At 36.0% G+C, this 72,089-nt stretch overlaps 1 long non-coding RNA gene across 1 annotated transcript; it reads left to right on the top strand.

The window, feature by feature from the left end:
• Window positions 1-19,463: 19,463 nt before the first annotated feature.
• LOC131814052 (uncharacterized) lies at window positions 19,464-40,188 on the top strand. The gene is made up of 5 exons (XR_009347106.1): window positions 19,464-19,597; window positions 23,285-23,374; window positions 38,210-38,280; window positions 39,431-39,551; window positions 39,697-40,188. It is a non-coding gene; the product is annotated as an uncharacterized LOC131814052 (long non-coding RNA).
• Window positions 40,189-72,089: the final 31,901 nt, after the last annotated feature.

Below are 72,089 nucleotides of genomic sequence, written 5' to 3'. Positions count from 1 at the left end.
GGGGGGATGCATACTGTCTCCCTGGTTACCAAGGAGTATGAGCCCCGCCCTTTGGGAGCCTTTTGGGCACCAATCCCAATCAAGGTGTGATAGGCTGGTTCAAATGTCTACTAGGGTAAATTGTAACTCAATTGGTCACCTAGCATCACTGTGGAGTTTCCTGTGTGTGTTACAATCTCATTGGCCACCTGTGCATGGCCAGGCCCGACCGCATGGTCTTTGCCCTTAAAAGGTAGACTGTGAAACAGAGAAGGGTCGCCCTCACTTGTAAGAGATGTGGCCCCAAACGTTTGGTTAGATTCTTGATGCTTGGTGCCACGTAAAGCTTTGCTTGACCTTCAAAAAAAAAAAAAAAAGTCTACTGAAATATTCAGAATAGATAACAAAATTAACATAAGTAAATTGATCAGTTTTGCTGGATATATGATGTATATAAAATATTAACTTTTTAGAATTGAGAAAATGCAAATTTACATAAAGATGCTATTTTAAAAAATCAACAAAGTATGGCCACTGGGACCCACTTGATTTAATGAGGTTGTGCAAAGTCAGTGTAAAGAAAATTATAGCATTTTATTGCAATATATTGAGAGAGACCTCATCTTACTATTGTAAAGATGTCAATTATCTCGAATTTAGTATGTCCACCAATACAATTCCAATAAAAACTTGCTATTTTTTTTGCAATGCAGAGAAGAATTGTAAGAGCTTCTCTCTCTCAAGTACTCATTCTATGTCCATATTGTAGCCTAGAGAAACCTTTACAATGTTCCCAAAGAGATGCATACAGGAGTATTCTTAGAAGCTATTTGTAAAAAATAGACAAACAGTGAACAGGTTCATAAAAATGAGAATAAAATATGATACATTAGCACAATAAACTTGTTTATAGCAATGACAGCAAACTGACTCAAGCTACACACATAAATATGAATGAACCTTAGTAATAATATTTAGCAAGAGGGAGTTTGCTGAAGACCTGCTATGTGATACCATTTATATATAATTTAAAAACATAACATAATACTTCTGGAATTGCATATACAAACATAAGTTGTAAAATTTGAAGACATGCTTGGGAGTTATAATCACCAAAGTTAAGAGAGGGGAGGGGCAATGGGATCCAACTAGGGGAGAGATTTCCTTTCAACAGCTGGAAATGCTGTCTTGTAAGTGAGTGAGTACAAGGTTGAGAACCTGTGTATTTCCTGGGTCACTATTGCTATGCTTAGTGTGGCTTCCCTTTATTGTAATGAAGTAAAAGTGAGCAAATGACATAAAGAAAATTACCCTAACAAACAGAAGGGCAGATGACATCAAGGGATAAAACCAGGAGGAGGACAGAGTGGATTAGCTTTCCGAGCCTACTTCTGTCAGTAAGACATTTAGACTCCTGGCTCCTGGCGACTGGGAAGGGCCCTGGGAGTGAGGTGGGATGGGGAACCCCAGAAGATGCCAATACAGAAAGAAAAACGAGGAGATAATGCATCCTCTCTCTGGGAGAGACAGAAAGACAGACGTGGAAAATCTTGCTTTAAAACAGATGGGCATCTCTTTCTTGGGGCAGCAGGGGTAGATATTTCAAATGACACTCAAATCATGAACTAGATATTAAGAGCTTAGCTCTCAAGGAGCTTGGAGATCCTTGGGAAGTAGGTGTGAAAAACTGACAAGAAAGTCAATTTCAGATATCAGAAAACTGGAGCTCATGAAGAGAAGGTCAGTTTCCCAAGGTCAGAATCAGGCAGGAGGGGAAATAGTGGAGGCCAGACTACCTAGAACACAGAACACAATCTGTATCAGTGCATGACACCAACCTCCCTCTGAGGAATATTCCCCCATGTAAGGCGTTTCTTCACCTTCTGCTTTAGATGTTAGATTGTGGTTTGATAGTTGCAAGCTTGCCGTATCAACTTAAAAAATTCAGTTTCTTAATAACTGATATCCTTAAGTAACAAAAGCAGCACTGATCTATTTACTATATTTTCAACATATACCTACTTGGTTGGATGGATATTCCCTAATATTGGTTATTTGTAATTTCCTTTATTACTTAAAGATGCTAAAACATAATCTATCCTGTACGTTTTAAGATAATTTGTCATTGGGAGAAAGTATCTAAGTTTTAGAAAGTTTTTTTTTTTTTTCAACTTTGAGAGATTAAAACCTCAGACCTTTAATCTTTTATTTGGAAGCCCGTCATTTTTGACAAGATGAAGAGCCTTACACCTCGATGAAGAGATACTTTTTCTTTTGTGACAGGACCATGAAGGATACATGACATTTATTATCAGCTGGTGAAAGAAAAGGTCTGAGAAACAGCAGACAAAGTTCAGTGATAAATCTAAATATCTTTTCACCACATTTTGGGACTGTTTTTCTTTAGTCATTTTTGTTAGCCCTGCAGCTAGCAAAGCAAAATTATTTCTAACGCCATTAAAATGTTCTTCACACTTCAAGTGCAAATGCTTATTTGTTCTTAGTGTTTCTCTGAACAGAACAATTGTCTGAAAATAATGTCTGGCATGTCTTTTCAGAGAAAGGTTAACAGAGAATAGACTCAAAGCACAGACACATGAAATTCTACTCACTGCATTCTTCACTTTGGAAAACAGTTTTAAGTAGTTGAATTACTTATGAAGAGTGCATAGCAACGACAGCCGCCCCTTAAAACATCTTGCTTCTTGAAGTTTGTTTAATCAGTTGTGGCACTACTGAACTACGGGCTTCTTTCCCTTAAAGCCCTAAAAGAGAAGTGTAATCTTCCAGAACAAACTACTGAACTTCTATTCTTCAGTAACTGTCATACTCTTTGGTGAAGGCCACAGATGTTTTGTTTTGTTTTTTTCCTTTTTTAACACCTAAAAATTGGATGCATATTGAGCTACACTTCTTGAAAATTTTAGGAAGTCTAGGTTAATTATATTGAAGAATTATTGCAGAATAAAGATACTTTTTCATTCTATTTAATGCCTAAAGATATATTTAGGGACATTCAATATTTGTCATTTTGTTATCAATAGTCAGGATCTGGGTGGACAAGATTCCAAAGATGGAGAATCTATAGCTTATAAATATTATTTTAAGTTAGTTTAAAAGGATACAATGTGGTATATACTTCCCAATTAGCAACAAATTGCTAAAAGTTTACATGACATAAGCAAACATGAGTATGCTAAAAAGGTCTTAGTTTTTAACGCTTTTTGAATCCTCTCTTAAATTTTAAATGGTAATTAACAAAGGCACTTTTAAAAAGACCTATGTTTCCCACCTTCTTCTTCTGATTTAAAAGTATCCCCATAGTGAAATAAAGATTATGTCTTTGGATATTCTGATGACATCAAAGCAAAATCCTTTAGATATCTGGAAGGTGCCATCAGTACTAGTCATTTTAACTTTTAAAATATAAGAGTATTATATATAAACATATGATATACAATATTTAATAATATTAAAGTATAAGAAATGCATTAAAATACATACCACATGTAGTATAGACTATAGAAACATATTTCTATAATTTCTATATTCATTCTAAATTTACATATTTTAAAAATTTACATATTTATTAAATAAATATTTTAAAATATATAAATATAAAATATATTAATATATAACATAAAATACATAATACAAGAAATAATATATAATACATACTATATAACATATAAATATGTAAATAATAATATATGCTATTAAATGTTTTTATCTGACAATTTTCATTTTTTAAAACATCTGTCTTTATTTTTTTTTCACAACTAAAACATCCTGGAGACTTGGTCTTGTCTCAAATGTATGACCATTAAGACTCATCTCAACAAATTAAGCCATAAGTCTTCAGAATCAGTGGCTTTTCATGTCATGAGTAAACGGAATCTTGCAATATTATAATAGACTAAAAACTTCACTGGAAAACTATATATTTTATTTATTTGATTCTAAGAATTTTTAATAAATACATTAAAAACATGAACATAAGTAGCATAAAGCATGCATACATGTGAAAATGTTACTTTTTAGGGTCATCCCTCATGCTAGACTCTGCTTTTATTTAATAAAATCACCTTCGCATAAAAAATAAAAACTTTATGCTGATCAGGAATGAGTTCAAGGCCAAGTAACAGTAACAGCCATGGCAGCAACAATAACAAAACAAAACAAAACAAAACAAAACGCCTAACTTACCATGGTTTAAATAATTGAGATTTATTTTTCCAACATAAACAGATTTCAGGCTTTTACTTGCACTGAGACAGTGGGTTGACACTCGTAGGGCCAATGATTCTGCCTTGTTGGCAATTATCTCCTGGGCACAATGTGGCTGCTAAAGCTCCAGGAATCACATCCTGAGGAAAGTGTGTATGTTTCCTGTACTAACATTTATCTATGTCTATTCCCCTTTTGGTTGCTTTCCCAGAAGCACCTCTAGAGACTTCCTTTTCATCTTATGGTTTGGAATCAGTCACATCCTAAGCAGAATATAAGCCCAAGAATATAAATATCTTTAAAACCTTAATTTGGTGAGAGGGTGCACCATAAGAAGAGTTTGTAAATGGTGCTTGGGTTGCCAGTTCTGTGTTAACCACTATTGGTTTTCTTTTTTGAAATTGTCTTCAGGGATAATTTATCGACCTTATGAAGAATTCAATCTCACTTCCTTATACTTTGTACAGAAAATTGTTTGCAGACCCAAATATTTTCATTTTCTCTCTTCTAGTCTTCATTCTTTTACTTCTTGTCAAAGGGAGCTAACTGGGAGTAGAGGACACATGAAAAATTAAATCATCTAATATAGTACAGACAGAAAATCTGGTTTAAGACTCCCAGTTAAAATACCCTTAGAAAAGAGTAAAATGACGAATATATATGAATTTCTGTGTCCTTTGCTATAATTGATTATATATATTTCTCTAATTTGTAAAAACCCCAGGACAGTGGTCTCTTCTTATCCTTGGGGATATGCTCCAAAACCCCCAGTGGATGCCTAAAACCTAGTTCTGAACCCTCTATATACTATGTTTTTTCCCAAACACACATACCTATGATAAAATTTAATTTATAATTGAAGTACAATAAGAGCTTAACAACAGTAACTAATAATACAATAGTCATTCTAACAATATATTGTATTAAAAGTGATGTAAATGAGGTCTCTCTGCCTATCTCTCGAAATACCTTATTGTATTGCACTTACCCTTCTTCCTCTGATGATGTGAGATGATACAATGTCTATGTGGTGCGACGAAGGGAGGAGAATGATGTAGGTTTTGTGACATAGCAACTACCGTCCTTCTCAGCATACATGAGCAGGAGGATCACCTGCTTTCAGACCACTGAAGCTGGGGAAAGCAAAACTGTGGGAAAGGGGAGATTACTATAAACAGAACTGAATCTTGTAAGGATTGACTATTTTCAATAGTGTACAAAATAACTACCCACATAATACCTAAGAAAATCAAAAGTTTTCAGCCTGGCTTTCAAAATTACTCATTTTTACCTACCTAGATTTATGGCTTTATCAATGATTATCTTCCCACTCAGCAAACCATGCCAGACTGAATTAATATGTTCATACTGAGATCTGGCCCTTGCACTATCTGTGATCACTCTGTTCCCTTCTTTCTTAATACCCAAACATTCAATTCAACCTAGGTATAATTTTATTATGTATTATATATAATGTTATATGTAGTATATATAATTATATATAGAAATTACAACAGGGGCATCTAGATGGCTCAGTGGGGTAAGGCTCTGCCGTGAGCTCGGGTCATGATCCTAGTGTCCTGGGATTGAGCCCCACATCCGCAGGGAGCCTGCTTCCTCCTCTCTCTCTGCCTGCCTCTCTGCCTACTTGTGATCTCTGTCTGTCAAATAAATAAATAAAATCTTTAAAAAAAGAAAAGAAATTACAACAAATATCCTACTGTTGTATTAATCACTTGGACAGTATTCTGTTACTCTATCTTGAAATGTTTTGGTAACAAGTTTGTTAACAGAATGGAAATGGAAGTTGGAAACATGGGTGCTCCATGGCCCGCTGGGTTGTTTGTTTTGTTGATATACTCAAATTGTGTGACCAAGTACATTGCAGCTTTTGACTGTCTCCTGAGAGCAGAGCATAGATTCAGGGTACCTGGTGATATCCCTGTCCCTTGATTTGAATGTGGTGATTTTTTTTTTCCAGAATATATACTGAGATTGTTTATCAGAGAGGTTTTTTTTTTCTTTTTTTGCTTGAAATCTGGGGCATTCATATGTTATGCTATTAATATGTTATGCTACTAGGCAATGAACCAAGACCTTCCATTCACTTCCTCCTTCTTACAGTCCATCTTCCTCAAAAAATCAAGAATGCTTTGATCCTAAAAACTATCATACTTTTCTTGTTACCAGAAGCAGATCTAGAGCTAGTTAGAGCCTAACAAGTAGTCACAAATGAGGTAAATTGCATATATCCAAGGTCAACTGTATATATACATGAGCAAGTGTTTCTTTGTGAGTTTTGGATAACTTGATTCATATTTTTCATCTTTTGTGTTTTCCCATTTATGAACATTTTATTAGGGACATTACCTGGTTATTTTATTTTTGTGCATTCACTAAGAATAATTCAGCCTTTATTTTATCTTGAATTGCGTAATATGACAGATAACATCTGATACAAACAAATGATTCCATATGCAACCAGAGAGACATGAGGACTGTGTAAGGTTCTGTTTGGTTGGAATGTTTCATGGTCAGTCAGTTGGGTCAACAGACAATGAAGTACTTTCAACTATGGGTTCTGATGACCATCGCCGAAGGGAAATAACATTGTACACATTTTTTTTTTAAGATTTTTATTTATTTATTTGACAGAGAGAGATCACAAGTAGGCAGAGAGGCAGGCAGAGAGAGGAAGGGAAGTAGGCTCCCTGCTGAGCAGAGAGCCCGATGCGGGGCTTGATCCCAAGACCCCGGGACCATGACCTGGGCTGAAGGCAGAGGCTTAACCCACTGAGCCACCCAGGCGCCCCACATTGCACACATTCTATATGTTATGTGGAAATGCCATTTGTTTCAATCATGCATTTGACAAAGTCCAATGCAACAGATTCTTTCAAAGAATGCCTAGAAGATGTTTTCTGATAATTTTTTTTTTAAAAAGCCTGAACCTAAGTGCATCAGTAAATGAATTACACTTGTATGAGTCATAGCAATGGACCACTCTAGACATTGAAACAATCTAGACACAATCCATTGATTGTGAGGGTGATCACTGAGATTTACTAAAGCACAAATTCAAACTCATTAAGAGAAAATAAAGTGAAATACACATTACCCAATTTTGTTTTGCCTCCAAACAAATGATCTTTCAAAGCCCCAAATAAGGAGCGTTTTCTGCTGGTAACTAACTCACTAAGAACCAACATACAATTAAGGTATGATTGTCACATACATAATTTTGTTAAAATTATTTATTATTCAGACCAGCCTTTCTTCCTCTCCTTTAAAAAAAAAAAAACCCTGTTATTCACAGGGTGTAGCATTCAATACCTAAACAAAATAACAAACCCCAAAATAACCCTTTCCATGTTTCTGTAGTATTTTTTTCATGTGTGTGAAGGTGTGTGTGTCAATGTGTGTGTATAGGTAAGGGGATGGGGTGAACTGATGAAGGGTAGTGTTTAGGAATAACGTTATTCATATTGTGATAGCTAAAAAAAAAAAAAAGGGTGATGTATAGATGGAAGAAAAGTGTCAAGCAGCTGACTTTGAAAAGCAATGTGGTTCCCGAGGAATGTCATTTGAGCACACCTACCTCCATCAGAGCAGGCACAGGTACAACTGAACAATTGCTTTGTGACTTCTCATCTTTTAGACACCATGAACAGTATAAAATAAAGTGGGAGACTGAGTTCTCTTCTGCAAGAAGCTTTCAATGGGATAATTTGTTTTCATTAAAACACACAAGAAGTGGGGCGCCTGGTGGCTCAGCCAGTTAAGCGTCTGCTTTCGGCTCAGGTCATGATCCCAGGGTCCTGGGATCAAGCCCTGCATCAGGGTTCCTGCTCACTGGGGAGCCTGTTTCTCCCTCTCCTCCTAGCTTCTCCCTCTCCTCCTGGCTTCTCCTTAACCTCATGGCTCGGCTCACTATCTCTGTCTCTCTCACAAATAAATAAATTTAAAAAATCTTTAAAATCATAAATAAAACACACAAAAAACAAGAGAGGGAGTGTGTATACAATAAGGTGCTAAAACACATGAGATAAATGATTACTGTGCCAAGAGTTGAGGAATGGGGGGGGTGGTCTGTAGGCTAAATCTTCTCAAATTTCAGGAAACTGGCATCCTATTGCCACAATCTCTACCAATTTTATGAAGTTATGAGTATATCAACGTATAATCTCTTCATTTACTTTTCAATAATCCATGTCATTTAAAATACAGTCTATTTTATAGGAATAAACATGACACACTAAGGTAGAAGATAAATAATACATTTGTGGAAATCAAGTTAAAGTGTATGGCATAAAATAGCTTGATTTGGCCCCAGAAATGAACCTGCAAGGAAATGCATACTGTGTGGTTCAACAGAGTTATTACACTTGGGTGGGGCCCTGGATAGACAGGGCTCTGTGACGACTTTTTTTTGTTACCAGAATCCACTGGGCTTTCATCTTTCCGTTATATTTTCAAAGGAACTCTACTTTTAACAAATACAAAATAAGTAAAACTATACCAAGAAAACTCTCCAAACCGTTCCACCATATACACTGGTTATATAAAATGTGGCACAGATCCTCCTGCAAATTAGTCTGTGATTATGAGGTGAAGTGTACACACTGTGTAGTGTGAAGGGAATTTCTGCACTTCACAGTTAAAAACAAATTTCACAAAAAATGAAATGGAATCTTTCCAAGGTGACAAATTGTGAGATCCTTTTTTTAGCAAGTAGGAGCCATTTTCTTTTCCTTCTGAGATTTTTTCCAAAGTGCTTACACATCATTTTGTGGTTTGGGACAAATTCTGTGCCAAATGTTTGAGAAATTCTGCTGTCACACATCCTTTATAGCTATTAATTCCTCTTTTCAAAGTTGGAGGTCTTGGGAACAGTCATATCTTTACAAATTCCTATCCCTGCTCCTCTGGGTCCGTTTGAGTTCTGACCACCACTATTTCCTTCCCTATTTCTGCTGGGATTTAAGACATCATTAAAATAAATGTTTGTGTATGTGGATATGTACATATGCCACAAACCTTCACAGAATGTATAATCCTATAAAGTCTACGAATTCAAATACTGTATTAAATGCAAGCTAGTTTAGTTTCCTAGTAATATAGTTAGGGTTTCTGCTGCTGGTGCTTTATCATTTGGAGCCTTACAGTTCATGTGCAAAATACAAACATGTGGGGCTGTTTTAATCCTCTAAAAAACCATCTTACTATTTCATTATACCAGATACCTAAAATCTTTCTTCCAATGGGAATGTTTTCATATTTACAGATATTTTAGGATTGTTGTTTTAACACGGCTCTGGTTTATCGTAGCAAGCTTGTAGGATAGTCATATATGTCCATGTATGTATTTAGACTCCCATGACAGAGTTCTAGAAAAGCATTTGCCTTTGAAACTTCTTTAAGCACATACATTACCATACTTCTTTTTTTTTTCTTTTAAAGATTTATGGATTTACTCATTTGACAGAGAGAGAGAACGAGCAGGTAGGAGAGAGAGAAGCAGGCTCCTACTGAGTAGGGAACCCGATGTGGGGCTCGATCCCAGGAACCTGAGATCATGACCTGAGCCAAAGGCAGATGCATAACCCACTAAGCCACCCAGGCGCTCCCACCGTACTTTATTTTCTTAAGAAAAAAACCCCAGCTACCAATAGGGCTTACATTTGTCATTGATATTAAATAAAAGTAAAACTTTTTGAAAACTAAGATTTCTTAAATCAGTATCTATTTCCTAAATGTAAACATTTTAAAACCCCTATTTAAAACATGTCTAATTTTGTTCAGAATCTATTGTTTCTCAAGGTAATACATTTGCCATTTTCTGCTTATAATTCTACTCTCCAAAGTACTGATATTTAGGATGTTAAACATCTCACTAGATCCTAAATTTCTTATAGATCTGATCATAGGCAGTAGAGGTAAAGTCAGTGATTCACGTCTGTAACCAGGGGGCTCTGATCCTCGATCCCTGAAGAAATCTATGCCATGCTATTCCATGTGTTTCTGCCTATTCTATATAAATCCAATCTCCAGGTGCTCTTTTGAGGTAAAAATTGAATTAATTTATTTTAATGTAACATTTCTATCATGTTTTGTGTCAGCAATTCAAGATAATTTTAGTGTCTTGTTTTTTAATTGTCAAGAAAAAATTAATCACGGAACTAGCATGGCTACTTAAAATAAATTTTCACAAATCAAAGTAGTAAAACATTGTGTTAATATTGAAATCAAATGCCACAGTTCTATGGAGATACAAAGTTAAGGGACAAATGTGATGTAAATTTGCAAAATAAGAATCAGAATTTTGAGCTGTTCTTTGAACAAATAAGGGTCATCAGCAGGTTGATCAGGGAAATGGTGAAATCAGTATTAGGTACCAAGTTGAAAATATACTAGCTGCATGGAGAGCACATCACAGCCAGTGTCTCCGACCCCGCGTCGACAGTGGGCAGCTGACACTCCTTCTCATGTCCAACCTGACCCACTGAGACAGATGAGGTAGCAAAAGGCAAGCCATCTCAATAGTGGGAGTTCTAAGAACTTACGGATGGAAAGTATGATCATAAACCTGTCAGATTAAAGGCACCTGGGTGGCTCAGGCGGTTGAGCATCAGACTCTTAATTTCAGCTCAGGTCCTGACTTCAGGGTCATGAGATCGAGCCCCATGTTGGGCTCTGTGCTGGGTATAGAGTTTGCTTAAGATTCTCTCGTTCCCTTTGCCTCTCCCACCTCTCTGAACCTCCTGCTCACATGCTCCCTCTCTCTTTCAAAGAAATTAATTAATTAAACTTGTCAGATTAATTACATGTGTATCTGATAATATGAAGGCTCCTGCTAATTAGCCCTGGAACTACATTTAGATAATACCTGTTTGTGTTCAAGTACAGGTTCCTTCTTAGAGCTAGGCATGACCCATCACTACGGTACTCCTGGGGCCATTAGTAACAATAACCCTATTAAAGGAGCTCACAAAGCATTGGTGATGGTCTCATTATTTGGAGTTCTTGAGAAAATCTTGCTGGAGAAGCTTTTGAAGGACACAGTTGCTATAAGCAACCTTATTCATGAGGTCACCCTAATTAGGCAACTCTGAGGGAAAATGATGTTTGAATGTTTACAAGTGTCCACAAAACACTAAAAAAAACCAAAAAACAAAAAACAAAAAAACCACGAAAACAAAAACAAAACAAAACAAAAAATACAGCTCAGGGGAAACATTAAAGTGTCTCTTCAGCTTATGTTTCAAAAAAGCAGATGTGAGACCAGAATACATAACACAAACAAGTGTTTGTGAGCATGATGCCATAAATAAATATGATTGTTAAAGACAGAAAAAAAGAAAGCACAGCATGTCTTGCTATTGAAGATGAAGGACTATAGTTGTCACCATGATATTGTCTACTTCGAGTTATTCTTATAATCCTATAGTACTCAATTGTTTGAAAAGACCTGAGTTTAAACATAAATGTTGACCTTAAAATTCATTACCAGAATGATCTAATTTTACATGTGAAAATTCTCAGAAGAGCTCTGAGGTGCCTGGGCTGAACTCACTTGAGATAAATCACAAATATTGGAAGCATTCAGAGAGAACAATGAAGGATACTGTGGTTTTCTAGGCAAAACTATGAAAAAGAGATTAACAATCCCCTGTAGTGAGCCTAGGTGATTTGCCGTATCCTCTCAACAATGTCTGAAATTAGAAAGGGATAGCATTTTATTGGAGGGTGTGGTTGGTAAAGCCTGAATAAAGTTCAAAACCTTTGGAAGAAATCAACGTCCATTGTCATTTAGTTAATAAGTATTCATTGTCCTCTTCTTACATGAAATATTTTGCAAGATACAAAAGATACAAAAATAAGTGAGATATAGCCCCTAAAGGAATGCACAATTTAGTAGGAAAACACCTGAAAACAGAAATTATATTCAATAGTGGTTTGGAGGCTATGTCATTGATACTTACTATGCTAGCTGGTGACTCTAGGTCACACCATTTTCTAGATGTCCTCTAAGTACTCCATTTCAACGCTCCTAACTGCCTCATAGCATAAACAGAGAACTTTAGGTTCAGGGGCAAGAAATACCTCTGTCCCTTGACTTAAATACCACCAGGGAGGTGCACCTGGATGGCTCCTTTGGCTCAGGTCATGATCCCAGGGTCCTGGGATAGAGTCCTACATCAGAGTCCTTGCTCAGCCTGGACATGGCTTCTTCCTCCACCTGCTGCTCCCCCTGCTTGTGCTCATTCTTTCTCTCTCTTTCTGACAAATAAATGGAATTTTATAAATACATACATACATACATCCATACAGCCAAGGAGCCTTACATTAGAAAATTAAAACTCAGGCCAGAACTGAAATGAGGGGATAGACTTATTGAATATATTTTTTCACCTGGGATCCAAAAGATAACCAGCTGGAGAAAAAAATCCATAGGATTTATGAGGCTTCATCAAAAGAAGCACAGACTGGATTTCAGGTGGAAGTGGAGGAGAGTACCGCCAGAGTGTGGTCCAGATGCTGTTGGCAGCAGCCAGGACATCTTTATACAATATAACACAGAAGTACAATTCTTACTCACTACTGTACCTCCAGGTCACACTCGGTGAACTTAACTCACAGTCAGAAGATGCTTAATACATGACTGTAGAATTAGTGGATGAATGCCCAGAGGTTGCCATGCTGTACACATCTCTGGAAGATGGGCTTACTGAAAAATATTCATTTCCTCCCTGAGAATTAGTTTTTTTATTTCTTACTTAAAACAATTAATTCAAGTATAATTTATATGCAGTATTTTATTAGTTTTAAGTGTACAGTACAATGGTTCAACAATTCTATACATTTCCCAGTGCTTATCAAGACAGGGTATTCAATTTTCCCCATCCCCCACCTCCCCTTTGGCAACCACCAGTTTGTTCTCTGTATTTCAGAGTCTGGTTTTTATTTTTTTTGTCTCTTTCTTCTTTGTTTATTCATTTGTTTTGTTTCTTAAATTTGACTTCTTTAAGATTTTTGCTATTACTACATCTTAGTATTGAGTACTGCTTTCCCTTTATTAAACAGTAATCTTTGTTTTAAATCGATTAGCCTGGAGATTTAAAAACTTATTTTGTTAAGTTCTGAAAATATGAATGTGGTATTTCTTTCTACTAAAAATACTGAGCAAAGAAAGTGTGAAAATAGAAAACATATGATGTATATGATATACATTTGTAAATTTCAATTTTTATTGATTTCTACTATGATCTATTTTATTTTCTTTCTTCTGCTTACTTTGGGCTTAATTTAATCCTTTCTTAAGGAAGAAGCTGGGGTAATTTGAGATATTTCATTTTTCTAATTTTTTTCTATACTGTTGATCGACCTTTTATCGCTATTGAAAGGTGATTTTCCTGGTTTATCTGGGAAAATGTACTCTAACCACACAAGCTATTAAAAGAAGAAGGAAGAGGCCGAAGAATAGGCTACTGCCAAGGAATGTGAGCTGAACTTGACACACTGTTTCTGGATTTGAAGATGGTCAGAAGGGCCAGGAGCCAAGAAATGGGAACAACTTCTAGAAGCCAGAAAACACAAGGAAACAGCTTCCATTCAAAAACCTCTGGAGGGAAAGCAGCCCTTCTAACACCTGGATTTAAACCCAGTGGAGAGTGTGTTGGACCTCTGACATATAAAGCTGTGAAATAACAACCAATGTGTTCAGGAAACCACCAAGTCTGTGGTACTTTGTTATGACAGCAATAGAACCTAACCAAAGCTGGTCATCAAGTTTACTGATTTTTTCTTTTGCCGTGTTTAATCTGCCATCAATTTCATCCACAGCGTGTTTCCTCCCAGATATTGTCATTTCCAGCTCAGAAGTTCAATTTGGGTCTTTTTATATCTCCATGATAGTACTGAAATATTTATTCCTTCCTCTACCTTCTTGACCATATGAGATACAGCAGTAAAAGCTGTTTAATGTTCTTGTCTTCTAATTCTGTTATTTCTGTTGTTCCTGGATCTGTTTTAATTGAATGACTTTTATCCCCATTATAGGTGATCCTTTCCTCCCTTTGTGTATACCCTGTAACTTTTGACTGGATGCTGAACAAGGGGAACACATTGTGATTCTGCCGCATTTTTATGTTCCTCATACTCTAGGGCTTGGCGTTAGATGGGTTACATTACCTGGGAAGAGCTTGGTTCTTTTATATCTTCCTTTAAGACTTTATTACATAGAACCAGATCTGCATTTTCTATGGAATTAATGTTTCTCTCTCGGGGGGGGAAATCCTTCTCAGGATCCTCACCGATGGCCTCTAACTAACATTAATTACTCTGCCCATCAGGTACAGGTACAACCTCTTGCTCTGTTTCAGCTCCAGGAACTGTTCTTTTTAATTCTTTCAGGCATTTCTTGATCTGGTCTCAGATAGTGTCCTCACATGCACACATTGATCAACAGTAGTCAACCGAATTCTTGAGGGAGACTCTCTGAAGAGATCTAAAGTTTCTTCTCTGGGAAGCTTTCTTGTCTGTCATGCTGCCCTTAGAACTCTGTCTGTCTTGGCTCTGCTGAATGCCAGATATTGGCCCCTGGAGTCCTGGCTCTGACTGTGTCTCCCTTCCCTGTACTGTGGGCTGGAAACTTCCTCCAAGTAGCAAGTGGGACCAGTCTCCTGGTTCTCCTTGTCTATGTCCCCTTTCCTGGTTCTCAGAAACCACTGTCCTTCCTTGCCTAGCATCTAAAGTCTCGAGGGATCTTGTTTCACGTAGTTTGTTTTAATATTTAGTTGTTGCAAGTGGGACGAGGAATCTGTGCTGTTTCTTTTTTTTTTTTTTTTTAAGATTTTATTTATTTATTTGACAGAGAGAAATCACAAGTAGACGGAGAGGCAGGCAGAGAGAGAGAGAGGGGGAAGCAGGCTCCCCGCCGAGCAGAGAGTCCGACGCGGGACTGGATCCCAGGATCCTGAGATCATGACCCGAGCCGAAGGCAGCGACTTAACCCACTGAGCCACCCAGGCGCCCCCTGTGCTGTTTCTATATCCTGATTGGAAGTAGAGGTCTCACTTGATATTCTGGTGTGCATCTTCTCAAACCTTCTTCGACATAGTTATACTTATACATACACATCTTTGTTTTTCAGATTGTTCTTGATGTATAAAATATAACAAGCACATTTTTTTTAAAGTTCTTTATATATTTTACCCAGAATATGACTATCTTTTTTCCTACATATCTTTGTACATTTGGTTATTCCATTAAGATAAATTGTGACTAAGTTAATATTTTTAATGCATTTGTACAAGTGGTCAAATAAGCCCCACCAACAAATATAATGTCTCTCCTTTTCTATGCCATTGTGCAAATCAGATTTTTAAAAAATATCTTCTGATACCAAAAAAACTTCAGTTTTTTAAATCAATCTTTGTCTTAATATAAGAAATTAAAAACACCAAGTTCAATGTTATTGAGATACAAGAGCAGTGATCACAACATATCTGTCCACTCAGACTTCAAGGTATTCCAAAGTTGTTTACTAGATGGGTATTCCAAAGTTGTTTACTAGATGTGAAGAAGAAAAGAAAAATATAATTAAAATGCCACTAAAATTAAAGAGGAGTAAGAGCATACTTATTAAGACAAACACCAAGTAATGTATGGAATTGTCAAATCATTATAACGTGCACCCCAAACTGACATAACATTATATGTTAATTACACTTAAATAAAAAATAAAGATTTAAAAAAATAAAAGAAAAGACCTTTCTAATTATGTTGGTAGTTTATTTTATTTGATCCTATTTTTGACCATTATTCTAATTTCCAGCATTTATGTTAGCTTCAACTTTAATTTCAATTTTTAAAAATGTTACTGAAGTGAAACTGAAGAACATGTTCATGTGTAGTTCTTTGTGAATTGTCTATTTGTATCTTCATTTATTTCTATTAGCTCTCATCCTTTTCTTAATGATTTGTCAAATCTCTTTTTATTTTAAGCATAATTCCCAATATAATATTTGTTAAAGTATTGTGCCAAATTTGGTTTTGGTTTTTGTGTTTTAAGCAACTATTTCATTTAAAAAATATTGTTAGCTCTATCAAATTTTTATTTATGTTAAAGCCTTTGCTCAGAATGTCATTCAATATTTTCCATCAGCTAAATAGATATGCGCTTATTTTTAATTTTTATTTTATCTAACTGTAATTTTACACTTATTGCTATAATTCAGTGAAACTTGTTTCTTGATACATAATGTAGGATGAAGATCTAATTTTATTTTTTCTGTGTGATTAATCAAGTGTTCCCCTGTTTTAATATATATGTATATAAAACATTTAATATAGTATAATTTAATATAATCAATTATATTATATTTCTGTGTGTTTGAGTAATGAGGCATACCTAGTTATAATTTACCAGAATTGCATATAATATCGATATCAAAGAATAAATTTTAATTAGGCAAAATAATAGTAGTATCTAGCATATAGAGAGAGAAGCATATAGACTTTTCAATTCATGTGGATGAGTTGCTCTATTCATGTGTTACACTGACACATCATATAAGATCTAAACCTCACATTCAAGGATTTTGTATTGCTGTTTATAACTGGAAACAGCATGCTACTCCTTTCTTTACAATCTCTGGATTAGTGCTTTCCTTATGTCTTGGACCAATACAATCTCTGTAACTATGCTCAGATGCCTGAGAGCAACAGAGTTAAGTGTGGTGAACAGGGTGAAAGTCTGAGATTCATTTGGCTAAAGCCAGGCCTGCAAATCTGTAGACGAAGATGCGTGCTAATGAGATGTTTCAGATACCATCATTACTCATTGTTTTAAGGAAGATTCTCTGGACAGATTTAATGATGCAGATAAGCAAAATACCTCATTTGTACACTTCATTATTAATAAAATGGAATCTTTGACTCAAAGAACAAGTTTGTTCTTATTTAAATAACTTCTACTTTGTATCAGAAGTAGACCTAATTTGAACAGCAATGTAATTGGTTTATGTTCCCATGTATGTTATTTTTTGTATTAAAACATAATTTTCTGAGATAAGGTTTATAGAATTCACCAGATAGTCAAAGGAATCTATGGAAAAATAATAATAATGAAGCTTGGTAATGATAAGAACATTTAAATATAGATTATTCAAAACTATTTCTGTGGTATATTTTACTGATTAAAGACATGAAGCATATGAATATTGTCCTACATCTTTTTCCTAATTTCTGCTCCTTTGCCACATACCCCTGGCCCCTTTTCTTGCTTCCCATCTCCTCCTGACTAATAATACGGAATGAAGGGATTGGAGCAACATACTGGTGTTTCATTGAACTATCAGGTGTCAGTGGTCAATTCACCTCTAGCCCTCTCAACAGATGGTGTGCTTTGGTATTTGTTTTGAAATTTCCTAGTTAGTGTCAATTTTTTTTTGAGATGCATGTATGATTTTGTGTGCATGTGTTTGGTTTTTGACAGCCTGTTCAAGGACTGAGGATGCACTGCTTCTTTTTCCTATTCTGAAAGCTTGAGGTATGACAGCATGTAGTGAAATCATTGTGATAAAGTGCACAGTTACGATGTTTTAGCCACTTACACTATGTGTAACCATGTTTCTGATCGTGGGCACAAAATAGGACTCTTCAAGTAGCCTATTCTGATTTTGTCCTATTAATTTCTTGTGAAAATTTCACATTCTGTTTTTAAATATTTCAATGGCTTGCTTATTCACTTATGTTCTTCAACAAATATTTCTTTATTGCCCGGTCTAAGCCAGGTAGCCCATTAGGGGCTGGGAGTAGAATGATAGTGAAGACACAGATCTTGTGCTTGAGAAGCAGAATGTTGCCTGGGAGACAGACAAAGTGGTTAAGGGATTACAGCACAACACTGCTCGTTATGATAGAAGTCGGTACAGGGGGTTGTTGTTACTCAGTATGGGTACTTCGTTCTTTCTCATGGGGTTGGGAAAGCCTGCTTAAAGAGACGACATCCGGGGTGATTTCTCAATAATGGGGCAGATGAGTATAGACAGGTGGGGATATGGCCAAGCCGGCCCAAGGTGAGAAAGCAGTCCGTACAAAGACACAGAGGGGGACAGAACACAGCTTTCCATGGGTGGAACACAGCTAGCCAGGGCCTGACTGAGAGGATGAGGAAGGGGAGTGATTATATTAGTCCCCTTCAGCAGAAGACAAGATCATGACACACTTGCGAACCATTGAAGGAGCTGGCAATTTATTCCTGGTCACAATGAATTTAAATGTTGATCACCTGGGGCTGCCTGGGTGGCTCATGATCTGGGGGTCATGGGATCGAGTCCCGCATCGGGCTCTCTGCTAGGCAGGGGGCCTGCTTCCTCCTCCCTCTCTCTCTCTCTGCCTGCCTCTCTGCCTACTTGTGATCTCTCTCTGTCAAATAGATAAAAATCTTAAAAAAAAAAAAAAAAAAGGTGGATCACCTGAAGGGGCCAAGGTTGGTTTAAGTGAGCCAGGAAATGAGCTGTGACAACAAGGGAAGTTGTGACAGCAAGGGGGTAAACCCGGCTCATGGAAGAGCAGTGCAGCTGGACGGAGGCAGAGATCTGGGCAGTGCTAGGGGGGCTTAGTGGCTGGACAGAAGCCCTGCGAGTTCCTGAGGACAGACATTAAGAACCAAGTACTGGGAGTGCCTGGGCGGCTCAGTCAGTTAAACGTCTCTCTTTGGCTCAGGTCATGATCCTAGAGTCCTGGGATCCAGCCCCTACCTCAGGAGCTCCTTACTCAGCAGGGAGTCTGGTGCACTCCCCCTGCACCCATGTGCGTGCTCTCTGTCTCTCAAATAAATAAATAAAATCTTAAAAAAAAAAAGGACCAAGCATTAGTGTGACTCCTGGATTCCTCACTGGGGTCACTAAGTAGACAATATTGCTGTTTATTGTAAAAGGGGACACAGGAGGGATGGGAGACATGGGGAGGAAGTGAGGGTGGTGATGAGTTTGGATTCTTGAGCTGACAGTTGAAAAACACTCATTTTCTTCCTATACCTGCTTTATACACATTAGCTCCTTATTCACGTAGGATGTGAGCAAAACACCCAATTCAGAGTTTTCCCTATGGTCTGAGATTTTTTAAAAGGCCTTTTCCTTGAGAATTAACTCTTATCATCAAAGTGTGTTAAATGAAAAATTCAATAGTCTACATTGGTGCTTCTCCCCATTCGGTTTGTGATGGAAATACGTAATCTCTTCTGCAGGGTAGCCAAACTCTCCAGAAGACCCTTGGAAATGTGTACAACCATGGATGTTCAGGTCTGAACGGGACTCCAGAGATCATCTGGTCCAAATATTTACTCTATATATGATGGAATCCATGAGAAGAGCTGAAATCTCAGGTATCCGATAGCTGTAATTTTATTCACCTGTTCTCAATTCATTTTGAATAATATGATGAGCATATGTCACAATTGTTTTGTTTGTATGATCCAAGTGTTTGCCATTTCCTGCAATCAACTTTCTTCCTAATCCCACTTCTTGCTCTGTGTTTTGGTCAGGATTTAACTCCTTCACAGTAAGATCCTGCTTCTTTTTTTTTTTTTTTTTTTTTTAAGATTTTATTTATTTATTTGACAGAGAGAGAAATCACAAGTAGGCGGAGAGTCAGGCAGAGAGAGAGAGAGAGAGAAGCAGGCTCCCGCTGAGCAAAGAGCCCGATGCGGGGCTTGATCCCAGGACACTGAGATCATGACCTGAGCCGAAGGCAGCGGCTTAATCCACTGAGCCACCCAGGCGCCCCTAAGATCCTGCTTCTTTCGTTCCTCTGAGGTTAGGGTATTTTTTTATCTGTAAAGGGAAGATATTATATGTATTTCCTTTGCAGGCCATATGGCCTCTGTCCCTACACGTCAGCTGTGCCATGTGGTGTGTAAGCATCCACAGACAATGCATAAATACATGAGTGCGGCTGTGTCCAGCAACACTTTATTTATGAAAACAGGAGCAGGGTAAATTTGGCTCATGCATTAACTCAACAGAGACCACAAATAGAATATCATCTCCTCTACCTTTTCTTGTACTTTAAATCCCACACTGCCTTGTTCACACACATATAACCTGGCCTGGCTTGCTGTTTCGTGTTTGCTGTTTTTGAGAATCTCCCGCCATGCCTAAGGTTCTGCAGACAAAAATCACGTCCATTCTGTATTTCCTCAACCAGAGAGAGAACTCACCTGGCCCCTGGCTTCTACCTCCTTTCTCCCCGGCACACCTTTTCTCTGGCCGAATAGTTAATTATTCAAGTTCTCTGTACATGGGGTGAGCCTCGTTGAAGACATGGCAGGTCTTGCAGGGTGAAAATAAGTCCTTGTTAAGTTGTCCTCAGATGCAGACTGCTGAGTGATTGTAGTTCTGTGATCTTTTTATTTCAAAGCAGGGCACAACCTCAAACATCATAGTTTACCTTACAGGTGTCAGCAGTGTTCTGAGTGGAAGGCAGCTCTTTCTGCTTTTGCTGAACTGGTATATTTAATGGTGCTATTACATACCACAAGATGCCCTTACCTATAGGAGCTTCCCTTCAGAGAACCTGCTGTCTCTGCTCCTGATTCCATCACTTGAGCTAGTTGTTCCAAAGCCACACAAAGTCTAAACATGATTCTAAGTACAGGAACGTCTTGGAGAGTGGTCCTCCCATTCAGCTTTGTCTTCATCTTAAATATTGGTTTGACAAAAACTTTCATTTATATATCCCCTTAGAGTTGGCAAAAATTTTAAAAATATATTAAAGATTTCTGTAGACTCGGAGGTGGTTTTTACTTCCCTCACTTTTTGGTCACTAAAACTGAGACAGAAAGGTCAGTCCTTTGATGAAAGTTATAGTTGCAGTTGCCGTGAAATTCAAATTTTTTTTTTTAACTTTCATGTTAAATATGGTATCCCTTAATTACACATGCAGTCTTGCATAGGACCAAAGTATGTATTGATAGGAGAACTGCATTCGTTCAGTCCCTGAAAGGAAATAGTAAATGGGACCTGTAAGGGATATTATTTGCAGAAGCCTTTATTAGAGAGCATATAATGCAGTGTAGGAAATACCAAGCTAAAAGCTAAGACTTAAAGTCTTACCATGAACTGCTTAAATTAGTATAATAGAGCTTCTGAAATATAGCTGCAGATATTTCAAGAGAGGGCAATTAATTGGATCAGAAGAAAAGCTGAATGTTACATATCAAAGAGCTTTGTGCCCATTTTTATCAAGCAACTTTTATGTATCAATTTTTGGCTAATAAAATTGGCACAGTTAACATAGAAGTTTAGAAAGATTTAAAAATTTAATGCAATTATCACCAGTGATTCACACATTATAAAGAAAAGTGTGAGAAAACCTTAATATTTTAAGAAACTTAAAAGATTGGAAGGTTTTACCCTAAGATTTTCTTGTTCTCCTTCTCCTCATTCTGGCTATTCTCTTTGGAAGACCTCATTCACTTAGATAACTTTCTCTCCTGAATGGTAGTGATTTCCTAATCTCTTTCCAAACTCATATGCTCACTGGACTCTGTGTCCTGATGCCACTTGCCTGCTGGGCACGGTCACTGCCACTTGCTGCAGGTTCCTGAACTTTAGCAAGTTGATTGGGAAATCCATTCTCCAAGTCTCCAGCTTAAATCTTCTCATTCACCTGTTAAGGGTGCCGCCTTCTGTTCGGAGTTGAATAATGTCCACCCTGCCCCCCAGTCAGATCCATCAGAATTTCAGATGTGACCTTGTTTGGAAACGGAGTCTTGAAGATCTGATTAGTCAAGATGAGTCATACTGGATTAGGATGGGACCTGTATTCAGTGACTGGTACCATCATGAGAAGCCACGTAAAGGAGGAACACAGAAGGAGCATCAGGTGAGGACAGAGGAAGTAATTAGAGGGCTGCATTCTAAGCCAAGAAATGCCAAGGATTACCAACAATGGCCAGAAGCTGGGAGAGAGGCATGGGACAGATTCCTTCTCAGAGTCTCCAGAAGGACTAAATCTTACCAACTTCTTTAAGATTTATTTATTTACTTGAGGGAGACAGAGACAGAGACAGAGTGAGAGGAGGGGCAGAGGAAGAGGAAGAGAGAATCTGAAGTAGGCTCCATGCCCAGCACTGAGATCATGATCTGAGCCAAAACCAAGAATCCAACACTTAACAATTGAACCACATAGGCAATCCTGCCAACTTCTGATTTGATTTTGGATTTCTGGCCTCCGGTAACATGAGATAAATTTCCATTGTTCTGAGCAACCCAGTTTGTGGTGATCTATTTGGGTAGCCCCAGGAAACGGATGCATTCTCTAGTCTGCTTCCCACTGCCAACTCCTCACCCTTTTCTTTCACACGAGAACCATCACACATCCATTCTATCACAGTTTGGACACACCTCTTAAATAAATTCTTCTCTGCTCCTCTATTGCCACCGACTTGACAATTTTCTGTTACTTAAAGATCTCCTTACTTGTTCCGTCCATTATCTCCCCTGCTGAAACCATCATGATCTTTCTCAAACAAAAACAGACTATGTTAATTTCTTGCTTAAAAATATTTACATTTCATGCATGAGTTATACTGAGGAGTTACTATGTTCCTGTTGCTGTGCTACAAACTTTGAAGGTATTAAAGCATTCAAAAGTTCCAACAAACCTAAGAGCTCTATGCTCTTAATATCACATTCTCATTTTAAAGATGACATTGGAAGATTAACCTGCCCAAAGTGACCCAACTAGCAAGCTCCTCAGACAGGAACAATGCACAGGCTTTCAGGCTGCAAAACCTGCCCTCTTACCATCACGAGCTCTCAAACTTATCTCTGCAATTTTCTTCCAGGCCCTATTTTCTTGAAATTACCTACTTTAAAAAATCCAGATTAAATACTGCTATCTTTCAGGCCTATTTTGTTTACTGCTTTCACTTTGCCTTTTAATACAGTGATCGGCTCATTGAAGGGACTCAGTGTACATTGTTTGAACAAATAACTGATAGTCACTGTAGGAAATCTTTCCCTGATGCCTCAGACAGAAATGGTGTCTTTGTTCTTTTTGTTCCCAGATCACTCTGTTCTTATCTCCATAATGTACGTGTTTTATTGTTATCCAGGGCAGGGCTCATCTCTCATTCGCCGGTATATTCAAGAACATAGTAAGTACTTAATGATATCAATTAAGTGCATTCAGTTATTAAATGTAAATTGATTGCATTGGAAAAGCTTAGAAAGGACTATTGAAATATGACATTATATAGGTTTATATTACTACTCACTTACATATAGCTTTTTTTCTGTTACTGCATTGCTGTATGACTTTGTCCTTTAGCATTTTATTTATTTCTTTTTATATATATATTTTTCTTCTCTATTAGACTGAAGTTCTTGGTGGCAAGCTTCATGTCTTACTGTATATCTAGAATCTAACTTGTTAGTGCCTGACAGTCTAAATTTATAATCTATTTACTGAAAAAATAAATGGCTTATTTTTTCTATCTTCTAAATGTCTATCTAACTGACAGCCCCTCACCTCAAAGATGTGATAATTTAGCTGAAATACTGTGTGAATACAACAAGAAACTTAAATGTCATTACATTTATTATATAAGCAAGTATGGAGAAAAAAAGTAGTGAGTAAAATGATTTGTTTATTGTAGAAAAGAGGAGCTAAAAAAAAGAGAAAACTGGAGTAAATAGTCTGAGACATGATTTTATAGGAGATAATATTTGTGTTGGACATGGAAGGATAAATGAACTTTTCTCACAGGAAGAGGAGGGAGACAGGACTCCATGAGGGAATTTAATTTCTTTCTGTTTTGAGTTTGCTGATAAATTTTTAAATCACAAATATGCATTTATTCTCCTCAAATATTTTTTATGAATTTGAGTTTACCAAAATTTTTCTCTTTATTCTCTTAACCTAAATAAAATTACTTCATCATCATGGATTTTCCTCTTAATATGGCATTAGATTTTCCTTGCAATTATTATATTTAGGGTTTTCATTTCTAATGAGAAAGGTTATCCAGCAATTTTCTCTTTTTTTGTAATGATCTTGACAAATCTTGGTTAACAAGTGTATGCTCTCCCCATGAAATGAATTGGTAAGTTTTCAATTTTTATATTCTTCTCTGGAAGAGTTCATGTAAAGTTGAATTATTTCTTCCTTAAAAGTGAAGATGAATTCCTCAGGAAAGCTGTCTGGGCCTGAAATATTTTCATACAGAGGTTTTAATTGAAGATGCACATTTTAAACAAATATATGATTGTTCACAGTTCATTTCTTACTATTTTAGTTTTTATAAATTTTATGAAAAACTTTTCTTCTTTTGTTTAAATTAGCAAATGTATGGACACAAGGTTATTGATTATATTCTTTTTTTTTTGAGAGAGAGATTGAGAGAGAGAGAGCACGCACACTTGAGCTCAAATTGGGAGGGGCAGAAGGAGAAGGAGAGAGAGAATCTTGAGGAGACTCCCCACTGAGCACAGAACCTGAAGAGGGGCTCAATCTCAGCACCCTGAGATCATGACCTGAGTGGAAACCAAGAGTCAGACACTTAACCAACTCAGCCACTCAGGGGCCCCTGATTATATTCTGCTTATATATTTAATATTTTAAGCATCTTTAGTGATTTTTCTTTCTCATTTGTGTTATTGAAATTTATTTTTTTCCTTAAATAATACTGCTATGATTTTATAAATGTTATTGTTTTTTTAAAGAACCATTATTTGCCTTTTTAATACTTATTGAATACTTGTTTTCTATTTCATAGATTTGTGTTCTTAACTTTTCGTGAATATTTTATACATTCAGTAATACTATATTTCAGGTATCTAGGGAAAGCTTAAAGGGACCAATGGATCAATATATTCCTAATAGGTAAATAATTTTTTAAAGATTTTATTTATTTATTTGACAGGAAGAAATCACAAGTAGGCAGAGAGAGAGAGGAAGGGAAGCAGGCTCCGAGCAGAGACCCCAATGTGGGGCTCGATCCCAGGATGCTGGGATCATGATCTGAGCCAAAGGCAAAGGCTTTAACCCATTGAGCCACCCCAGCACCCCAATAATTATTATTTTAAGATATAAGGAAGTAAACAAATTGGAAAGTTAGAATGTTTGTTTCTGAATTTTGTTGCAGACTTAGTGAAATTGTACAGATGACAGGTATTTGGTGTGGCTAGAGACAGTGGGTGACAGGACGAAGTAGCCTAGAATTGAGGGTCAAGGAAGATAGGACCGCAGGGATGGTCATGATAGACTGCACTTGACCAGGTTGTCTTTCTGGGTCTCATATCAAAGTAAGTTTGTATTGTGGACAATATGTCATTTTCTTCTCTGTACACTTTAAAGAGCTTTTCACACAGAAGGGGCTCAATACACACTCAAAAAATAACAAAGTAAAACATTTAGCACAACTCCTTCATTTCACTAAATCCTAAGGAAGTTAAGTGACTTCCTCAATTCATAGAGACAGTCATTGAAATACCTGAGACTAGGACCACAATCTTCTGAGAGTTGACGCATGCAGACAGACGCATGCAGCCCAAGCAGGAGATGTGGACCATGAATTTGACAACGACAGTGAAATGTGAAGTCATGTTTTGAGAAATCAAGTTAGCATATCATCCATATTCTATTAATATCCCTTTTTCTCTATCAAAGGGGCAGAAAAAATTAGAAGTAAGCCATTGAACATGGAAATGCAACCCAATCGTACTGGGGTATTGTGTGTATGTGTGTGTGTGTGTGTGTGTGTAGTTGTTTATTGAACTTGCTATTCCCGAATCTTGGGCTTCATAGCAGTTATCTACAAGGGGATTTAATTGCTTTAGAAGCAGTGACTGAGAGTCAAGCGCTGGTCTTCTTTTTAAGAACATAACTGGATGTTTATAGTTCTTTAAACAATGAGATGAAGTGACCTGTGTAGAAGAATACGGGGACCAGGAGACCAGAGGGAAAAGGGGAGCAAAGTCTTTTGTTGTTCTAAATTAAACCAAGTGATATGTGCCCTTGGCTGCTGACCCCATGCATGGAGGTCTCTCAGGGACGAAGGGCACAGGTGCCCCATGGATCACAGTTTTGGTTCCTCCCTTGCTTTTGTCTGCCTTTACATGCAAACTTTATCTTTTAATGAGATCTCAGCTATTAGAAATCCTTTCAGGTTGTGGGAACATTTAAGATCTTTGGGCATTTTCCTTTTTCCATTACTTTGGCCTCTATCAGCATATTGAATTTTAGGCGTTGCGTGGGATAACTCTCAGTTAACAGTGAACAATGATGCCCATTTGCCTCCTGCGTGAGTGAATTATGGAGGCTTCTGGGAAAAGAGCAGCAAAATGTCCTTGAAAGGCTTACTTTGGACTGGCAAGAGAAAGAAAGGTAGAGGGTTGGAACATTCAGGTAACTTAATAATGAAAACGAGGGAATGCTATTTTTTCAATCCTCCACCAAAGAATATAAATTGACAAAGTATTGCGATATTTACATGAATACACACAATAATTTGACTTTTCTACTTGGATAGTGTGGAGAATATAAACGAAGCACATGGGGGTTTCCAAACACTTGCCCAAGGGAGGGAGCAAGGACATGAGTCTAAGCAGAAAGAGGAAGAGGCCCTTAAACCAAAAGAAAAAAAAAGAGAGAGAGAATGAGAGAGAGAATGAGAGAGAGAGATTTAAGCCATTTGCAAAACTTATGCAGAACATTTAATGATTTCTGGTGTTTGTCTGAAAAGAAGAGGGGGACGTTTGGAGCTTTTATATCTCTCTAGTACAGAGTAGATCAGGGGAGGGAAATCCTATTTATTAGAAACTGCAATGAGCTGCTTGGTGGTGGGTGAGGGAGAGTGGAGAGAGAGAGGGAGAGACCAAGCACTGTATTCACTGAGCTGTTGGAAGCCTCTTAATAGTAATATTCAGGGCTTTCTGTGTTTAGAGAATGGCCCAGAGACCCTATATGCACTGTGCATTCTAGGTAAGTGACTAAACCCCAAAAAAGTGAGATAAGTGAACCAGTTCATAATCAACAAAACACCTGATGTTAAAATAAGATTTTCTTTAAATTTTGTTGTAAAATTTATGTTTGTTGCTGCATATATCTTTTGGAAGATATTTATTAAAATGCTTATTTTTTTTAAAGTTTGTTTTGCATTACAAAAAGCTGAAATGAGATCTCAAATCCTTCATATTATGCTGAGGAGAAATGAACAGTTTGCTGACCTTAAAAATCACCAAAATTCTGTAGATAATGTATTACAATAAGTAAATATTAGATTTTTAATAAGAAAAAGTCAAATTCACCTCCCCTCCTTCTGACAAACACACACACACACATACACACGTGTAAGTTTTTATTTCCGTGCTTCTCCTAACATCAGTACTGACTTTTAAATGTTTGGATGATGGGGGTAAGGTGATTCAGTTAGGTATCACAGTCTAATTTATTGTGAGGTTAGGTCATTTTTCATATGAGGGGTTTTATTTTGTTGTAGAAATATCATAATGAATTTTGTTTTTATTAAAATGTAAATAATAATGTTGGAAAACCTGTCTTATGTGAGAAAAAAACAACTACAAAAATGTTTTCCTAGAGGCCATCTATTTTATCAGTCTTTTACTGTAAAAATTTTATCAGTCTCTCACACATAATACCACACATGAGATATGTTCTGTCAGTGAATATCTCTCTGTGTTGTCTTTCCCTGGTGCCTACAGCTTTTGAACTCAGACTTCTTTGGTTTTATTGGGATCACATGCCTCATTTGCCATCTTTGTCAAATGGTCCGTGATTTATTACATATCCTGGGGCTGCACTTGCCGTGCACACTCATCTGCCCCAGAAGACTCTGGAAGCTCTTCTGAGCCTCAGCATTTTCTGGATGGGCAAATTTGAAGTTTAATACTAGCTTCCAGACTTTTCTGATTTAAGCATCCTCAATAAATTTAGCTATACTAGACCTATTTATTCATCCCGACTCCATGACTTGAGTGAACAGAAATAAAACAAGTTACTAACCATGCCATGACTAAAACTCCACCAAGGATACCAAGGATGACAGGATCCCAAGCAGCTTCATTGGCTTCATGGATGCCAAGGTCAATCTTACTGATGATGCAACACAGCATATTTCCACTATTATGTTACAGAACATGGGCTGTTGAGGGGGAAAGTCCAATACATTTTTGAGAAATATCTTGTAACTTATACTCAACAATATGTGCTTCTATGGCCCAGGGATGTACTTGACCAATACTACTCAACTAGTTCTCTAGTGCATTTGAAATCTGTTATATCTTCTTTTTTTATTTAAATTCAATTAGCCAGCATGTATTATACCACAGTTTCTGATGTAGTGTTCAAAGATTCATCAGTTGCATTTAGTACCCAGTGCTCACCACATCATGTGCCTTTCTTAATGCCCATCACCCAGTTACTCCATCCCCCCATCCACCTCCTCTTCTGCAACCCTCAGTTTGTTTCCAAGAGTCAAGAGACTCTTATGGTTTGTCTCCCTCTCTGATTTCTTCCCATTAAGTTTTCCCTTCCTTCCCCTATGATCCTCTGTATTATATTCCACCTGTGAGTGAAACATATGGTAGTTGCCTTTCTCTGCTTGACCTATTTCACTTAGCATGAGCCTCTCCAGTTCCATCTTTGTCAACATAAATGGTAGTATTCATCCTTTCTGATGGCTGAGTAATATTCCATTGTGTATACGAACCACAACTTCTTTATCCATTCATCTGTTGAAGAGCATCTCGGCTCCTTCCAGTTTGGCTATTGTGGACATTCCTGCTATGAACATTGAGGTGAAGGTGCCCCTTCTGTCCACTAGTTCTGTGTCTTTTGGGTAAGTACCCAGTAGTGCAGTTTCTAGGTGGCAGGGTAGCTCTATTTGTAACTTCTTGAGGAACTGCCATGCTGTTTTCCAGAGTAACTATATCAGCTTGCTTTCCCACCAACAGTGTAAGAGGGTTCCCTTTTTTCCATATCCTCGCTAACATTTGTTGTTTCGTGTCTTGTTAACTTTAGCCATTCTAACTGGTTTAAGGTGGATCTTGTTGTGGTTTTGATTTGTGTTTTCCTGATGATAAGTGATGTGGAGCATTTTTTCATGTGTCTGTTGGCCATTTGTATGTCTTCTTTGGAGAAGTGTCTGCTCATGATGAAACATGTTCCATCTTATTTAATACTTTCTTCTTAAATTACAAAATTCCCTCTTTTCACATATAATCTATTTCTATCTGGCTGAGCTCTTACCATTAACTCTTACTAGGACAGAATTTTGAAAATGCTGGTATAGAACCATTTGGAGTTTGATATATTTGGTGTGCAATCTCCATTTTTTCCCCCTGCAATTATTCTATTTTCTTAAGGATCATCTTTACTGGTCAAGTTGGTGTCTTCTATTCTATGATCCCAGAGGCATTTTTTAATAATAGTCAAAGAGGGAAAACTGAGTTAAGACAGCTAGATGTATATATTTTGGAAACCTGGGAGCTGGAATATAACAAAAATATGCTATCCAACTGGAAATATAACAAAGTTTGTAGAGCTGTGTTTGGTTTTAAAAGTCCTGCAACCAGGAGCCTTGCACAAGCCACCTGGGCCATGTTTTGCTTCATGAGCAATTTAATTAGTGTAACTCCTGAGCCATGCTTAAACTTAACGGCAAGACAGAGTCAAGAAAAATTAGTCATGAGAACGTACTCCAGATGCAAGAGTTGAATCAGTATTTGCCTCTATTGGTAATGGATAGAAAGCTCTTTTTAGAAATCCCAACAAAGTGGCTGTAAGTAGCTGTCCACAGGATGGGTAAAAGAAAGATGATTAAAAGCACATAATTCAGCATAAACTTCTGGGAATGAGGTAGACTGGAGGAAGGGGAGAAATTGTACACATAATAAAGACAAATATTGCATGTTTAGAGACACCGTGATAACAGTTTATTAGTAAGGAATGGAATTATATTATATTATATTTTATTTTATAATAAATTATATTTATTTTCAACACAAGTACCAATGTCTGAGTCATGAATGCCAGGGCTGTTAAGGCAGTGTTGTTCAATATTCTCTCAGGAATCCCAGCTACTACCATTCTGTAAGCACTGTGGTACGTTCCTCCAACTCATGGTCAAAGGGTAGCACTATCAGACTGCAATTCTGGTAGTGAAATGGAGGAAGATACCATGATACAGATAAAAGACATATGCCAGTGATGTTTTAAGGAAGTTTTCTAGGAGCAGACACATAATACTTATGCTTCCATTCCATCAGTCAAGGCTTAGTTATGTAACCAAGCAAGTCAAAGAAATGTGACCTTACTCTGGGAAGTCATGATCTAGGTAAAATTTTACCACTCGGAAAATGAGAAGCTTTCTGGGTTGCTTGACAGATCATTTGGCCTCTCACCCTCCCTATCCAAAGACTGAATCCTGCTTAAATTCCAGAATACAGAGATAATGCAAAGTACTTGATTAAGATGGTGAATGGAAACTCATCTTTTTTACTGACCTATAAATGCAAAGACAAGCCATTTGCACCACCACTTTTAATATATATACTTATGGGTAAGAACAGGATAACCACAACTAAAAAGTCCCACTTGGAGAAGTAATCACTCCATTAACAAATCCTTTAGGAATATATTGTTTCATTTTTAGCCGTGGAATAAATTCCTGACAACCTTCTGGCTGCTTCTGTTTCTGTGATCTGGGAGAATCTCCCATATTTGTTCTTTGTGAGCACCTGGTTCTGCCTTCTGGAAGATTCTTTCCCTCCATTGTACTCCACGGCCAGCCATGTCTAATGGACCGGGGAACTTGCTCTTTTTGGAGCTAATCAGATTTCATAGGTTGTGGGTTAGGAGACCCAGGGGTGTTTTTGATGTGAAAAAGCAGAGGTATTTGTATATCAGGTTTGCAGCTTCTTTAAAAATATAATTTCTTCACAAATTTAATAGACTTCTCAGCCATTTGCTCCTGGCTAATTCTCTGAGCAAGTAATCTCAGCTTTTAGCTTTCAAACTATGTATTTTACCAAAAAGTGTCTGCATCTTATGGGCTCTCCATCCTTCTCTCTCCTCCTCCTATCCCACAAATCAAATGGAAGAAAAATGGTAGAGTTCTCTACATTCTGGGAACTGCACAGTCATCTTGTTGTCCTGACATGCTGACCCACCTCCTCACTGGGGTTCTGCTGATTTCCCTCCTACATGCAAAGCAGCAACTACACTGCAATTGCTCTCCTGCCTCCTCTGTGGACTTCAGCTTTAACTCACTCTCCTGAGGTTCCAGCCTGTTGGTGGTCTTTCCTTCCTCATTCCTCGTCCATCCCCTACAATTGCACAATTTCCAGTAAAAGTAAATAAATAAATAATCTATATCTATATACCTGTGTATCTCTATCTTGGCATGTCTATACATCTACAAATATATAATCTCCTATTGCTGCTTCTCTGGATGAGACTATTTTGAGGACTGGAATGGGAAGGTGCTTGAATGGAAGGACAACCCCTTTCATAGTTTGCTCTTGGGTTGACTCCCATAAACTGGCATAGAACACTTAATGAGAAGTAGTCGAAAAACCTCTGGACCGGTCTCCTTCGGAGGCTGTCATTGAAAAGTCATGGAAGAGATATGCTCTAGTTTTAGAAAGGGAAGCATTTGACCTTTTCAAATCTACCAGACTCCTGTGTACTAGATTCTCGATCTGTTGACAGTGTTGCCTATTGACAGAGAGTACTTCATTGATGCTCTCCCATAGTGGTGTGCAGAAAGGCTAGCATAGACAATGTTCATCTCTCCTCAGGGCATTGCTACAAGGGACAAGAAGCAGCCAGCAAAAATCAATAATCTGAGATTTCTTTGTATTTCTTAGTATTTTCCCTAATGTCACTACATTAGTTGACATGTGATCTGCCTTTTAAGAAACAGCAGGAATACTTTCGCCATTGTTTTGTCCAGGTACAATAAGTTTTCAGGTGGCAAGAACTCAGATCACGAATTATCGCATCCTACCAATTCCACTAAGCAAATGCTATGGTTTTAGGTCCTGTTATTTGTAGGCCCTTTTTCCAGGTACCAAAATCTATGTTAGGATTAGTTTATCTGTGAATATTAGTAATAGTGACAGTAGCTTAAATAAGACCCAGAGTTTCTTCCTCTTATGTTCAGGATTTTCAAAGGTAATCTGGGTTAGGTCTGATATGTCTCACCACAAGGTCAAAGACTCAGGTTCCCTCTGTCCTGCTTCTCTGTGATTCTCCTCCTCAAGGTCATTTCATGTTCTAATATGGCTGCTCACTCTGGCCACTGAATCACATTCCAGTCAGCAGAATTAGCCAGGCCAAAAGAGAGAATCTGCTTTCTCTTTTAAAGACACTTGCTAGAGGAGCATAATGACTTACTGCTGCACAGTGGAGGAGCATTAACTATTTCTGCCACTTGAGTGCCATGTGGTCTGTGAAGTAATGAGACCCAGAGATTCCAAAAGCAGCCGTTACAACGGGAGAACAAATACTGCCCTTCACAATCAGAAAGAGTTCTTTTATAGCTTCACCTATTCAGCACAGACACCTGAAAATTACAGAAACACAAGTGTTATAAGTTTATATTAACTCCAGGTAGTTTCTTTTCTATTTGCATGGAAGCACTGATGATGTTTAAGAAAACAAAGTTGAAATTGGTTTTTACTCTATGTGTTAACATCACCATTATTTTTGTTGTTTGAGCTCATTTGAAGATTAAAAAAAATAAATAAAAAAGAAATTTAGGTTTCAACATCATTCTCAGGCTCTGTGGTGTTGGGGAAAAAGGTCATTTATACAAAACACTGTTTACATCTGACTTCCTATGGGAAAGCTCTGAGTGAGACAAGGTAATGATTAGACTAAATTGGAACTTAATGAGAATGCTCCTTGTTAAAATGGAAAGTATCAGTTCAGGTAATCTGGAAGCCACTGAGAATTCCTTCTATGTATGGCCAAACAGCCTTTTCTAAAGGACAAGTTACTAGATTGAATTGATACTTTCAAGCTTCCCTGGCATGGTAAGTAGACAGAAGCATACTTTCATTTTGAAGATGTAGATCTGCTAAGCCGCACTAAAGAATAGGTGTATAAACTGAGAATTGAGCTAGGTAATGAGATGGGGAATTAAGTATGCATTACTCACTGAATTCTTGTTCCTAGTGTATTTTCATTGTTTTTGTCTGTGTTTTTGAAATGTCATGAATTATCAGAATATCAAATAGATTCAGAACATTCAGTTTCTCATAATATGGTGAGTTCATATCCATAAATTCCATTTAGTAAAAAAACACCAAAATACACTAGATAAAACATAGAAATGTCAGAAAACACAGGAAATAATTAAAAACAAAAAAAAAATATATAAGAAAATATTAGTCCACAGAAGTAAAATAGAGTTAAAACTCATGGATGGTTTGGAGCAAATACTAATCCCTTACTAATGAACCCCTTTCAGGGCACAGAGGACCATCCTAGTTTGGCAAGTCTAACTGAGATCACTGGAGCAAGCTTAAATGATGACACTGTTGGTGAAAGTTTACAACACAAAGTATTGTGGATACTTTCTTGTCATGGTTTTGGACTAGAGTACAAAAAGTAGCACTTCTTACGAATTTCTGGGCATGGATGAGAGAAAAGCTCTCATGTGAGTCATTACCTAGAAGATATTAAAACTATCAGGAGATATTTATGTTAAAGTGGTTCCAGTTAGAAAGTACCCTCTCTGCTTGGGTAAGGGTAACACATATTATTTTTGCAGGTGTACACTTTTGGTCCACACTTTAAAGAATTCTCACTAATCAAAATTGTAAAATACATGAGAAAAAGTATCAGCATTAGAATACTCAAAAGAAAGAACAGAAAGCTAAATCAAATTATGGAAGGATCAGACATTCAAAGTCTTGATATTGGAAATATTTGCTACAAGTTATTACATGACTTAATAATGCTTAAATAAATAAATAATTCCAAAATATGCTACAGAAAAATGAAATGAAAACAAGTCAGTTATATTTGATACTAAGAACTGCATAAAATTCTAAAAATGAAATATATAGTAATTATTTTTGAAAGCCCAATGACTAGTCATAAATTTTTGACTCAATGGAAGAATTTTAGAATATAGCATAAAAGTACAAGGAAGGAAGATACGGAGAAGTTATGCAAGTGGAGAAATAATGAATTTTAATCAGAGTTGACAAGGTTATAGAAAAGCAACTTTTGAAGAGAATATTGATTGAAATTTTCCAAAATGGATAAAAGGCACCAAGCTTTAGATTCACAGATTATAATAAATGTTAAACAAGATAATTAAAAGGCATTCAGCACCAAAACACAACACAGTGAAAGCAAGGCAAAAACTAGACACATGGAAGTGTTAAAGCAAAAGAAAAACAAAACAAAACAAAACAAAATCCCAGAGATCTTAATAGCAATTCAAAGGAAAAAGACAGATTTCCCACAAAGGTAACTAGGTAAATAACTGATTTCTCAATTGTAACCATGGAAGCCAAAAAATAATAGAAGCATTTCTTCAAAGTGATCACATAAAATAACTGTTAATTGAAAATTGTATGTTCCGCAACCTATCTTTAAAAAAAGAATAAATCAAAGCATTTTTCAGACAATATAAAAATGATTATTTACTATTAACACATCTGAGCAAAGAAATTTCTAATTATTACACTATATGAAGAAGAAAAATGACATCTGAAAAAGCTGAGATGCAAAAAGGAATGATAAGTAAAGTAAAATGCAATATATAGGTAAATCGGATAAAATGCTGACTCTATACATCAAAATAAAATGTCTGATTCGTGCTATAAAAACAAGACAGAAAAAGAATAAGAGTTAAAATATTTTAATGCCTTTTTTGTGGTTAGGAAGAGGTTAAGATATGAATTAACTTTTTACTTTGTGAAATTAAACATCTTCAATTAAACTATTATGGCAAACACCTAAAAGAAATGTACCTTCCAAAAAGATAGAAACATTGAACTTTAGGGGAAAATTACCTTAATCAATACAAATAAATAAAGAAAAGAAAAAAAATTATCACAAAAACTGATGCATGACAATTATTATGAAATAAGATGTTAAAAATAAATGTAAATGAAACCATGATCCCAATACATATAAATGGACCAAATTTTTTTTGTTAAAGATGGCATATATCAGATTAGATTAAAATAATTAGATTATTTATAGTGTTAATAAGAAACATGGAATTTTTAACAATAGAAATATGCAATAATTTCTACTTAATTTTATAAAGTTTCTGTAGCTATACTAATATCATATAAATTGGGGTTTAGTCAAAAATATTCATAAGAGGGGCGCCTGGGTGGCTCAGTGGGTTAAGCCGCTGCCTTCGGCTCAGGTCATGATCTCAGGGTTCTGGGATCGAGTCCTGCATCGGGCTCTCTGCTCAGCAGGGACCCTGCTTCCTTCTCTCTCTCTCTCTGCCTTCCTCTCAGTGTACTTGTAATTTCTCTCTGTCAAATAAATAAATAAAATATTTAAAAAAAATTCATAAGATATAAAGATGGCAACTACCTGATGATTAAAGATTCAATTTGCTAGAAGCACTTCTGACCTTAATTTGTATCAATAACAGCTTCAAAATACAGAAATAAAAACATTTGCAGAACTATAAGAAGAAATGTGCAAAATCTCTCATCACTGTTAGATTTTTAACATTCTTTCTTAGTAATTTTTAAATTGAGATAAATAAATAAGTTATAACAGATTTGAACAGCACCATAGTTTGTTCTATTTTTAAAGTTAGTAATTTTTCCCCAAGTATACAGAGAATATCATGAAAATTACCTAATTTTAGTAACAGAGATAATTTTCAAATAATTCATTTCTCCAATTAATTAGAAATCAGTCCCAGAATGTTAAATTAAAAACCCAAATATTTGGATGTTCAAAATAAGACCAAACTAACAACAACAACAACAAAATAAACATGAAGAGGTTAAAGAGTTTAGAATATGTCCTTATTTATTATCAATTGAATGCTATCAATGTAATTTATATACATATGGGTTTTCTTGTAATTTCATATTAACATTTTTTGAAACTACATCATTACTTCCCTGTTGAAGATAACTCAACAGAGGCTGTTCACTACTAAGTCATTCACCCAAATTGAGGCAATGGTGAACATTGAAATGTATTTAAACCTCTAGGTTTTCCGTATTTTGTTCTCTATTTTAAACCTTTCCCTTCTCCTCAATTCTGTCCCCACATACTCAGAATCTTGTCCTGTGTTCTTCTTTATTGATCTCCACTAGCCTTGGCTTTTGCTAATCTAACCATTAAATTAGTCTGGTTGAAATATAGCCTCATACTTCTATTCACATTCCAACAGCTGGGCTTAGCAGGGAGAATTTGGATCTGGAGGCAGTCAGAGCAAGTTCCAATTCAGGCTCTGCTAGCTCTCTGACCATGGGCAAAGTATTTGCATATGGCCTCCCAGTTATTCAAGAAAAATGCTAACACTTCTTTTCCAAGATTGTTGGAGATTAAAATTCTGTATGGAAAGGGCTGCATTCATAGTATAACCCCGTTAAATATTTTGTGATGAGAAATGTTTACAATCACCAAGTGTACCTAATTTTAAATCTTGGTGCCATTCCTGATTAGATATGTCACATTTGGCAGCTACCTAATTTCCTAAACTCAAGTGATCTTTCTTTCTTTCTTTTTTTTTTTTTAAAGATTTTATTTGTTTATTTGACAGAGAGAGACAGAGAGGTCACAAGTAGGCAGAGAGGCAGGCAGAGAAAGAGGGAGAAGCAGGCTCCTCGCCAAGGAGAGAGCCCGATGGGGGGCTCCATCCCAGGACCCTGGGATCATGACCTGGGCCGAAGGCAGAGGCTTAACCCACTGAGCCACCCAGGCGCCCCAAGTGATCTTTATTTCTAAAATAAAAATATTACTCTTGCTGTTGTGATAAGGATCAATGAGACACTGGATGTGACAAATGGTTGCTAGTATTGCTGTTGTTTTATTTTGTGTTATTTTTCTTAGTTAAAAACAGACTTGGTAGAGGCACCTGGGTGGCTCAGTGGGTTAAAGCCTCTGCCTTCAGTTCAGGTCATGATCTCAGGGTCTTGGGATCGAGCCCCACATGAGACTCTCTCCTCAGTGGGGAGCCTGCTTCCTCCTCTCTCTCTGCCTGCCTCTCTATCTGCTTGTGATGTGTCTGTCAAATAAATAAATAAAATCTTAAAAAAAAAAAAAAAAAGACTTGGCAACCAAACTGATAACAACTTGTAATGATAGAATTTCAGAATTTGTAATGATTTACAAAGGGAATATACCTGTTTCTATTTAAGAAAAACAATAGCTTGCAAAAACAGCTCATTCTGCCTGGATCCATTGGAATACACTAATGGGACACAAATTTTTCCTTTTCAATGAACTTAAACATGAGTAACTTGGTGTTGCTCCTTACCCTTTCTCTGTACCTTCATTCAGTATATATTGTTAATTTTCAAACATGAGATATTATATTGGTAAAATATATTTTTTAAATATATCAGTGTCAGTGCTTTTAAACTTTTAATTGTTTTGAAGCCAGGGAAGAAATTTTAAATGGCATCAACATAATACTTACAGAATTGATAGAATAGCATATCCTAGAATATTCCTTATCATCTTTTTGATCTATCCAAAATTAATTTTATTTGGTTCATGAGCTTATTTTGGTGGTGAGTCTCATTTGAAAATAGTAGTCTCTTAATGTTATTTTAGGATAAATGTTTGGTAAATTTCGGTCCACAAGCCAAATACAATTGTCTGCCTGATTTTGTACATGAAATTATATTGAAGAACAGTCACACCCCTTTTTAATATATTTATATGGTTGTTTTTATGCTAAACTAGCTGAGTTCACGTGTGATCACCAGGTCTGATATGTTGACTCTCTGATCCTCTACAGAAAGTGTTGCCCATTCCTGTTCTATGATTAAAATTAATGAGAAGATGTATTGTTACAGTGTTTAAGAAAAGGTATTTCTTGACACTTTATTCTCCTTTCTCTTTTCTGTATCTAGAAAAAAAATTGAAATGTTTGATTATATTATCATCCATTTGTGTAATATTTCATATGCTTTCAAAAGATTTTATTTTTAAAACAGAGGCTGTGCCCAGTGTGGGGCTTGAACTTACAACCCAGATCAAGAGGCACATGCTCTAAGAACTGTATGAGCTAGACTCCCAGTTTATAATTTTTTAGCTTATGAAATAAGCAATGTTGTTTTTCTAGTTTTTAAAGAGAATTCTGCTCAGGGAAAAATCCTCATTTTAAAAAGTGTCACCCTTCTTCATTGAAAGGCTGCCTATGCCATTGTTCTCTCAGATAAAGAACCGAGAGATACAACAACTATCATGCACTTTTTTCTAGCTTGTTTCCAGTAGTTAAGTATCTCCTCCAGTGGTTAGCATCAGAGGGAGTTTGCACTGCAGGTTTTTAGTCACTGGGATTTAAGAATATATACACATTTTATAGTTATGGTAGTAATTTGTCACTCATTTTTGTAGTGGTGAAATTTTGCTAGAAACAACTAAATGATGGCTAAAAATATCCATTCAGTATGGATTGGATTAATACATTTCACACATCACTCACAAAAATGAAAGAATACAAATTAGTTGCTTAATACCTGTCCCCTTTGGGTATGCACTATAAAATTAAACACTATGGTCAATTAATTTTAGTTTTATGTTATTTTGTTAAGAATATTATTGTTGATACTATTGCCATATACTATATTTGAACATCAAAAAATAAGGATAATAATTTTGAATTTTAACAAGTAATTTATTAAAACTTTAAAAAAATCCAGCTCGAGTAGACAATGAGTCTAAATTGTGAGAGTTAAATAATCACATTTCATGGCCCATGTATTAGGAAATGCAGGTTATAGTTTCACAGGTATTCTAGGCTATGTTACTAATGAAGCAATTTGCTCTGCGTCCAGTCCCATTTCACTAGCTGTCATCAACGATTAAAGAATGCCATGGAAGGGTCACTCTGGATTAGCACCCTGTCTTTGCAGAGATCCCCACTTAAAGGAGAAGGATTTTCATTTGCGTTCTGGGCGACGCCACAGGTTAAAGTCATTTAACAGAAGCAGTATTTTCTAAATGTTTTCATTAGGCACTTATCATTGAAGAAGACAAATGTAGAGACATCCCCAAGTGAAACAATCTATTTATACAGCTCAGAAACTTACTTAACACAGGACTGAGTATACCTTGAAGCAATCTCCAGAGAAGAGGTAAGCAAATCAAGCAAACGATAAGAATACAACAATAAATAAGAAACAAGCAAACCTAGGAGTTTTAAGGGAGCAATTACTACTTAAAGTAAAAAACTGTTATTCCATTTCGTTCCATTTCCCTTATATTCCATTTCCCTTATAGCTCCTACTACTAGAACTCCTACTATGAAGCCCACAGCTTCACCAGAGAATTCTTCTTGCAGAAGATGAAAGCAATGACAAAGACCTCTTATATCTCTTCTCCTTTTGTAAATAAAACTCCTATCAATTTTATATGTCTTTCTGGGAATAAGAAAGACAGTCACACAATGTATCGTTCACCTTGTAAAATGTGACATTACAAATGACTGCCAAAAGTATGGAACTTTTTTATTGAAAGCTCTATTAAGTCATACAAGTAATTTACTTCCCCCAAAATATATTTACTACTGTGCCTATTCTGTGGAGTCTCACCAACAGAAGTGCACGCAGACTGCTGCTTTTGAAAATTAAAGAAAAATATGCATGACTATGTTATTGATGAATGAGAAATCATATACTGTTTAAAATAATGTACATCTTGGAGTTTATAGAAAATAATTTCTACTTGTGTGCAGAATCATGCCTTAATAATAAACCTTTACTGATCACTTAATATGTGTCAAACATTGCTTATTCATTAATGCAGTTTAGTTATATGTATGTGTGTATGGGTTCCTGTATGTGTGCATGTACGTGTGTTTGTATGTACTTAACAAATTTTTAACCAGATTTACCTACTAAAAAATTATTTTTTTAATGTGGGGACAAGTTGGTTTTATTGGTATTATTTGAAATTGGTAATAAACCTTGACAGTACCATTTGGAGGAAGAATATGTAATTTTTTTTAATGGAACTTGTTGAGTTGAATGGCTTCATTTCTTTGAGAAATGTCACATTAATCTTAGGGCCACAGTAATGGACTAAAGAAGTAGCAGTGATATTGACCCTGCTAACTGAATGAGGAAGCAATTTGCAGGGAGGTTCACAAAACTAATTGGAAAGGTTCATTGCAATAGAATCCCAAGATAGAAGACATGAGTGAAGTAACAGTGGCAAAGAGAGGTTAATAAAATAGTAACTATTTGTTGAATACTTGGGAGGTACTAACACCTAGGCCTTTATATAAATTGTATCATTTGATCTTTAGGAAACTCTATGGTAGTCTCTATTTTTAGTCCCAAATTATAGGATGGAAAAAGATGCCCACAAGTTTCAGACCTTAGAGTTGCATCTCAACTTGTGCTTTTAACTGTATATCAAAAATATAAGTGAGGGGCACCTGGGTGGCTCAGTGGGTTAAGGTCTCTTCCTTTGGCTCAGGTCATGATCCCAGGGTTCTGGGACTGAGCCCCTCATCAGGCTCTCTGGTCAGCAGGGAGCCTGCTTCCCCCTCTCTCTCTACCTGCCTCTCTGCCTACTTGTAATCTGTCAAATAAATAAATAAAATCTTTAAAAAATATAACTGAGGGGTGGCTGGGTGGCTCAGTGGGTTAAGCCTCTGCCTTCGGCTCAGGTCACGATCCCAGTGTCCTGGCATCGAGCCCCACATTGGGCTCTCTGCTCAGAAGGGAGCCTGCTTCCCCCTTTCTCTCTGCCTGCCTCTCTGCCTACCTGTGATCTCTGTCTGCCAAATAAATAAATAAAATCTTTTTAAAAATATTTAACTGAATGTAGCAGACAGACTTGCTTTTTTGGAGCAAACATTTGTAGCTGACCTCTAATCTAAGAGGCAGATTTGCAATCAATTTCATGTTCTTTGGAAAGCAGCTGCAGCCTCTAATCAAAGGGCATGTACTTGCAACCTCAGAAGGAAATGAGTAGCCCATTTGATTTTAGCAGCAGGTGCACGTATAAAAATTAGAATTAGCAGTTTCAATGAAAATTAAGAGGATATATAAGGGCACTTATTGTTCATTCCTAAGTCTTCTTAACTTAAAATCATGATTCTGTAGTTCAGATAATGAAGATTTACCAACTAAAAAGTTCTTTAATATGTCCACAAATAGAAATATTTTTCTGTTTAAACATTTGATAAGGACATTGAAAATAGAAGTAATGCACTATTAAGGCTGGGAATATCTCCAAAAAAGTAATGTGTGTTTATAGGAGTAATAAAAGTATTTAACAACTAGTACAGTTTGGACTCTGGCCAATCAGAATAGAGGTTGGTTGTAAACAACATATTTGAATGTATGAATAGAACATATTTTTAAACACCTAGAAATATGTGGGTGTTACGGACAAGATTTTATTCCCTCATAGTCATATGTAGATACCCTAACTTCTAATGTGACTGTACTCAGAGATAGGTCCTTTAAGGAGGTTATGAAGGTAAAATGAAGTACAGATGTGATCCTAATGCAATATAACTGAGGTCTTTATAAGAAGGGGAAAAGACACCAGAAATGTGTACACAGAGGGTAGATCATGTGAAGACCCAGCAAGAAAGTAGCCATCTATAAAAACTAAGAAGTTGGTTTCACTAGAAACTAATTTTGCTGGCACCTTGATCTAGGACTTTCAACCTTTAGAACTATGAATAAATAAAGTCCTGTTTTACCCACCCAGTATGTGGTTCTGTTATGGGAGTTCTAGCAGGCTAATTTAGTGAGAGTAATTATTTATATTCAAAGTTTGTTTTTTTTTTTTTACTTTTGATTTCAAAAATCAAAGTTATATAAGAAAAGAGTTGAATTAATGAAACATGTCTTATAACAACCTTAAAAAAAAGTCTTGGAGTTCTATTTCTTAAAAGACAGTGCTTTTATGGCCCTATAACTATTTCTCCTGGCATTTATCTTCCTATTTGTAAGTAAAATACATTTAAATTTTTTAATTATTTGCATTAACTAATAAATTAAAAATCCAAAGAATATAAACTTAATTGTCATCTCTCTGTACTGGAATCAAACACACACACACACACACACACACACACACACACATAAACATGTGCACACATTTCTCCCTTTCCCTCATCTTTTTGAAATAACTATATCAGAATTTTCAGTAAAATTAACACAAAGTATTTATATTATCATGACTATATTAATAATATTTTTATATAGATTAGTATTTTATGATTATATATTTCTGCTTAAAAATCTTTACTTTCTCTAGAGTTTATAATAGATCGATTTTTCCAATTGGTTAATTGTCTGTAGATGTCAAAGATTCGTTCCCTAAATCTCTCACCAAAATATATATTCACTCTCAATACTTTCAAATAACTGTGGTTTTTTTTTTTTTCTTTTTGTTTTCCTTGGGTTTTTTCCTCTGGATTTAACCCTGTTTACTGACTCTCTAGGCCTGCTCCTGGATATCCAGCACCTTCCCTATTCTGATAATTCCTTTTAACTCTCTCCTAGTTTGGATTTTATGTTTCTGAATCCTGTATTTTTCCCCTCTGTAGTTTGGTTCTTCATTTTAGTAGATGAAATCTTATAGCAGTTCCTTGAGCAAAGAGTGCATGGAGAATAAAATTTTGAGACATAATGTCTGAACATGTCTTTATTATTCAACATGCTCATTAGGTTGACAAATTGATTGGGTATAAAAATCTTCCTTGGAAATACTTTATTTGTTAACACTTAATATGAGATTTACCCCCTGAAAAAATGTTTAGACTCACAATTGTTTAAGGTCTTAAATGTAGATCTGAAAACATAAAACATCTAGAAGAAAACTACATAATAATGACAATTTCAATTGTATTCTTTTATATTGTAGTTGTCAGATTTTTTCCAACACCATGTGTTAAAGAGTCTATATTTTCACTACTGTGTGTTGTTGTTGATCATCAGATGATCACATATGTATGGACATATTTTGGACATCCGTTTGTATCAGGTTATTGCCAGCCTCATAAAATAAGTTTGGAGGTTTTTTTTTTTTTCTTTAAATTTTTTGGAAAAGTTTGAGAAGGATAGGTGTTAATTCTTATTTAAATGCCTGGTATTGCATTAATCTGTATGTCTGTCTTTATGCCAGTGCCATACTATTTTGTTTGTGGAAGACTTATAATGTATTTTAAAGTCAGGAAATATAATATGTACAGTTTTGTTCTTCTTTCTTAAGATTGATTTGGTTATTTGTAGTTTTTGTGGTTCCATGTGAATTTTAGAATTTTTTTTCTACTTATGTAAAAAAATGCCATCAAGATTTTGATAAGTGTCGCATTACATTCATAAATGACTTTGGTTAATATGGATATTTTAATAAATATTAAAATTTCCAATCCATGAATATGAGATGTCTTCCCATTTGTTTGTGTCTTAATTTCTTTCTTTTTGATAGAAATGTTTTTCACCTCCTGAGTTTATCCCTAAGTATTTTATTCTCTTTAATGCTATTATAAATGGAATTAGATTCCTAATTTCCTTTGCATATTGATTAGTGTATAGAGACACACCTGATTTTTTTATGTTGATTTTGTATCTTGCAATTTTACTGTATTTATTAGATCTAACAGTTTTTTATGAAATCTTTCGGATTATCTCTATATAAGATCATGTTTCTGCAAACAGGATGATTTTATTTCTTCTTTCTGATTTAGATGCTTTTCTAATTGCTCTGGTAAGAACCTCCAGGACTCTATTGCATTTAAATCTCAAGAAGGGGTCTTTCCCTTGTGCCTGGTCTTAGAGGGAAAGGTTTAAATTTTTCCTTATTGAGTCTGATGTTAGCTATGGGATTTTCATATATGTCTTTTATTGTTGAGGTAATTTCCTTCAATACCTAGGTTTTTTTGCTTGTTTTTTAGCATGAAAAGATACTGAATTTTGTCAAACACTTTTTCCCCGTCTATTTCAATCACCATGTAATTTTTATTCTTCACTCTTTTAGTGTGGTATATTGCATTAATTAATTTCTGTATGTTGAACCACTCTCCCATCCCAAGGACAAATTAGCTTTATTGCGGTGTATGACACTTTTAGTGTGCTGCTGAATATATTTTATGAGTATTATGTTGAAGACTTTTGCATCTGTATTTATCAAAGATATTGGTCTGTAGTTTTCTTGTGGTGGCTGGCTTTTGTAACAGGTTTTGCCGGCCTCACAAAATAAGTTTGGAAGTATTTTTTTTTCTTTAAGTTTTTGGGAAAGTTTGAGAGAGATAGGTGTTAATTCTTATTTAAATGCCTCATAGAATTTACCAGTGAAACCATCTGTTCCTGGGCTTCACTGGGAAGTTTTTAATCACTATTTCAATCTCCATGCTAGTTATGCATCTCTTCAGACTTTCTGTCTTTGTGATTTAATCTTGTTACATTGTATGTTTCTGGGGAATTTATCCATTTCTTCTGTGTTATCCAGTTTGTTGGTATACAGTTGTTCCTGGTAGTCCCTTTTTATTTCTGTGGTATCAGCTGTAACTTCTCTTTCATAGAAAATCTTTTTTATTCATAATTTTAAAACATTTCTCTACATATTTTCCATAGTTATTAATAAATCCAAAGATATTCTGAAATTTAATAATTTACATGTAATTTATTTATTTTATTGGTGATTTAAAAATAGGGGCACATGTTGGTTAAGTTTTTGCCTTTGACTTGTGTCATGATCCCAGAGTTTTGGGATCGAGTTCTATGTAAGGTTTCTTGCTCAGTGGGGAGTCTGCTGGTCTCTCTCTACCCCTCCCCACTGCTTATGCTCTCTCTCCCCCTCTCTCTCTGCATCTCCCTCTCAAATAAATATTAAAAAAATAAAATCTTAAAAAAATATTATGTGTCCTCAAGATTCTGAAATTTCATGTGGATAAAGCCTTATTATGGTCACTTTTTATTCATTTTGTTAAACATTTTTATCTTGAAAGCCAAGTCTTCAGTGGGACAATTCAAATATATATATTTATATTTGGTATTTTGTGTGTGTGTGTGTACATATATATATATATATTTGATTATATTCAAACACACACACACATATATTTGGTTATAGTCTTCCTATCTTTTTATTTTCTATTCCTCTTTATTTTCTCACTTTTTTTTTTTTTTTTTTTTTTTTTTAGAATACTTATTATTTTGTTTGTTGGGCTTCCTGGGATGCTCTTGTCCTTTCTTAACTTTTTTGTCTTATTACATCCTAGTTTATGGAAATTATCTCACTTTAATCATTTAGATAAATTATTCATTTATTTTAAATGTAGTTTTATGTTTAACTTTCAAGTCCCCATTTTTTTACCCAACCATAACCATTTAGTGTACCCTTTCTTATTTTGTGGATGCCATACACTTTCTTAATTTTTGAAGATAATTATTATAGATATTTGAAGTTTTGGGGGGCTCCCTTCATTTTCTATGTTTCCTTTCATTAATATTGTTTGTTTCTTAATTTGTGTTTACATGTATCTGTCTTTCTGGTTAGAGGTTTTCCTCAGATATCTAGTAGTAGTAGTTATCTTTTTGTTTGTATTTAAGGTATAGGACCAAATATCTGGTTGTTATCCTGGAGGAAATGTTTAATATCTTCTTCAATTCAGTGATTAGATAAAGCCAGTTTTTGGAGGTCTCCAGCTGTTGGTATTTGAATGCTATATTTCTTAGACATGGTAGTTGTTCCAAAGTGGAATTTCAATCTGCTGCCGACAAGCAATTTCGTAGACTATTGGTTAGGGCTATTGTTTCTATAGTAAAGACGCCAATGAATACAATATTTGCATCAATACAGTAGATATTGTTTTTCTTTCTTGAAAGGGACTCAATGTAAGCAAGTAGGGCAGAGACAACCCCTACTCCCCAAGACCATCTCAATTGCTGACCAGAGGAAAGAGTAGACTAAGCAGTTATCTCTTAAAAAAATAATAAGCAAGTTGTACACATCATTTCCACTTGCATCCCATTGGTGAGAACGTAATCATATGGCCTTCCCGAGCTGCATGGTAAACTTTGAAGAGTAACATTGGCCTGTGTTCTCAGCTAAAACTAGGAGCTGCGAGAGCTTCCATCACAAAAAGGCAGAGAAGGAGGACAGATACCGATAAAAAATGTTCAGCATCACACAGGTGCCGAATGCTTGAAATTGGCAATCTCAGAATTCAGCCTGTAGGAGTCCACTTAATTTCACATATGTCAGTGCCATGTGTACACCATCAGCTGTGCTTAATACTCTAGTCAAAAATCCCTCTTTCTTGCTGGTCTGCTTCTTAGTTGGCTTCTTTGATTTTAAAGTTCTCTTCCTTAAAGTAGGAGGGATAATTGCCTGGGTCAGTAGTTTGGGATAGAAACTTTTCTTTCTGCATTTTCATCAACTCTTTTCAGCCCTTTGAGAAACTTGACTTTGGAGCAACATGATACCTCCAGTTCTTGAGCCATTCTGGGATTCCATGATGTGAATAGGCTTACCGTAGACTTGCCTCAGGAATTTCTGGCCAACACTTTTGCAGGGCTTATGTTTAGCTTTCTGTACCACACTTAGTCAGTTTGCAGCTTCCAAATTGTGTAGTTATTGCTTTATCTCCTATTCTCTTTGCCCTTGTAGATATATGCCTTTTAAAAACTGTTAACTCTTTTTTTCTACCTTTAACAGAGTTTTTAATGTGGTTACCTATCTTGGTAACAGATAGAGATAACAGAATATATCAAAGTGCAAAATAGATTCTTCTTTGGCTTCCTTTCCAGTAAAATCAGACAATGTAGAATAGAGAAATTGAGACCTAAGGAAAATATGTTCATTTCTGCACAGCAGAGATATTGCAGTTTTGACCCTAAAAAAAATTCCCTTTTCACATTTCCATGCTGATGTAATTTTTTGTAAACAAAACTATGTAAACTTACAGGAATGCTAAATGAGTTGGAATGCTGATCTAAATGAAATGGAAAGGAAAACAAACAAACAAACATGTACTCTGATAATGCTTAATCCACCAAACATCTGCTGATATGGTGAGCCAGATCAAGGAAAACAAAGGTAGGGAGGCTATACAGGCTCAAACAAAAAGGCTCATGGGAATTATATGTGGAAACGTGGCTACTGAAAGTTAAACAATTAGCAGAGATTATGGTAAAAGATAAGGAGTCTCGCAGAGTTTGCTGGTGAACTAAAGAAGGCTATTCTGAGAAAGGCTGAGGTATAACCAAGGAATCCAGTAATGGCTAAAAATAGATTCTGTTAACCTTAAAAGTAAATCTGTTATTTTACTAGCAAAAGTGGGTTTTTAGGGAAATAAAAGAAAATTACAATCCAGGACAAAAAAGCTTCAGCAGAACCCTAGGCCAGTTCAGGAACAAAAGAGAGGTCTGTTTTTTTGTTTTGATTTTGTTTTTGTTTTTTAGAAAAGAGGTAAATTGAAAAAGCTGTTATGAACTAAAAGTCCTTTGGAGGAAACTAGGAGTTCAAAATGTGGTGACTTCTCATTGGTTGAGGTGTTGCGGGTGGGGGTGGAGGAATGAGGAATGAAGAAAAGGTCTCTTCTTCAGGCTGAAGTAATAGAGTAGTATCCCCAGCAAGGTCAAATCTGTGTAAGGTCAAGCCCATGGCTTTCTGTTGGGTTTCAATTGACTATGAGTGGTAGGCATGTGAGTTCTCCCTCCTCGTTTTAATTTACTGAAGCTTCCCATTATTTATTTTCACTATTCACATACCTTAGATCTGTAATTAAGAGTCTACAGTTAATAAAAATTGCTGATTTCAACATGGGCTGGAAGCAAATCCTAGCAAGACAGGCAATCTGGAAATTTAATATAAGAGAACAACTCTCATCCCAAAGAGAATAAAAAGATAAGATACTTTCCAACACTGAATAAGCTTGGGTATGTGCAGATTGGCCCAAAGGGATTGACTGGCCTCATCAATTCAGGATCCAGTCACTAGGGATGCAATAGATAAATTATACTTGAGAAAAATAACACAGTAAATACCCAGGGACTAGACCAACACACATGTTCATTTAGGGACCAGTGATAAGGTCTAATTTGATAAGCCATTAAGCTACTGCTCTGAACTACTTAAATACAAACTTGGTCTTGAGTTTTAAGAGACTGTTTGGAGATAGATATTATATAGACTCAGGAGTGGAAATTATAGGAAAACTGAGGATTAAATTCAAGAAAATTATATATATTTTTTATTTACTTTGAAACATTCCTCATTATTATCTGTCCCTTTGGCTATAATGTGCCATCTCAATCATTATTACCTAAAGCCCCAGGAGGAAAAGAACTATATGCTTGAGTTTTTAATTACATTGTTCTCTGTTCTTTTCTATAAAATGCAAGGGGGTAGAGCTTCCAGATCAGTAGCCAATGCCTTCAGGGGGAGACTCTCTTAGTCCTTAGACAGCAAATAATTTTCAAAGCACTAGAAGTTTTGTGAGAAGATCCAATAAACAAAGGACAAAGAAGGATTTTACCCTAATATATTTTTTTAACCCTAATATCATTTTAGGAAGAATAAAACAGTTTCAGCATATTGTTCTCCTTTCTTTTATATACCAAACTGGCCACAAGTCTGTTTGTTCCTATCTTTAAAATGCTCCTAATTATAGCCCTTCCTCCAGTCCTATAACTTGTTTCTTAGTAAAGACTCTCATCATCTTTCTCACATGTTACTTCAAATGACTTCTGTCTTATCTCCTCATCTCTATTTCATCCTCACTGGGGTATGAGAGCTAGCTATCTGTCTGAAAGTTAAATATAGCTATGCTGTTATTCTGATGCTAAAGATAAAATTCAGTGGCTTACTGCACAATAAATCTAAATTCCACTGTATGACATATGGAGTATTTTATAATACGTTCTGTATCTACCTTTCTAAACTTCCCCAACAAACTCCAGACCCATAATATCTCTTGAGTTCCATGAATATCCCTTGCTTTTGACAACCTTCAAGGCTTTGCTTCTTCTGGCTCTTCTGTTTTATGTTTTTCTTTCGCTTGCCAACCCAAGAATCAGAAAGCATACGTATGCTTTACGTAAAAGGCAGGAGTCTGGCTTATAGAAGGAAGGGGGTCTTTCTACTCCAAACCCTTGAGTGAAAAGGGATATTTGTTTTGCCTTTTGTTATTATTGTTGAAAGTGTATGTGTGTGTGTGCTTGTGTGCATATTTGGGTTTTTTATAGCTAAACTCTTGGAAGGGGAATGATGATTCCAAACTCTGAGCAAAATGTCTTTCAAATGTGTCTCCTTTTCAGTGAAGGAAGTCATGGAATGTTTTGGCCAGATACTTCCACTTAAAACTCTAAGATATATATATTTTTTTATCACGCCAGTTTAAAATAAAATTTAGCTAAAATATGGCACATGTCAAATCTAGAACAGAATGTCTCCCAGTTTCTAAATTCTGTACACCCCTGCCGGAGAGATGGAATGTGAATTTTGGTGAAATAAGAAATTACTGCAATGCATAAGCCCCAAGTAAAAACAGTGACATAAAGTACATTGAATTAATTAGTAATCTCTGAGGAAACAGAGTTATGTGGAAGCAGAAGGATGAGAGATGAGCACTGACAGATTGTTATGCAAATAATGACCTTCAAATTGATCTACAAGTGAAGATAGGCATAATATATTCTATACTCTATGTAGTATATAAAGGAAGCAGCTTATGGAACAGAAACATTTAAAAGACTCTATCTACAAGAGGCTTTTCAGTCCAATTATTTGGACTGGCAAAATCCCATTAATTTCACTGATTATGTGGCTCTCACCTTGCCTGTGAAGACATAACTTTGTCCAGAGATGATAAATAAAGAGTCCCTAAATCACAACTGTGGCTATAAGAAGTATGCACCCCTGAAAGATGGGTTTGTACCTTGGGCAGATCAAGAAGAAAATGTGTTAGTCTTTCTAAGTCCCAAGCTGGGATCAGAAGACACGAGGAATCCTACCTTACTTGCTTTTCTTAAACATCTTTGGGAACCGAGAAATATATATAGCTCACCATACCATGAAATGTCTTCACCACATTTGTTTTTTAAAGGGATATCCTTCAAAGGGTGTAGGATTCTTGGCAACTCAAACAGAGCAAGATCCACTCAGAATAATCTTATTTGAAAGGACACCTCATCATTGGCATTTTTCACTGGCATTTGGGATTTTGTCAAAGGCACATATTTTAAAATTGAATGTTTATGATGTTCATTAAAGTTCTTACCCATATGCAGCCATGTTCACCTTTTACCCCCTAGCAACATATTTATCCTGGAATAATTTGGATAATCATATAATTTGTACATTGTAATCCACAAAAAATATATTAATAAAAATTAAAAACAACAACAACAACAACATTGTTGGCCTTGAATGTCATACACACCTGAGGCTAACTAGGAATGCCACCTGGGGAACATTAGATTATGTTAAATTTTTTTAAGATTTATTTATTGATTGATTTTAGAGAGAGAGAACACAAGTGGGAATGGTGAGGGAGAGAATCCCCAGTAGACTCCATGCTGAGTGTGAAGCCCAACCCAGGGCTTGATATCATGACCCTGTGATCATGACTGAGCCGTCCAGGCACCACACAGATTTTTTAAACTTTTAAATGCTTATATGTAATAGAAAAATTTCTATTGTGATATGCAATAGAAACTGAATCCAGTTAACTTAAGGAAAATGAACATTTATTATGTGGATGTAAGGAATCCCTCCAGAAAGGCTAAAGACTGATGAGCAGGACTTGTAGCAAACACCACTTAAACAACTGAAGTACACCTGAATCTTTTTGGAAAGTACTTGCAAGAACACCAGGACACGGGCACCTAGGTGGCTCAGTGGGTTAAGCTTCTGCCTTCGGCTCAGGTCATGGTCTCAGGGTCCTGCGATCGAGCCTCATGTCTGGCTCTCTGCTCAGTGGGGAGTCTGCTTACCACTCTCTCTTTGCCTGCCTCTCTGCCTACTTGTGATCTCTGGCTCTGTCAAATAAATAAATAAATAAATCTTTAAAGAACACTGAGCAGAGGAGGCTCTGAGCAGAGGAGGCTCTAAGAGCCATCCTCCTTTTATAGAGTGCAGCAAACTGCTTAATGTAGCCTACTCCCAAGGCTGGGTCTGGACAAAAAGAATGAAAGCTAGAAGACAAAAAAACAAAACAAAACAAAATTAAATAAAAAACAAGGAAAACAATAAGAGATATTAACTACATCAAAGGACCAAAGTGTTATTTAGGAGGGTTAAATGAGACTTTGCATATATATTTAAGCAAAATAGTATATCTTTATTTGGCCCAGAATGGGAAAATAGACACAGCTGATGTATAATTGGGGACAGTTTCTACACACTATAATACAATCCCTTCTATAGGGCTTATTTGGAGATTAAGCCCAGCCACTATGCAGTGAGTATCCTGATGTCCTGCTCAGACCTGCAAATGAAGCCAGGGCACCTAGCCTTCAACTATTGAGTTAAGTACTGTCAGCTCACACCTGCCCTGTCTCCAGAGAATTCCCCTCAGATCATGGGGGCCGACTTCTTAGGAGATTATGGCCAGCTCTGCTGTCTGTGAAACCCCATTTACCCCCACCCATAGGGTGATTTGCAGACAAGGATGGAGAATCTGAGATGGGATTCAAAAGACCCATCATTTTTCTTCCAGATGGAGTAATGCCACACAGTGTTTGACCCTTCCAGTTTCCCAACGGATTGGGGCTATTCCTCGTTCCCAATAAATTTTGTGCTCCCAAGTCTGTCTCAGGCTCTACTTCTAGGAGATCTAAGACACATTTACCGCCCAGTCTATGTGTAGTAGGAGGGAAGTCATCAATGACATTTATTAAGGGTACATTTATTCCTAATGTCTCATATTTTTGCTCTGGAGACAGTTGCAATTTAAGAAAAAAAAAATAAAGCGCAGGGATAAGTAAGAGATTTTTAATGTGACATGAAGGAGCAGATGGACATATATCAAAAGACTGGGATTTCAGAAATAAATCTACATCTATTGAAAAGAACAGGAATAGACTTCAAAACATACCCTGCTGTCTGAAAAACCCTCAAACAGCATTTTTAAACCATGAGGACATGTTTCAGTTGATTACTGTATCAGCAAGTCCGGTCAGGGCCCCAAATAATTTAGGATAGCTCAGAAAGGAGTCAGGAATGAGTCCCCAAGGAGCAGCCTAGTATCAACTGACAGCACCTTTAGAAGCTGCACATTAGCAATTGGAGAGACTTTTTTGAATATTTGGGCAGTTGTACTAAGAAATTGTTAAAAATATGAGTCAATCTCAGGGGGAAATGTCAGGAAGATTAGAGATATTAAAGATAATACTCTCAGCATTATCAGATGAGTTTTGAGATTACCTTATTCCCATGGATGGAGATGGGAATGTCACCTGTTCCCCTAGAGAACATGCCTGAGAGAAGTATGGAATTAGGAGACAAGGAACATAATGTATATTTAAAATGAACCCATTATTTATGTAGTAATTCAGCCAGAAGTATTTAATTTGTAGTTAACCATGAGGAAACCAATAGACAAAAATAAACAAATAAAATCAATTTTATAAAAGCCTGAGAAAACCGCCAGATTAAAAGAGTAAAGAGATATGACAATTAAATGCAAGACAGCATCCTTGACTGACAAAACAAACAAAAATATAGCAGCTCTAAAAGACAACTTTGGGACATTTGGGGAGCCCTGAATGTGATGTATGTAATTGTATAAAGTTAATATTAGATGTCCTAAATGTGCCATTCTATTATAGATGTTCAGAAGTTCCTTTTTCTTAAAGGAGAAAGACTGAAGTATTTAGGTGGGAAGTGTCATTATCGCTGTGAATAATTTTCAGTGTCTCAGCAGAAAACAACAACAGGAACATACATATAGAAAGAAAAATAATGTGACAAAATACTAACAGCTGCTGAATCTAGGAGAAAAATATGTAGGTGTTCATTGTACTATTCTTGCAACATTTTGTAAGATTCAAATTTATCAGTAGTAAGTGTTGTGAGAAAGTATATTGACTGATTTGGAAAAATAAATTCCTCATCCTTTTATTTCATATAAAAGGAAAGGTTTAAGGAAAATAGAAGGCTGAGGCTCATGCCTGGTCAGCAGGTGGTCCAATGGAGGAATAACTTCAGAGTTCAATTTTTCTGCAAGGGCAAGGCAGAGAAGGTTGGTGTGAACCATGAACACTTTTCGTAGTCCCAGAACTTTCTTATTTCATATATTTTACTATGGGAGTCTGTTAGCCAAAGAAAGGTTGGGGCCAGAAAGCAAAGGTACAAATTGGTACTCAGATACAGCAAATGGTATCAGCCCTCCTAGAGGCTCAGACGGGGAAAAAGCAAATGAATAAACATGAACACAGAGGATTCTTCCTCCCTCCCTCCCTCCCTTCCTTCTTTCCTTTCTCTCTCTTTCTTTCTTTCTTTCTTTCTTTCTTTTTCTTTCCTTCTTTCTTTCTTCATCAGATCCTTTCTTAAAGGAGCAGGGACCAATAGGAAGGGAAAAAAGAGATCCCAGGGTCACAGGAAGTGATGTGTACAGACAGATTTTCAAAGAGTTCAGCCACGTTTATCAGTCTTTGATAGGCTCTTACTGTTACAGATTTAAGAAAACTTGAGTGTAGCTTCAGTCCTTGGATCTGAGATGGGTGATTCTTCAGTTACATGAACACCAGTGTAGGGGAGACAGGTAATTTGGGGCTAGGAGGTGATGGCAGTGACCTGCAGATCACAGGGACTGAGATGTTATTTCTAGGAGGCCAGAGAGGAGGTTGCTTAGTTACACTTTTTTTCTTTTTAAAGATTTTATTTATTTATTTGACAGAAAGTGAGAACACAAGCAGGGGGATCAGCAGAGAGAGGGAAAAAGTGAAAAGGGTACCTGCTGAGCAGGGAGCCTGACTCAGCTCTCCATTACCAGGACCCTGGGATCATGACCTGAACCAAAGGCAAACGCTTAACTGACTAAGTCACCCAAGTGGCTTCTTTGGATGGAGATTGAGCGTCCCAAGAAATTTAGGACAGATGATATTTGGGGTGCACTTGGGTGGCTCAGTGGGTTAAAGCCTCTGCCTTCAGCTTGGGTCGTGATCCCAGGGTCCTGGGATCAAGCCCCACGTCGGGCTCTCTGCTCAGTGGGGAGCCTGCCTCCCTTCTGCTCTCTACCTGCCTCTCTGCCTGCTTGTCTTCTCTGTCGGTCAAATAAATAAATAAAATCTTAAAAAAAAAAAAAAAAACATGATATTTGGCATTTGCTTTCTTTAGACTTTAAAGTTGGGACTTTAAACTTTCTTTGGAATTTAATTGTATAAGGGCCATAGGAATTAATTTGGGGAGCTTTACTTTCTCCTTTAGAGTTTATCATTTTTCCTAAACTGGTGAAATTTATGGAACAAAAGGGTTGGGTATGATTTAAGACAGAAATCACAATCAAGAGTACATCTTCAACCCTTGTGTGTAATATAGCTCTGGAGTTCACAAATGTCTTTCTCTGAACAATTTCAGGGCCTTAGGAAAAAATAGTAATGGTACCATGTTGCCACAAGCTACCTCATGGTACCACGTGATAACCAAGGGTTACTAAATGGTAACACTGTTGGTCCCAGTTTACCCACATGGGAACCTGCTGCAATTAGGGTGGCAGGTTTTGTTCTCAAACACCATCTTTAACATTGAAAAGAAAAATCACACATATTAACTCCAACAATGTTTTCGGGCTTGGCCACCCAATATGTTATTTATACATGGGGGTATTTGGAAGGTTATTGATGGCTTTTTAACTGAGCAAGTCAAGGCAAAGGGGTTACTTTTCTGGCACCAGGACTCTCTGTTTATAATCCAGAAGGACATCTTACCTGGCACAGGCTGTGCAGACTGTGCAGTTGAACCCTGCCTCAGGATGAGGACCCTGAAACATTGGCGTGATTCTCGTGGCTACTTCCATTTCAGACTGTGGTGTTTATTGAATCGAGGCTTTCTGAACGGACAAGCTGAGGCACTTCCTGCTCAGTTAGAAAAAAATAAAAATCTGTGGTGCTCTAGGTTGAAGGCAACCAGTGAGCAGTAAAATAAATGTCAGTAGCCTGTTCCTGCCTGATTATACAGAAGCCCTGCCTCCTGGGGTTTTCCACCAGGGAGAGTCTTATGATTGTTTGCTAGTGGATTCTTTGCTTTTGGGGGGCTACTTGGTTTTGACAAATTTGCTGTGATCCTGGGGTGGTCAAGTACTACTTCTGGCATGGATCTCTGGCTGGGTTATACTTCCACAGTCTTAAAACAACGTCCTTGACTCTTTCTGATACACAGTCGTGTTTTCCATAATATTTTGTAGAAAATGTGAAAGTAACAAAAACTTGATTATTAAACTGGCCTTAGAACTTGCCCTGCGTTTTTACATTCTTATTTTGTTCTTGCTGGCTGTTTGCAAAATTTCACCAGATGATCTCCGGTGCTATGAAAAATAGCTGAGGTGTAGTGGAAGGGGAAAAACCGTGAGCCCTTAAAATCAGCACCGGGGAGACCAAACCACGCAGCCCTCATGAGGGATTCTTGGCTTTTTGTAAGAAGGTCTCTTGATTCTGTGTTTTCTCCAAAATTAAAATTTTGATACACTCGTATCACAGTTAGATAATAGATGTTCGTTCTGTACAGAGTGAGAAAGTAGAGGCAATGGGAAAAACAACAGGATTCGGATTAATAGGAAATGACAACTTGACCAAACAGGAGGTGGCAGCCCTGCCAGTTCCACAGCTCAGTGGCTGTGACAGGCAATTAGAGATCACAGCGGACCAGATGTAATGGGAGGCAGCAGCAATTCACTGAGTGCTTCCTGGCTCCGCTGTTGCTTCTATCATTCATAGTGTTTGCAGAGACAAATAAACACTAATGCATGCTTTTTTTTTTTTTTTTTTTAAATGGAGTTAGGTTAGGAAGAAAGAGTCATGAGACTAAAATAAAGCTCAATTTTAGTGCAAAAATGAGCACATTCTCTCCAGCTCTTGGCATAGTAGAGAAAAATGAGGATTATCAAACAATTTAACAGCAGATTTTAAAATTTTTACATGACATCATAGAATTTGAAGCCATTTCTGGAAGTCCTTTGGCATAGCCAGCACAGGAAATATGGAATGCTCTATCACACATGCAGCAATTAGGCTTTTTAATTTTCTCCTCCTAAATTCTGTCCTTCCTATTTCTACCTCGATGTAAATAAATAAGAGTAGAAAGTATATATCAATAATAATAAATCTTTATTTGTTAATATATCCATTTAATTAAAAATGTAATTTTTTCTCTCTGTAGCTATATAAACAGGTATTTTAGCTATCATTGTAATCTGCATAAATTTAACTATACAGTGAGTTAATATTAACTCTTATACTGCAGTTTGTTCCAGAATGTCTATGGTACAGTATCCTCAGAGATGCCTTCACTATCACAAAATGGAGAATGAAATTGATGATACAGTTAGCAGCCCATCTGCCAAATAATTTACAATTTTTCCTCTACACACATGGACACATTATACCCACACACTACATATTCTCAAATGCAAACGTATATTAACCTGTTTAAATTAAATGTCAAATTCTTGAATAATCTTTATAAATTTAAATATTGTGAACACATTAAAATGTGAATATAACAATGAAAAATATAAACTGTCAGGTAAGACAGGTAACTCACGTTACCAATGTGCCATATGATCACCTGAACTGCAATATAAGAAAAAAATCTCAAAATGACAAAATTGTGTCTTCCATGTATGCGATATGGAAGGCAGAAAATGTTAAGATACTAAAGCTTTGGACATATGCATTCGTTCAGAAGTGATCTGTGAACACGTGTTACCATTCCAAGTTTCCATGACTTTGAAGCGGATGTTTCTGACTACTCATTTATCTAGACATTGGGTATAATGAAATGGAAATGAAAAGAGAGAAACATTTACTGAATGCATCAATCTACAAAAATGCAACTTTACTATAAAGAGAGGTTTAAGTAAATCTACCCAAATTTATTTTGATAAATGGGTATTAATGTGAGATTATAGGACTTCGAATTTCAGTCTAAGTTAATTTAGGAATCATGACTTAAAAAGTTCACCTTATTACTCCACAGTCACATTTATTTTTTAATTTAAGTTTAGTTATTTAGCAATCTGATCACTTCTGTCATCACCAAAATAAGTTTCAAACTATTTCAAGTGTTTCCAACATCTAAAATTTACTTTCAGAGAATGAATATAAAGTGTTTTGATGAGATTAAAAAGAATGTGCTACAATATTTCAATATTATTTTAAAAGTGAAAATCCAAACAAAAATATTTGACCCATGACAATAACATTGGTATAATAAGCTTTTGAATGTAGTAAAACACATTCAAATGTACACATTCCAATTAAACACAAGTTTGAGTTTCTTATGTTGGAAGAACTGTTCTCCTGAAACAAGTGACAAAGATTAAAGAAGCCATACCATTATCTCTGTTACCTGGAGATCAGAGTTTAATAAAATTTAAAAAAAACCAAATATCTGATAAAAATGAACATATTTATAGCAGAAAGAAAAGGAAACTGTAAGCTAGTTGAAAAAAAAATCCATAAAAGCCCATTGTTCCCATGAATATGTTAGGTTATGTTGTTTAGTGCAAATATCCTTCAGAACACAACTAAAGATGCTAGATAACATGTAAGATAAATCTTAAGAGTATGAAGAGGGGATAATATTAATGGGAATCATCTGGAAAATGTAAGCAACACAAGAATTTAGAGGGATAGGTGCTGTGTAGCTGTTTTTGTCCTGATGCTTTTGCCATACTTCGATTAACTGAACCATCTGTTTTCAATGTTCCTTGTGTTATAGTGGTGAAAGCTTGCTCTCCATTCATGGTAGAAAGTCCTTTGAAAAGCATCCTAACATTAATCCAGAAATGCAAAGGTGTATTACTATGTAAAGTTAAAAATGCTGAGAGGGCAAGTAAGAGAAATATTATCTTGAGGTTGACTGGGATGCCCCCCACCCCACTCAATTGTAAAGATTAACACAAATAATTATCTAAGGAAAAAAAAAAATATATATATATATATATATTTAAAACAACTAAGAAGCCAAAGAAATAACATTCCCATGAGTGTGAACCAGTAAAACAAAATCAGATCTGTAAATACTTCATATATGTAAATATGTGTCATATGGAAATATGACACAAAGATTATAAAATATGTGTATCCTGTATAATGACAAATTATCTAAGTTTTAAAATTTTTAAGAGTAAAACAAATTATTAAAAAGGGAAAACAAACAAAAGTAGCTAAAAGTTTGGAAAAAGAGCCAAATAAATTACCCGGTGATTAAAAATACTTTATTTAAAACATAATTTTAAAGACATGAAATACTTAAAATTAAAATCAAATTCAATCATTAGTTTTAAAATTAAAATAGACACCACTAAATAGAGAATTAGTAAACTAGAAGCCAGGTCAAAAGACATTGTCTAAAAAGGTATCATAGAAAGAAATAAATATGGAGTTTACAAAATATTAAAAGACAAGAGCAATAAAGAGAGAATGTCTGGCAAATACTTAACTTGAGTCCTAGAAGTACAGGAGGAGAATAAAAGCAAAAAAATTTGGAGAAAAAAAAAAAAAAACTGAGCATTTTCCTTACTGATTAAAAACAGTGGACTGCAAATTCAAGAAATTTAATGAACTCCAAGATGTATAAAGAAATATAAAAATAACCTAGAAACACTTTTAACAAAACTGTATAAAGCTGCAGTCAAAGGAAAAAAAAGTATAGCTATATAGAAGGAGGACAAGATTATCTCCAAAGACATTGCACTTTGACATGGACAACAGAGGTGTGTGGAATGATATCTTTAATATGTTGAAAGGAAATAATGATTAACCTAGATTTTTATAGCTAAAAAATATATACTCCAATAATGAGAGTGAAACAATTATTTCCAGGTAATCATAATCATTAATAACATTTGAATATACTTATACCATGTGATATATATATATATATATATATATATATATATATATATATATCTGTCTATCTATATATCACAGACTTTTACAGTGATCTTATGGGGTAGCTATTTTAATTTTGGTGTTTTTAAAATGAGGAACCAGAGTAAAAAGGGCTCATAATTTGTCCAAGACCACATTATTAGTATAAGTCATGATGGGATTTGAAGACAGAGTTCCAGAGCCTCTTTGTTTAACCACCGTGACAACTGTCCCCACCAAAACATAACTACCTGGAAAGATTTTCATTGGCAATGAGAATTCTAAGAAACCTATTTTAGATAGAAAGTATTTGATCCGGGGGGCCTGGGTGGCTCAGTGGGTTAAAGCCTCTGCCTTCAGCTCAGGTCATGATCCCAGGGTCCTAGGATCGAACCCCACATGGGGCTCTCTGCACAGCAGGGAGCCAGCTTCCTCCTCTCTCTCTGCCTGCCTCTCTGCCTACTTGTGATCTCTGTCTGTCAAATAAATATATAAACTCTTAAAAAAAAAAAAAAGAAAGAGTTTGATCCAAAGGAATTTTAGAATTAAAAGCAAATAGTGTTAAATATGACAAATTGTGCAAATGATTAAATAAATCAGCTTAGAACACAATTTTTCTTAAAAAAGAAAAAAAACTGATATTAAGGGGTTAGAAAATACAAGAAAAGCCTTTGGGGATAAAGATAAATTTTAATCCAAAGAATGTTAATAGAAGCCAGAGTGACAAAAAAATTTTTTGTGTGTAGTTACTATATGCCAGACAACATGTCAGGCACCTCACAAGTATTGTGATGGTTTATGACCAATGTATTGGTCTTTGAGACAGGTTACCTGAACCTTGTCTACCCCTCTAAAACTAATTTTTTTAAACCTTAAAATTAATGTCACAAAAACCTTCCAGATAGTATGTAAAGATTAAATAAGATTATACTACATTTAGCATAGCGTATAATAGAGAGAATATTCTTTGAACATTTTTTCTTTTTTTTTTAAGATTTTTTTTTAAATATTTTATTTATTTATTTGACAGAGAGAGACAGAGAGAGATCACAACCAGCAAGAGTGGGGGAAGGAGAAGCAGGCTTCCTGCCAAGCAGGGAGCCTGATGTGGAGCTTGATCCCAGATCCCATGATCTCTGGGATCATGACCTGAGCTGAAGGCATACACTTAATAACTGAGCTGCACAGGTGCCCCTATTTTCTTATTTTTGACATTGATTCCTTCATCCACAATACATCAGTATCTACTCAATTTGGACTGCCTGAATGCATGCCTGTGTGTGTGTCAAAAATAGTTGGATTTTATTTATTTCATGATAAAAGGAGAGTTTAAGTACATTACATGGTGGCATCTCAGATCCTCATTATATCCCCACAGACATTCCTAATGACATCATACCAATACGAGGTGGACATTTCACTTGGTGAGAAAGAGGATTCTCTAACATATCCAGTTCCTTCTCTGTCCAACTGCCTGTTGTTTTTTTTTTTTTAAATAATTTTTTATTTTTTTATAAACATATATTTTTATCCCCAGGGGTACAGGTCTGTGAATCACCAGGTTTACACACTTCACAGCACTCACCAAAGCACATACCCTCCCCAATGTCCATAATCCCACCCCCTTCTCCCAACCCCCCTCCCCCCAGCAACCCTCAGTTTGTTTTGTGAGATTAAGAGTCACTTATGGAACTGCCTGTTTTTTATCACCACCTCTGACTCCTGAGTCCATGCTGTCTAGCTTCTACCACTCTGTGGTCAAATGTGTACTTCTCAGCTCTCATCTTGCTTATATTATCAGCAACATTTGATAGACCAGCTTTTTTTTTTTTTTTTTTTTTTTAAACCAATTTTCTTTCTCTGGGCTCTGGGAGGTCACACTCTCATTAAACTCCTCAGGCGTTTTAGTCTTGTTTGCTATTCCTCCTTTTCTAAGACTCTGATGAATCTAGTCTTATTAGGGACTTGTCTTGAGTCCACTTCTTTTGTAATTTTACAAACCCTCCTTATAAAATCTCACCTTTTAAAAATGGCTTGAGGGGGTGCCTGGGTGGCTTAGTCGGTTAAGTGTCCAGCTACTCTTGATTTTGGCTCAGGTCATGATCTCAGGGTCCTGAGATGAAGCCTTGCACCTACCTCTCTTTTCTTTTCCCTTTGCCCCTCCTGCATCTCTCTCTCTTTCTGCCCACCGCATCTCCTCCACCTATAAATAAATAAATAAATAAATAAATAAATGAAATTCTCTTTCCCTGTCCCTCTGCCCCTCCCCCATCAATCAATCAATCAATAACATCTTTAAAAAAATGTTTTGAAATAATTATGGTTGAAATAGATACTACCAGAATAGTAGCTTGGTAGTCATAAGCTAGGATAATTCTCGTCCTTAAAATTCCTGGGTTTTGGTTTCAACACAATTTCCATGTCAAGACCTGCACCTTCCAGACTCCTGTAATGAGGTAATGTGAACCAGTTCTCATCCCTAGTGCATGTGGGCACTCGTCAGAAAATCTCACATTTTGCATTAAGATGTAAAACTGAGCCACTCAACTTAGGATGTTTTGTTCCAAAAACACTATTAAAAGACTATAATGATTTGCTACGAAGTAGAGTGGAAAATGTGTTGTTTCATTAAACTATAAGTTTTTATTTCAGGTTTTCTGGAATTCAAGTGATTATAAATAATGTTCTACTGGGTATTTTTCCCTTAATATTTAGGGACAGGCATGTTGAAGTCAGCATCTTCATGAAGAACTTGCTCTATTTTCTTCTGAACCTGGTCTTTCTCCTGCATGTTCCATCTTTCTCGCTGTACATGCCAAGAACCTAGGCCTTAGCTTGTGTCTTTTCTCTCCAGTCATCACACCCTTTCCCACTCAATCAATTGCTGATCCAATTTATTTTTCTCTGTGTAACTGTTCATCCATCTGCTTATTTCTCCTTTGAGTGCCATTTCTCTAATACCTGCCTCCATGCTCTTTGCCAATCTATAGCAACAGTCTCTGAACTGTGTCTCTGCTCCTCCAACCCTGCCCTTTCCTGTCTCCATCACAGTCAGGGGATTTGCTAAAGCCCAAAGCCAAGGATGTTGTGCTTCTATTCACATATTTCCACAGATTCTCATTTGCCTTACAATTAAGGTCTTGATCCTTAACGTGGCTTGTAGAGTTCTTCATGATCTCTGTGATCCTCTCCCGTCTCATCATGGCATTTATCACAATATTTACACTCAGTCCTCTTGTTTATTCAAGCTTCAGATCTGATAAAACCATGCTCCCTCTTGTTTCTGAATGCAATTATGGTTTGCCTTGGTCAGAAAGATCTTTCTAGAACTCATTCCCCTCTCCTCTGCTTGCTCAATATCTACTAATGCTTCAGGTTCTGTATTAGAATTCTTCAGAGAAACAACAGATTCTGTTTTTGTTTTTTAAATAAAGAGAGTTATTATAAGGAGTATGGTTATGGAAGCTAAGAATTCCCAGGATTTCCAGTCAGCAAGCTGGAGACCAGGAGACCAGTCAATATAGTGTAGCTCTCATCCAAATCCAAAGGTCTGAGAACCAGAAAAGCCAGTGGTATGTCTGACTGCCAGCAGGCTCAAGACCCAAGAAGAGCCACTATTTCAGTTTGAGTCCAAAGGCAGGAAAAAACAAACAAACAAACAAACAAACAAACAAACAATGTTTTGGCTGAAGATAATCAGGCAAAAGCTGTCCTCTGTTACTCAAGGGAAGGATCATTCAAGCCTTCAATAGTTGGGATGGGGCCCACCCACATCACAGAGGGCAATCTGCTTTACCAGTCTGTGGATTCAATTGATGATCTCATGCAGAAACACCTTCAAAGATGCATCCAGGATAATGTTCAATCAAGTATCTGAGCACCCTATATACCAGTCAAATTAGCACATAAAATGAACCATCACAGGTCCCAAATTACGTTATTTCTTCCATGAAGACTTCTTGACCTCCTGAAACCAACTTAGACATCTCTTTGCATGTTTCTAAGGCACCGTTTTAATCCTCTTTATTAAATCACTTGCATTGTCTTTTTTTTCACTAGATTGTGAGTATTATGAGTGTCTCATCATTCTTGCATCCTGGACATTCACCACAGTGTCTGGCACATAGAGTCACTAATAAATGCTTGTTAAATATATGAATGAATTAACAAGTGTTTTATAAGGTATATAATAAACTGAACTATTGAAATGGAGAGGACTGCCTTCTGTCATTAGTGATTATATTAGTAGGTGATGGCATCTGTCTTTTTGCCTATGTAAAGTTGAAAAATAAAATATTTATCATTCAAGCTATAATAGTTTAAGGACAACATTGACCTTCAATTTTTGCTTAATTGACAATGCTCCTGATGTCAATTAACAGTAGTACAGGAATAAAAATAGGCTAAATTTATACATAAAGAATACATTGTCAATAAGTTCAATTATAATTCAAAATACTATCTAGATTCTACTACCTAGAATACTAAATACTACCCTCAAAATACTACCTAGAATCTACCACCTAGATTCTATTCTTAAAAAAAAAAATTGCAATGAAGCAGTCATCTAGGATTGCACTAATGAAGAAAATAAAATTGTTAAATAGGCAATTTAAGATAGCTATAAAATTCATAGCACATGCAATTGGATTAATTTTCTATGGCTGCCATAACAAATTACCATAAAGTGGGTGGCTTAGAATCACATAAAATTATTCTCTAGTGGTTCATGAGGTCAATGTCTGAAATCGAGGTGTTGTTATGGTAATGCTGGTTCTTTCAGGTATTTCTGAGGGAGAAACCATGCCGCTCTCCTAGCTTCTGGTGGTAACAGTCAATCCTTGGCATGCCTTGGTTTGAATATGACTTCAGTCTTATCTCTGTCTTCATCTACACATCTCCTTTTCCATGTCCCTTTGTTCCTCACTCCTTCTTATCAGGACACTAGTCATTAGAATTAGGACCCGCTCTAAAAACAGAATGATTTCCTTTCAAGATCTATAACTAATTACATCTGCAAAGACTCTTTTTCTACATAAGGACACAATCTGATGGTCCAGGTGGGCATGAATTTTGAGGGGACAATTTTCAACCCATTATAGTAATAATTTTTCATTGTTCATAATTTTGAATTTTTATACATAAAATTTCTGAATGTCCTGAAATAACATTAGAAATAATTACATATTTTCAAATAAAGCTCAAATCGTGTAAATTCCTTGGTACAATAGTAAACATGCTTTTTTCTAAAATAACCAAATGTTTGTGAAATACTACAATTTCTATTATTTATTAATATTTTCATAACATGAGAAAAATATTGACCACATACAAAGTCTTCATTTAGACATATGCAATTAAATAAAAATGATAAGTTATCAATTATAGAAATAGTTTTACATTCAAGCTGAGTACAAAGATTTTAATTATATTATCATAATCATCACTAACATAAAAATTAATGAACATTTATATATACTAATAAGCTTTTCTTTTTTTTTTAATTTTAAAGATTTTGTTTATTTACTTGACAGACAGCAGGCAGAAAGGCAGGCAGAGAGCAGCGGAAGCAGGTTCCCTGCTGAGCAGAGAGCCCCATGCAGGACTTGATCCCAGGACTCTGAGATCATGACCTGAGCCGAAGGCAGAGGCTTTAACCCACTGAGCCACCCAGGCACCCCATTAATAAGGTTTTCTACTGAGTTGGATAAATAGAAATACATGAACTTCACCTCCACTTCCAAAGGAATAAATAGTCAATCATCAATTTTTAAAATGTACCAGGAAGTGTATAAAGTAATACATTTCCTAATACAGGTATATCTGTGCAGGTCTGGGTACAGTGGTGAACATAGATATTGCTTTTCACCATGAGTAGAAGATCTGGAAATGTTAATCAAGTGATTTCTTCTAGTAATTATAGAGTTGAGAAACTTCATTTATTTCTGTCTTTGAATAATCCTCACTGCTTCTGTTATGAGTCTCAGATCTCATATGTGTGCGTTTGCAAAAATCATTCAGTATGTTTTCTTATTTATGCTTATTGGAATGAAGTGTTAGAAAATATCTCCAGTATTTCAACATTGTTTTCTTCACATTTCAAGCCTTTACATCGCTTGAGAAAACTGACTTTTAGCTCTAATAGCAATAATAACAAATTGGGAAGGACAGAAAAAGAAAGAAGGGAATAATTCCTGTTGATTTATAGGTGCCATAGCGAAGCCTAATAAAATATTATAAAATGTGATACTTAGGTTATAAATATTATTTGATATTCTGCAAGGTATTCAAATTAATTAAAATAATTCAAATTTAATTAATAAACTAAGTATTTTAAATTTTCTTATTTCACGGCTAACTGAAGATGATTCTCATATGTAGACTGAAATCAGTTTGTTACTAAAAACAACAAATAGTAAAATTAAATACACATTTGGATGTCATCGTGACTCTAAAACATGTCCACTGTATCATGGACACAAATCAGGTGTTCCATAAGAAAAAAAAATGGCCCTTTGATGGACTCTGTTTAATCACCCTTCTAAACCTGGTAGCAAAGATAAGTTTGTATTTTCTCTTTGAGACATAATATTTTGATCTTAGTAAATTTAAAAGTATTTAAATCATATGAAATATGATCTCCAACTACAATGGAATACAATTAGAAATCAATAATGTGAGGAAATTTGACAAATCCACATGTATATAGAAATTAAACAATACACTCCTAAGTAGCCAATGGGTCAGAGAAGGAAAAATAAAAGTACTAGAAAGTACACTGAGATGTATAAAATATGTAATACAATATATATTTGCATCAAGGAAGAGTCCTTTCTACAGGTGGGTCCAGTAATTCTGAGGTCAAAGCAACTACAAGATTGTTGTCAATCTCTAAGACAACAGGGGGATGATTACTTCCACTGGAGACAAATAAGAAAGGAGAAAAAAAGTCATAGAGCAAAATAAAAAAGAGCTTAAAAGAATGTTTTTCTATTAACAATGAGATTAAGATTAAGATAGCAAGCAAATAAGACATTTGCTTACAATTGTTACAATTGAAGGACATTCAGATGATTCAAATACAACTGGAAAAAGTAGGAAAATAAAGAGAAATTTTAGTAAGAAAATGGTAATTTATTTTTTTCAAGATTTTATTTATTTATTTGACAGAGAGAGATCACAAGTAGGCATAGAGGCAGGCAGAGAGAGAGAGAGGAGGAAGCAGGCTCCCTGCTGAGCAGAGAGCTCGATGTGGGACTCGATCCCAGGACCCTGGGATCATGACCTGAGCCTAAGGCAGCGGCTTAACCCACTGAGCCACCCAGGCGCCCCAGAAAATGGTAATTTTAAAATAAAAATTTAATGTCTCCTCCAGAAGACTGGGTACAATAAATACATATTATTGAATACTGTATTGAACAAATAATTATTTTAATATTATAACACAAAATATATAGGGCAACTATAAAAGCAGAAGTTCAACTGTAAAAGACAGAGCCAGGAGATTCAGCCTTTGTCCAGTAGGTATTCCAGGAGTCTATAGAAGAATAGTGCCTAAGAAGTATTCATAAAAAAAGAAAAAAAAAAGATACAATTCTTTAGATTGCAAACCCCCACTAAGTGTTTTACAAAATAAGCAAAATACATATACACATATACACGTAACAATAGCTGCCAGGAAGAATAATGGAAAAATCTAAAAAATATTGGAAGGAAGAGAGAGATGAATTACTAAGAATCAAGAATCAGTTGGTATCTGATTTCTCATTGTCAATAAAAGATTTATGAATAGCGAAGCAAAGCATTCAAACGACTGCCAGAAAATAAACCTTCAAGGTCAACTCTGGTGCTTATGCAAGAGAGGGAGGGTGACATTAAGACACTGATGAAAAGAAACGACTTGGGGAATTTGCCATTACATACTCTCACTTGGAAAATTATTATCATAGTTTGCAAAAAAGAAGAAAAGTGATCTAGATGCAAAGATAAAATGTCAAAGGAACAGAAATGACCAGTATCGGTAGACCATATTTGTTGATCTAAGTATATTTTAAGTCAGGTCAAGAATTTCAGCTAGAGCAGTGCTATTCCTCTTGGAGGCCCTTGCAAATGTGTGAGAACTTTGTTAGCTGTCAGAATAATAATAGTTAGTACCTGTGATGTATGGGACACTTGAACAACACAATATTTGCCCTAACCCAAATGGATGTAATGATCCCTTTGAGAAACACTGTTGCAAGTAATAATAATTATAATACACACAGCTACTGCGACTTACCTTATAAGTATGAACTGAAAGTGAAATCTCAAAAATATGAAATGGGATATTTCTGCCTGTGTTTAGCAAACCGGGAATATAGACCACATAGTATATGTTTCACAGAACTGAAAATCCAAATTTTATCTCCTAATGTGGAGGGATCAAAGCAGGGAAGCAGAAAATGGAATCAAAAAGAAAACCGAACCAAAGATACTGCCAGAACATAGGATGCTTGATTGTCCATGTTCAGGAGAAATGGAGAAATAGATATATAATAGATTTTGGTAGTAAGTAAACAAGTTCAAGTAATGGCAGATTCTGGGTGCTGATAACATAATATTTGTTATTTTTTTCTTTACTCCTTTATATTTTAATGTGTGTGCAGAGGCAAGATATACAGGGGGACAAATAATATCAAAACTAATGTGGAAAAAAAAAAACTAATGTGGAATCAAATAACGATACCAAAATAATGCATTTAAAACTTCCAACACTGGTTATACATGGAAATGAACAAAAATACCCAACAATATTTAACAACTGAGAGACAGGCTGTACGTTATGGAAATTATAAAATATTATTTAGGGACACCAACTCCCAGTTGTGTGAATGGAGATAAATTCTACATTTCTGAATGAACGTGTGTAAGTTAAATGTAGCTTTGTTTAGAATCCCAAAGGGGTTTCAGGGAAGACTTAGACAATATGATTTTAAAGTTCCTATCTGTTTAATCTTTCATTGGATATTGTGTTAGACATAAGGCTGCCATCACAAATTACCAAAAACTTGGTGGCCTGTAACAATAGAAATGTACTTTCTCACAGTTCTGGAGGCCAGAAGTCCAAAATCAAGGTGTCAGCAGGGCTGTGCTCCCTCTAAAGTCTCTACGGGAGGATCCTTCCTTGCCTCTTCCAGCTTCTGGTGACTCCAGGCAATTCCCAGCTCACGGTGGTGTCACTCTAGTCTCTGCTTGGTTTCCAGATGGTTTTCTCTATCTGTGTTTCTTCTTTTGTTATCAGGACACTTGACATTGAATTTAAGTTCCACCCAGATGATAGAGGATGATCTCATCTTGTGATCTTTAAACATATCTGCAAAGATACCGTTGTCCACAGAAGGTCACATTCACAGATGCTGAGCTGTGGGCATCTATTTTAGGGAACCACCACTCCACCTACTACAGATATGAAGTCCCCCAGCTCATAACAAGCACAACTCATCTGCTTATATAGCTGCAGCTGACCAGGCCTTCCAACACTAGCAGGGATTATATAATCCTGGACTGGCCAGTCACATGATTCCTCCTTCTGGTCACAATGATTGGTTTCTGTGGCTTAAACCAACCTATATTTAAAGCTGCATTTTTATGTCATAAATGCAAAAGGGTCTAATGCCTGGAGAAGTTTAAGAAATAGTTTTAAAAATCAGGCAATTGTTTTCAGCGCGCAGGCCTAGTTCCAAATTAATTGTTGGTTAAAATGAATTGCTTTGTTCTGTGAATACTTTTTTCCGATATTTTTGCAAGTTTTAGAACATAGACATGCTCCATCCTTACTAATAATATGTTAAATATCCATAGATGGACTGTTAAATAGAAATGAATGTCATCATGGTTGTAAAATTTGCAAATTGCTCTCTGCTTTAGGCAATAGTCTTTAGCATTTAATTTTTAAATAAATGCATCTATTTATTTAAGTATGGAAACAATCTTAGAAAAGTAAGAGTTTGAACACAAGGGAAAAATTAAACTAAATCAGTATCAGTCTAGTAAAATGATCTGTAGTATATGATTCACTGAAAACCATGGCATTTAACTCCACATTAGAATTCATATAAACACATTTAAAAATAGAGCAGAACATATAGATTATATAATAAGAAATAACATAAAATAAGTCTATTTGCCTTTAAGGTTTTTAGGTGACTTATAGACTGAGTTACATTGAATTCACAGGAAAAAAAAAAAAATCCCAGTCTAGATAAATGACAAATGAGTCTATCTGAATATTTAGTAGAATTAAAATATATCTAAAGGAAATGTCATTGAGTGAAAGAACAGTACCCGCCTGTAGAATACAGCCCGTCTGACTCTGAAATGGATTTTTAGTAAGCTTTTTCTCATATTTCAAGAGGAGTTAGTAAGCAATGTATGAAACAGGGAAGCTGGACAGCATACACACTTACATCACTGCTCCTTCACAGCGCACATCAAGGAAAGTTAACTGTCATTGCAGCGGGAGCATGGATTAATGTGTGACTTACTGTAACCTGACATCCCCATCCATCTTCAACTGTCCCGCAAGCGTGAGGCCTGCTGGATGGAAGATCACTTAGAAATAATGCAACTCACTCATGCCATGAAGACCTTCTTAGCCACATAGCATTTGACCAACACCGCGGGGCTCTTTTGGATCCCAAATGGGGGGAAAAACTCAATAAGCCAGAGGGTGACAGAGTGGGAGGCATGAAAATTACAGACCATATTTGATTTTGTGAGCTTTGCCTGGTGTTTTCATTTGGACATTAAATAATGTTTACTGGAATCATGTTGACTTTTGCTACCTCACCCCTTGGTGTGGTTACAAAAAATAATTTGTAAGAATAAAACCTAGAATTGAAGAGGAATTCATTTTTTAAAAAAATATTTTTTCTCTATTTATTCATTTATTTTCTTTACTGGAGGGTCTAGGCAGTATGGAAAGATAGGCTGGAACTGTTTTGTTCATATTTCATGCTCAGTTTTTCATTTTCTTTAAAAGATCAAGTTTTTGCTTTGTTTTTAGAGTGCACGGAGTAAGTTGCCGCATCAGGATCTTGCCGCAGACGTTGCACGCGTGGTGGGAACAGAGTTCTAGGCTCACCTCCACCACCGAGCCCTTGCGCTGTGTATGGAACTTGGGCTCCTGATTTCCTTGAAGGTTTCAGAATCCAAAGGGGCCACAGCATCTCCAGGACCACGGGAAATTCAGCACACAAATGTGCCCAGCGCTGGATTTGCAGGAAGATTCTTACTGCGATTAGTTTAGTCCACAAGGATTCATGTCACTGAGACTGTTGATTGTGTGTCCTAGGCACTGAGGGTATGACAACAACAAAAACAAAAAACAGAACATAATGGTCCTGCTTTGGAGAAGTCGGGGACAGCTTGGCATTTTGGAATTTAGGGACCCCGGCCAAAGCCTTCCAGGGGATCCTCTTTACCATATTTACTTTCTAGATGAGACAGTAGAATTTGAGAAATACCAAGGCCCATGCCCACCATCCCATGATAAATGTGCTAACACGAGAGCGTAGGTTCCTAAATCTCATCAATTCTCTTCAATGTACTCTGTAGATAACAGAATAATAACCAGAGTGGGGCGGGGGAGGAACAGGGAAGCATGGAGAAGCATAAATTACACACCCACGGCCCGTGGAAATATTCTTGGAGCTGAAAGCTACGTATCAGGGGGAGACATGACATGAATAGTCCAAGAGAAGATGGAAAATAATTCATAGCATGAGATAGTTATAGACTTTAGTACAGGAATGGAGACAGAAGCGATCTATTTAGGAAATAGTAAAGAGACCTGCATGACTACAGCAAGGTTTTAACCTATGGACAAGAGATGGAAAGGAAGCAAGCTAAGGGAGACTTGGAAGTTAACAGGACAGGTCTTAATACAATTTAATCAATTGGAATAAAAACAGATAACATTAAGAGCTCTTAAGCTCATAAAATTGAGTCTACTTTTGGGAAACCAATTAAATATAGGAATGCTTTTGGGCTAACTTTATTGAATGAAAGTTGTGGACAAATGGATGGTGACTTCTTAGCAAATATGCTGCCCATCACACATTGAGTGTGTTTGCTTTGTATTTTAAAACTCAGTGGTAAGCCTTAAGTTAAACATTTTCTGGTGCTTATGCATATTCTATCTACCAACTTACCACGGTCTGGTCTGCAGGTTGGCATGTTTCTGTCTGTCACATAGCACTCACATAATTAAAATATAATTTAAAAGGAAACATATAAAATGTTTTGACATTTAAAAATGTTGTGGACGATTCATATACGAAAATGATATTTATTCCTATTGATGATTCTTGACAGATTCAATATGGTTATAGGGTGTTAGGCAAAATAGAAAACTATTATTTGTGGCTTTTGGAATCACATTAAACAAGGAAAGTTTATAAAGTAAGAATAAATTATAGTGACAGAGTACATGTGGGTATTTGTTAATTGCAAGTTAAAAATAAAGATTAAGAGATGTAGGGTTCAAATATCCTAAATTCAGGAGATATGTAGATTTTAAAACAAAGAATGTGTAAAATTGGAGAAGAAATTCTTATATTTAAGTTT

This window comes from Mustela lutreola, chromosome 13 (genome assembly GCF_030435805.1).
Source record: "Mustela lutreola isolate mMusLut2 chromosome 13, mMusLut2.pri, whole genome shotgun sequence".
Lineage (NCBI taxonomy): Eukaryota > Metazoa > Chordata > Mammalia > Carnivora > Mustelidae > Mustela > Mustela lutreola.
This window is presented reverse-complemented; position numbering and strand designations above follow the sequence as displayed.